Here is a 72089-nt window from a genome sequence, read left to right on the forward strand (position 1 = left end):
AGAAATGGACTACGGTTACCACTCACAACAAGGACGGCTTTATTTCTTTCTAATGGACGTGGTCTTTGACAGGGGACGTGGCATCTGTCCAATAATGTTGTAATTCCCAATCCCACCACAGCAGGGCAGTATAATAAGCAGAGGTAACATAACCATACCCGGCACCACCATAGACAATGGGTGAAGTGCTCGACCTCCAGTCTACAGAGCTCCGTCCATCTGCTTAGTGAGGGGGTCCATATTCCTTAGGGTTCCACAGCCCCTTCTCAGCTCTTGAACGGTGAATACATGGAAAGCGAGGAAGCTATGCCGGAATTACTGATTTTTTTATGTAACCTTCTGCCAAAAACAGAATTAAAAGCACTAAAAAATAAAGTCCTATAGAGAACCAATGAAGAGCAAGCCATGGGGAGCGAGGCAGGGCAGGCGTACCAGTGCTGGGACCCCACCATTCTGCAGATGTGGGCCCTGCAGCGTCCCATCTGATTAGAGCGGCTCCATGTCTCCACCAATCCCATAGTCGGTGATGAACGGGCGCCTGCATGCTGGAAACTGGCTCCATTCAGCTTTATATCCCAGAGAATGGGAAGTTATAACCTGTTCTGTGGACGGAGCCTTGTCACCAGCCCAGGGGTCCCACAGTGATATCTGGTTTCCCACTAGTGACTTAAAAGGGACTTATCACCAAGTTAAAAATGGTAGTTTTTGCTCTTAATGCATTCCTACTGTTCCTCTGACTATTGTATCTTTATTTTTCTTTTTTTAAATCCCCTGTATAGTTCCAGAGGTACAGCCATTTTAGTGCAATTTTTGTATTTATAGGGGGCGGGGTACACAGGATACTCAGACGTGGCTCACTATTATCTGAAGTGTGACTCAGGATCCTCTGGGTCATGGTGCACAGGATCCTCTGGGGTGTGTCTCACAGATCTTCTGGGGTGTGGCACATGGGATCCTCTGGGGCATGGCTTACAGGATCCTCTGGGGTGTGGCTCACAGATCCTCTGAGGTGTGGCTCACAGGATCTTCTGGGGCATGTCTCACAAGATCCTCTGGGGCGTGGCTCACAGATCTTTTGGGGGTGTGGCACATGGGATACTCTGGTGTGTGGCTTATAGATCCTCTGGGGTGTTGCACATGGGATCCTTGGGTGTGGCTTACAGGATCCTCTGGGGCGTGGATCACAGGATCCTCTGGGGTGTGGCTCACAGGATCCTCTGGGGTGGGTCTCAGATCCTCTGGGGCGGGTCTCACAGGATCCTAATGAGGTGTGTCTCCAGAACCTCTGGGGCGTGGCTTACTGGATCCTCTGGGGTGTGGCTCACAGATCCGCAGAAGTGTGGCTCTCAGGATCCTCTGGGGCGTGTCTCACAGATCATCTGGGGTATGGCACATGGGATCCTCTGGGGTGTGGCTCACAGGATCCTCGGGTGGGGCTTACAGGATCATATGGGGTGGGTCTCACAGATCCTCTGGGGCGTGGCTCACAGGATCCCCTGAGGTGTGTCTCCAGATCCTCTGGGGCGTGGCTCACAGATCTTTTGGGGGTGTGGCATATGGGATCCTCTGGGGTGTGGCTTACAGATCCTCTATGGCGTGGCTCACAGGATCCTCTGGGGTGTGGCTTACAAGATCATCTGGGGTGGGTCCCACAGATCCTCTGGGGCGGGTCTCAGGATCCTAATGAGGTGTGTCTCCAGAACCTCTGGAGCGTGGCTTACAGGATCCTCTGGGGTGTGGCTCTCAGGATCCTCTGGCGCATGTCTCACAAGATACTCTGGGGCGTGTCTCACAGATCATGTGGGGTATGATACATGGGATTCTCTGGGTTGTGGCTCACAGGATCCTCAGGTGTGGCTTACAGGATCATCTGGGGGGGGGGGGGGGGGTCTCACAGATCCTCTGGGGCGTGTGGCACATGGGATCCTCTGGGGTGTGGCTTACAGAATCCTCTGAGGTGTGGCTGACAGGATCCTCTGGGGCGTGTCTTTAACCTGATCTGCATAATTGTCACACCTTCTAATTAAAAACTGTACAAATTTACACTAAATGAAAGGACCCAAATCTACAGAACCTCTGGATTAAAAAAAATAAAATAAAATAAAATCTAGAAACAGGAAACTCGGGAGCAGTGTGAAAAAATTAAGAGCAAAAACTGGACACTTCTGCCCTGGTGATGAGGGCTCTTTACATATAGTACTTTTACTGTCTCGAACAATACTGAAATATCACAGCATATAGTACGAGTGACCAAATAATAGCCAAGTTCCCAAAGGGGAAAAAAAAGTAAAAATTAAAAAAAAAAAAAAAATGTATATATAAAAAAAATTTGTGTATACAGTATGTATGTGTGTGTGTATATATAGATATTTTATATATACATATATATATATATATATCTATATATATATCTCTTAACACTAGAAGTCCCAGGAATTTTGAGCTCCATAGGGTTTCAATGGTAGAAATGTTAAATGATCCCTCTCTGGGACTTATAGTGTTAAATCATCCGCCTTTCCCATTTAGAAAAATAAAGTATATGTGGTATTAATATTGAGCCGTTTATCTCATATGGAGAAAACCGGAAAGAAACCAAAACGTTAGAATTGACCTTTTTTTTGTTTCCCACTCCCCAAAAATGGAGCATAAAGCGATTAAAATGTCGTGTGTACCCCAAAATCATATGAATAAACAACAAGCCCCCGCCCAGCTCTGTCCATTGAAAAAGTAAAAAGTTACACATCTCAGAAAATGGCGACGTCAACCAACATATTTTTTTTTATATTTTAGAATTTTTTTTCAACTTAAGTAAAAAAAAAAAAAAAAAAGTAAAAAAAATACAAAAAAACCCCACAAGTTTGAAGTCGTAAATGGATTGTATCCAAATTACAACAGGAAAAAAAGAAGAAAAACACACGACTGAAACAGTCCGGCTCTTGGAAAAAGAGGAACAAAAATATGTCAAATATAAATATATAAAAATAATATAACAGAAGTATAAATAGTCTGCGCTGCAGGATTTCTGGTAAACACATTATTTACTCAGTTAGTATAACTTTAATTAGAACAACTTTATTGAATTATATATATTCTTTTTTTTTTCTTCAATAAAGTTTAGTAAATTCAAACCAACAATCCTCTGGGAAATGTAGTCCCGAGGCTGCTATACTTCCGGAAGCGCGGCTGCGCCTGGAGGATGGGTTTGACTACAGCCCCCGGCATGCACCGCGCCGGTCTCATGTTCCGTGTTACTGGCAGGCTTGGATGTTAGTTTTTAGTTTTAAGGCTCAGTAATAGCGGCGCGGTCGGGATGGAGTCGGAGCCGCTGCTGGCGTCGGCGGAGCGGAGCTGGTGCGCGGATCCGGACTTCGGCTCCCAGGAGCGGCTGCAGCGGTCCGGCCCCGGCTCCTACTGCTCCACCTCAACCCCCTCAGGGCCCCCGGGGCGTGGAGAGGCGAGGGGCCCCAGCCTGGAGGAGCCCAACGGTGAGGAGTGACCCCTGCCTGGTAATGTGCCCCCTGCAGTGACTATTGCCCCAATATGACCCCCATAATAATAACAACCGCCCCTTGGGGTCCAGTATTATTTATTTATTTATTTATTTATTTATTTATTTAATTTTTTACTTTTGATTAACTTTTTTTTTTTTATTTTTTTGGTGCAGCTTTTATTTTTGTGTGATGACCGGTGCTTCAGAATGACACCGTTCACTACCATAAAACACGCTGCAAAAAAAAATTGGTAAAAAAACTTTTGGGGTTTTTTTTCTTGCCATTTTTTCTGCTATAAAAATGACTTACACATCAAACGTCTGCGGTTTACTTAATGGTTAAATTTTTTTTCAAAATTAAATATTTTTGGTGTCGCCATTTATTTTACTCTGGATGCAGCTGATCGGGGTGTGGTTTTTTTTTTTGTGTTTTTTGTCGTTTTTATCAGTACCAGGCTGAGGTTTTTATTGGTTGATTTTATTATTTTTTTTTTTTGGGGAGGAGGTAAGTAATGAAAATAGGCTCCTGGCTTTTTTTTTTTCTCTCTTTAAAGCCTTTACTGTAAAGGGTTAAATCACTATTTTCATTGATTGGATGTTTTGGATTTGGCGAAACTGAATATCCTCATTTATATTTATTATTTCTTTTTGGATTTTGAAAAAAGGGATCGATTTTAAACTTTTTAAAAAAAAAAAAAAAAAATGATTACAACGCAGATAAAATATTATTACACCAGATCCCCGGGATCTCCATCCGATGATTCCATATACAGCAACATTCACAGTGGTCTGCGCCTCCCCCCCTCCCCCACTCTATATACTTTGGAGGATTCCGCGTTCCGTCCTCTCTTCCGGACATTCCGCCGCTCGCAGCCTTTCTTTTGCTTCTCTGCAGTTGCTGGATGCATCAGATCCCAGTGTAGAGCGGTCATGACTCCCATTATTGGGGATGATGTGAGTCGTCACATGAGGCTGCACCCAGCGTAATTCCTCTAACACATGATGACTGACGGCCATAAAACAAGAGCTGACAAGTCCCGGTCACCAGCGGCTCCGACAGATCCCACACCCGAGTGTCGCAATCCAGACCTCTCTGCACTTTCCGTAACCCCCTCCATCCTGATCACTGTCATCTCGGCCTCCTCTATCCCCCCCATCCTGCTCGCTGTCGTATCCTCCTCTTCTATCCCCCCCCATCCTGCTCGCTGTCCTCTTCTCCTCCTCTATCCCCCCCATCCTGCTCGCTGTCCTCTTCTCCTCCTCTATCCCCCCCCATCCTGCTCGCTGTCGTATCCTCCTCTTCTATCCCCCCCCATCCTGCTCGCTGTCCTCTTCTCCTCTTCTATCCCCCCCCATCCTGCTCGCTGTCGTATCCTCCTCTTCTATCCCCCCCCCATCCTGCTCGCTGTTGTATCCTCCTCCTCTATCCCCCCCATCCTGCTCGCTGTTGTATCCTCCTCCTCTATCCCCCCCCATCCTGCTCGCTGTTGTATCCTCCTCCTCTATCCCCCCATCCTGCTCGCTGTTGTATTCTCCTCCTCTATCCCCCCCCATCCTGCTCGCTGTCGTCTCCTCCTCCTCTATCCCCCCCATCCTGCTCGCTGTCGTCTCCTCCTCCTCCTCCTCTATCCCCCCCATCCTGCTCGCTGTCGTCTCCTCCTCCTCCTCCTCTATCCCCCCCATCCTGCTCGCTGTCGTCTCCTCCTCCTCCTCTATCCCCCCCATCCTGCTCGCTGTCGTCTCCTCCTCCTCTATCCCCCCCATCCTGCTCGCTGTCGTCTCCTCCTCCTCCTCTATCCCCCCATCCTGCTCGCTGTCGTCTCCTCCTCCTCTATCCCCCCCCATCCTGCTCGCTGTCGTCTCCTCCTCCTCTATCCCCCCCATCCTGCTCGCTGTCGTCTCCTCCTCCTCTATCCCCCCCCCCCCATCCTGCTCGCTGTCGTCTCCTCCTCCTCTATCCCCCCCCCCCATCCTGCTCGCTGTCGTCTCCTCCTCCTCTATCCCCCCCATCCTGCTCGCTGTCGTCTCCTCCTCCTCTATCCCCCCCCCCATCCTGCTCGCTGTCGTCTCCTCCTCCTCTATCCCCCCCATCCTGCTCGCTGTCGTCTCCTCCTCCTCTATCCCCCCCCATCCTGCTCGCTGTCGTCTCCTCCTCCTCTATCCCCCATCCTGCTCGCTGTCGTCTCCTCCTCCTCTATCCCCCCCCATCCTGCTCGCTGTCGTCTCCTCCTCCTCTATCCCCCCCATCCTGCTCGCTGTCGTCTCCTCCTCCTCTATCCCCCCCCATCCTGCTCGCTGTCGTCTCCTCCTCCTCTATCCCCCCCCCATCCTGCTCGCTGTCATCTCCTCCTGCTCTATCCCCCCCATCCTGCTCGCTGTCGTCTCCTCCTCCTCTATCCCCCCCCATCCTGCTCGCTGTCGTCTCCTCCTCCTCTATCCCCCCCATCCTGCTCGCTGTCGTCTCCTCCTCCTCTATCCCCCCCATCCTGCTCGCTGTCGTCTCCTCCTCCTCTATCCCCCCATCCTGCTCGCTGTCGTCTCCTCCTCCTCTATCCCCCCATCCTGCTCGCTGTCGTCTCCTCCTCCTCTATCCCCCCATCTTGCTCGCTGTCGTCTCCTCCTCCTCTATCCCCCATCCTGCTCGCTGTCGTCTCCTCTTCTATCCCCCATCCTGCTTGCTGTCGTCTCCTCTTCTATCCCCCCCCATCCTGCTCGCTGTCGTCTCTTCTATCCCCCCCCATCCTGCTCGCTGTCGTCTCCTCCTCTTCTATCCCCCATCCTGCTCGCTGTCGTTTCCTCCTCTTCTATCCCCCCCCATCCTGCTTGCTGTCGTTTCCTACTCTATCCCCCCCATCCTGCTCGCTGTCCTCTTCTCCTCCTCTATCCCCCCCCCATCCTGCTCGCTGTCCTCTTCTCCTCCTCTATCCCCCCCATCCTGCTCGCTGTCCTCTTCTCCTCTATCCCCCCATCCTGCTCGCTGTCCTCTTCTCCTCTTCTATCCCCCTATCCTGCTCGCTGTTCTCTCCTCCTCTATTACCCCCATCCTGCTCGCTGTCCTCTTCTCCTCTTCTATCCCCCTATCCTGCTCGCTGTTCTCTCCTCCTCTATCCCCCCATCCTGCTCGCTGTAATTTCCTCCTCTTCTAACCCCCCATCCTGCTCGCTGTCGTCTCCTCCTCCTCCTCTATCCCCCCCATCCTGCTCACTGTCGTCTCCTCCTCCTCCTCTATCCCCCCCATCCTGCTCGCTGTCGTCTCCTCCTCCTCTATCCCCCCCATCCTGCTCGCTGTCGTCTCCTCCTCCTCTATCCCCCCCATCCTGCTCGCTGTCGTCTCCTCCTCCTCTATTCCCCCCATCCTGCTCACTGTCGTCTCCTCCTCCTCCTCTATCCCCCCCATCCTGCTCGCTGTCGTCTCCTCCTCCTCCTCTATCCCCCCCATCCTGCTCGCTGTTGTCTCCTCCTCCTCCTCTATCCCCCCCATCCTGCTCGCTGTCGTCTCCTCCTCCTCTATCCCCCCCCATTCTGCTCGCTGTCGTCTCCTCCTCCTCTATCCCCCCCCATCCTGCTCGCTGTCGTCTCCTCCTCCTCTATCCCCCCCATCCTGCTCGCTGTCGTCTCCTCCTCCTCTATCCCCCCCATCCTGCTCGCTGTCGTCTCCTCCTCCTCTATCCCCCCATCCTGCTCGCTGCTGTCGTCTCCTCCTCCTCTATCCCCCCCATCCTGCTCGCTGTCGTCTCCTCCTCCTCTATCCCCCCATCCTGCTCGCTGTCGTCTCCTCCTCCTCTATCCCCCCCATCCTGCTCGCTGTCGTCTCCTCCTCCTCTATCCCCCCCATCCTGCTCGCTGTCGTCTCCTCCTCCTCTATCCCCCCCATCCTGCTCGCTGTCGTCTCCTCCTCCTCTATCCCCCCCATCCTGCTCGCTGTTGTCTCCTCCTCCTCTATCCCCCCATCCTGCTCGCTGTCGTCTCCTCCTCCTCTATCCCCCCATCTTGCTCGCTGTCGTCTCCTCCTCCTCTATCCCCCCCATCCTGCTCGCTGTCCTCTTCTCCTCCTCTATCCCCCCCATCCTGCTCGCTGTCCTCTTCTCCTCCTCTATCCCCCCCATCCTGCTCGCTGTCCTCTTCTCCTCCTCTATCCCCCCATCCTGCTCGCTGTCCTCTTCTCCTCTTCTATCCCCCCATCCTGCTCGCTGTCCTCTTCTCCTCTTCTATCCCCCTATCCTGCTCGCTGTTCTCTCCTCCTCTATCCCCCCCATCCTGCTCGCTGTCCTCTTCTCCTCTTCTATCCCCCTATCCTGCTCGCTGTTCTCTCCTCCTCTATCCCCCCATCCTGCTCGCTGTAATTTCCTCCTCTTCTAACCCCCCCATCCTGCTCGCTGTCGGTTCCTCCTCCTCTATCCTCCCATCCTGCTCGCTGTCGGTTCCTCCTCCTCTATCCTCCCATCCTGCTCGCTGTCCTCTCCTCCTCTATCCCCCCATCCTGCTCGCTGTCCTCTTCTCCTCTTCTATCCCCCTATCCTGCTCGCTGTTCTCTCCTCCTCTATCCCCCCATCCTGCTCGCTGTAATTTCCTCCTCTTCTATCCCCCTATCCTGCTCGCTGTCGGTTCCTCCTCCTCTATCCTCCCATCCTGCTCGCTGTCGGTTCCTCCTCCTCTATCCTCCCATCCTGCTCGCTGTCCTCTCCTCCTCTATCCTCCCATCCTGCTTGCTGTCCTCTCCTCCTCTATCCCCCCCATCCTGCTCGCTGTCGGTTCCTCCTCTATCCTCCCATCCTGCTCGCTGTCCTCTCCTCCTCTATCCTCCCATCCTGCTCGCTGTCCTCTCCTCCTCTATCCTCCCATCCTGCTTGCTGTCCTCTCCTCCTCTATCCCCCCCATCCTGCTCGCTGTCTTCTACTCTGCTATTTCCAGCTGTTGTCAGCCAGTTGTCAGGGCTGCAGTTGCCTCCTGTCGTTACAATGTATCGGTTTGCATTCCGGGCTCTCCTCGCTGGATACAATTGTATCAGTCTCTTCTGTGATGTAGTTTCTTCCCTGGAGGGGCCACATTCTAGAGGAAGAAAACGCAGCAGCACCCCGCGCCCCTCTGGAGGATTATAATTGCCGAGTGCCCCCTTGTCAAATGGTAACAATAGTTAATGCCAGGGGACCCCCCAAACCCTAGTAATGGCCCCTGACTCCCTATTTTAAAAGTAGCAGAATATAAATTAGAAGGTCCACAATGAGGCACGGCGGCTTCTCTGTGTATGCGATGCCCTCATCCTGCGAGGGTCCGCAGAGTGTGCCCCCGCCGTCCTGCTGGGCCTGAACTCACCCTCTCGCACTGATACAGGGCATGGTACAGCGGGAGCCTAAATACCTGCTCTGCAGCATGGGGACCGACAGCTGGGAGCCGCGAGCTGCACGTCGGGGTCCGGCACACAACAGACTGCGAGCGGCGGGGACCCCCCGATATAAGGTTTTATGTTCTGTATAGATTGTTTTCTCTTCTGGATGTAACCAGTGAGTTACCATTCACTGACAGCAAGCACAGGTCTTATAAAAGTGATCGATCAGTGAATGCTGCTCCCAGCTGGAGAAGTGACGAGAACATTGTGCTCCTGTCTCCCCAGGGAATGAGGATGAAAACCTCTACGTGAACCAGGCGCTGGTGTTCATAGAAGACGCCATCCAGGTGAGAGCCGGTACCCGTAATGTCTGTACACAGTGACTGCACAGCAGAATAGTGAGTGCAGCTCTGGAGTATAATACAGGAGGTAACTCAGGATCAGTAATGTATGTACACAGTGACTGCACCAGCAGAATAGTGAGTACAGCTCTGGAGTATAATAACAGGAGGTAACTCAGGATCAGTAATGTAATGTATGTACACAGTGACTGCACCAGCAGAATAGTGAGTGCAGCTCTGGAGTATAATAACAGGAGGTAACTCAGGATCAGTAATGTAATGTATGTACACAGTGACTGCACCAGCAGAATAGTGAGTGCAGCTCTGAAGTATAATACAGGAGGTAACTCAGGATCAGTAATGTAATGTATGTATGCAGTGACTGTACCAGCAGAATAGTGAGTGCAGCTCTGGAGTATAATACAGGAGGTAACTCAGGATCAGTAATGTAATGTATGTACACAGCGACTGCACCAGCAGAATAGTGAGTGCAGCTCTGGAGTATAATAAAGGATGTAACTCAGGATCAGTAATGTATGTACACAGTGACTGCACCAGCAGAATAGTGAGTGCAGCTCTGGAGTATAATACAGGAGGTAACTCAGGATCAGTAATGTAATGTATGTACACAGTGACTGCACCAGCAGAATAGTGAGTACAGCTCTGGAGTATAATAACAGGAGGTAACTCAGGATCAGTAATGTAATGTATGTATGCAGTGACTGTACCAGCAGAATAGTGAGTGCAGCTCTGGAGTATAATACAGGAGGTAACTCAGGATCAGTAATGTATGTACACAGTGACTGCACCAGCAGAATAGTGAGTGCAGCTCTGGAGTATAATAACAGGAGGTAACTCAGGATCAGTAATGTAATGTATGTACACAGTGACTGCACCAGCAGAATAGTGAGTGCAGCTCTGGAGTATAATACAGGATGTAACTCAGGATCAGTAATGTATGTACACAGTGACTGCACCAGCAGAATAGTGAGTGCAGCTCTGGAGTATAATAACAGGAGGTAACTCAGGATCAGTAATGTAATGTATGTACACAGTGACTGCACCAGCAGAATATCGAGTGCAGCTCTGGAGTATAATACAGGAGGTAACTCAGGATCAGTAATGTATGTACACAGTGACTGCACCAGCAGAATAGTGAGTGCAGCTCTGGAGTATAATACAGGAGGTAACTCAGGATCAGTAATGTATGTATGCAGTGACTGTACCAGCAGAATAGTGAGTGCAGCTCTGGAGTATAATACAGGAGGTAACTCAGGATCAGTAATGTAATGTATGTATGCAGTGACTGTACCAGCAGAATAGTGAGTGCAGCTCTGGAGTATAATACAGGAGGTAACTCAGGATCAGTAATGTAATGTATGTATGCAGTGACTGTACCAGCAGAATAGTGAGTGCAGCTCTGGAGTATAATACAGGAGGTAACTCAGGATCAGTAATGTAATGTATGTACACAGCGACTGCACCAGCAGAATAGTGAGTGCAGCTCTGGAGTATAATAAAGGATGTAACTCAGGATCAGTAATGTATGTACACAGTGACTGCACCAGCAGAATAGTGAGTGCAGCTCTGGAGTATAATACAGGAGGTAACTCAGAATCAGTAATGTAATGTATGTACACAGTGACTGTACCAGCAGAATAGTGAGTGCAGCTCTGCAGTACGTACAATACATTCATAGTGTTGTGGTGTTGGGTCGGTCTTCTTTAGAAACATCTGGTTTCTCTCTCCCCGTCGGCCTCTGGACGTGTCGATCACTTTTTGTATGAGTGTTGGGTAATGATATATTTTGGGTTTCGCCTCGGGGGATCTATGTACCAAAATCCTCCAGTGGAGAACAAGGGTGGCTCGTGACTGTAGACCGGGGAGGACGGGGAGCGCTCCGGGGTTTCCCACACAGTGTACAAAGAGCTTTTCTTGTGGGGGGATTTCGTCCTGATGACTGGTGCGGCCGGTGACTCCAGCGTCTGATCCTATGTATAGAAAATGGAAAATGAGGACGCTTCAGGAATATTTTCTTCCCGTTTAGTGTATGCAGCTCTCGTGCAGACTAATGCTCCTCCATGGTTATAGGCGACATCCCCCGCTTTAGCCTGACTCTTCTGTGTTTTCAGTATCGCTCCATAGACCATCGGGTCGACCTGAACTCGCTGCAGTTGTATCGATGGTATTATTCGGACCTGTGCCAATGGTAAGCGACATCCGCCTTCACATAGATTAATGCTATGAATGTGGAAACCGTCAGCAAGTGGGGTAATATTGGCTTGATCAATGGAGATCTTGCAATCATCAATAGGATTCAGCCATTAATGTTGGGCGGTATCTGACTGTGGTGGTCTCCGTGGGCGGCTGTGGTGGGCGCTCAGGACCCAGTCCTGCCCCAGGACCTCTCACTAGGCGCAGGCTTAGCTGGGGCTGGTTTTTGCCGCCCATTGACCTCTTCTCATTTTCTTCTGTAGGATTCTGAATGTGACGATATTTGTGAATCTGGCGCTGGCCTTCATAGAGAAGCCGTCCTCGCTGACGGTGACCTCCGATGTCCGGTATCGCAAAGACGCCTGGGAGCCTCCGTGTGGCCTCACCGAGAGCGTGGAGCTCCTCACCTTCCTGCTGTTTATAGCAGATCTGTCCGTGAAGGTAGGAGCCCGAGAGCCGCCGGAGCCCGAGAGCCATCGGAGCCCCCCCACCCCACCCCTCCACTGCGGTCAGCAACAAGAGGGCGAGGTGCCCGGCCCCCTCATTCCCATTCTCCCGATGACTAGGTCCCTGGCCTCTTCTTTTCCCTAGGAGGCCAAGTGCCTGGATGCTTTTTCTCCTTCCCTGTCTGCTTCTTCACTCCCACCCTGGGGTGCGGGGTCCCTGGTCCCTTATTCTCCTTTCTCTCCCATGGGGTGTGGGTCCCTGGCCCTCCTTTTTTTTTTTTTTTCTCCTTCTCTTTCTGCTTCCTCTCCCCTGGGGTGCGGGTGCCTGGCCCTCTTTTCTCCTCCTTTCTCCTTCCTCTCCCTGCGGGGTCCCTGGTCCCCTTTTCTCCTTCCCTGTCCGCTTCCTCTCCCCTGGGGTGCTGGGTCCCTGGACCCCTTATCTCCTTCTCTTTCTGATAACTCTCCCCCGGGGTCCCTGGACCCTTTTTCTCCTTCCCTTTCCGCTTCCTCTCCCTTGGGGTGCGGGGTCCCTGGTCCCCTTTTCTCCTTCCCTTTCCGCTTCCTCTCCCCTGGGGTGCGGGGTCCCTGGTCCCCTTTTCTCCTTTTCTCCTTCCCTTTCCGCTTCCTCTCCCCTGGGGTGCGGGGTCCCTGGTCCCCTTTTCTCCTTTTCTCCTTCCCTTTCCGCTTCCTCTCCCCTGGGGTGCGGGGTCCCTGGTCCCCTTTTCTCCTTCCCTTTCCGCTTCCTCTCCCCTGGGGTGCGGGGTCCCTGGTCCCCTTTTCTCCTTTTCTCCTTCTCTTTCCGCTTCCTCTCCCCTGGGGTGCGGGGTCCCTGGTCCCCTTTTCTCCTTCCCTTTCTGCTTCCTCTTCCCCCGGGGTGCAGGGTCCCTGGCCCTCTTTTCTCCCTCCCTTTCTGCTCCCTCGGGATGCGGGGTTCCTGGTCCTCTTTTCTCCTTCTCTTTTTGCTCCCTCTCCCCCGGGATGCGGGGTCCCTGGTCCCCTTTTCTCCTTCCCTTTCCGCTTCCTCTCCCCCTAGGGTGCGGGGTCCCTGGTCCCTTCTTCTCCTTCCCTTTCTGCTTTTTCTCCCCTGGGGTGCGCGGGGTCTCTGGTCCCCTTTTTCCCCTTTTCTGCTTCCTCTCCCCCCCCGGGGTGCGGGGTCCCTTGTTCTCCTTCCTCTCCTCCCGGGGTGCGGGGTCCCTGGTCCCCTTTTCTCCTTCCCTTTCTGCTTCCTCCCCCCCCCCCCTCCCCCAGGGGTCTCTGGTCGTTTCTTCTTCTCTTCCCCCTGGATTGGGGTCTCCGGCCTTCTACCTCCCCGTTGCAGTCCGTCCTCTTTGCCTGTGTGCCTCCGTCCTGCATTGAGCTGTCCCACAGGTCCCCAGCCCACGTCTTTCCATTGCTCCCGTTGAGGCCTGGATAAGGGTGGACGCTCACTTCAATGTTTGCATTTTAATATTATAAATAATGAGGACGATCTGGACATCATTTTTTCCTGTAGAGTTACTTGATCGGGTGGACGGAGTTCCTGAAGAACAAGTGGCTCCTCGGCTACCTCCTGGCGCTCGGCGTGTCCCTGGCGGACTGGACGGTGTCTCTGTGCTTCATGTGCCGCGAGGTAATGAGCCCGTGTGGTGGAGCCTGGGGTCGGGGCCGCTCCGAGGACAGGCGGACCCCAAACACATAGAGGAACATTGGGTTATAAAAGGGAAAAGATTTACTGTAGTGTCCGAAAAGCTGCAGAATCTCCACCCAAAATCGGAGCAATGTGTCCGGGAGGAGCGGATTGTGCCCTTCTCTATCCGAAGCTTTCGGTTTTGAGGACCGCTTTTGTGTGTAGCGGGGGGCAGCGTAATGCAGTGTCTGCAGGACCCCCTTAGTTTGGCGCTGACCCTCTTATTGGTTCTCTGGGAAGTTCTCCTGATCCTCACAACATGGATTTTCTTTTTTCAGGGGGTGCGAATCCGGAGGCTCCTGCGCCCATTCTTTCTTCTCCAGAACTCATCTCTAATGAAGAAGACTCTAAAATGCATCAAGAGGACTCTGCCGGAGATGGGCAGGTAGGACGGCGGCGGGGGGCATCGGCGGGCACCAGACTTGGTGAGGGATTTCGCCCAGTGAAGGGGTCCCGCCTTGTAAGGGGGTCTCGTCTGGTGAGGGTGATCGGGTCTCGTCTGGTGATCGGGTCTCGTCTGGTGATCGGGTCTCGTCTGGTGATCGGGTCTCGTCTGGTGATCGGGTCTCGTCTGGTGATCGGGTCTCGCCTGGTGATCGGGTCTCGCCTGGTGATCGGGTCTCGCCTGGTGATCGGGTCTCGCCTGGTGATCGGGTCTCGCCTGGTGAGGGTGAGGGGGTCTCGCCTGGTGAGGGTGAGGGGGTCTCGTCTGGTGAGGGTGAGGGGGTCTCGTCTGGTGAGGGTGAGGGTTCCCGTCTGGTGAGGGTTCCCACCTGGTGAGGGTGTGTGGGTCTCGCCTGGTTAGGGGTCCCGTGAGGGTGAGGGGGTCTTGCCTGGTGAGGGGTCTCGTTGGGTGGATGTCCCCTCTGATCTGTGGTTCTCCGCCCGCAGTGTGATGCTGCTCCTGGCGCTGCACCTCTGCCTCTTCACCATGTTCGGGATGCTGCTGTTCGCTCACGCCAAGGTAACTACATCACTAATGCCGGACACTTCACCTCTGTCCTCGCGTCTGCGGACCCTCAATATTCTCACTGTGGACCCCCCCCCATGACCTGTGCGCCCCAGCAACATCTGAACTTTTTTTGTCTGCAAAACCTTTCCTAAAGAGCGTCCTGCCGCTCCGCCATGTGCTGCCGCCATTCATACTGCGTGCACGAGTGAGGAGGAATGATGGGAGCAGTTCTGCAGGTGCTTCTTGCTGTATAACCGTGTATAATTACAGCCGTCATCTCCAGCCGGACTCCTGGGATCTCTGCCGTGAAGGAGCAGGGAGGAAGCACAGGGGCCATGACTGTGTCTGGACCACCCCTTTAACAGGAAACCCCTGCACGTTGTGTCTTCATATTGACGCCCTGTTATTGTGTCCGGAGCCCAAAATCACATTAACATTAAATCAAATTAACCTTTTATCCCCTTCCATTAGCATGAGGCAGAGGGCGCCTGTTGTGCTGGGTCATCAGTATGCGGTGGGTGGGGGTCTGACACCCGGCGTCCCCTCTGGATCAGCTGTTGTCGGTCGGCTCTAGCTCTCCGCACAGTGGTCATTTTTGGAACTGCAGCAGACATATATATATGTGTGTGTGTGTGTATGTATGTGTGTATATATATATATATATATATATATATATATATATATATATATATATATATATATATATATATATATATATATATATATATATATATATATATATATATATATATATATATATATATATATATATATATATATATATATATATATATATATATATATATATATATGTGTGTGTGTGTATATGTATATGTATGTGTGTGTGTGTGTGTGTGTGTGTGTATATGTATGTATATATATATATATATATATATATATATATATATATATATATATATATATATATATATATATATATATATATATATATATATGTGTATGTATATATATGTATGTATATATATATATATATATTTATATTTTAGTTCTTTGGTATCACATACATCCATGTGACTGCTGCATCCAGTCGTTGGCCTCAGGATTCTTTTTATGCAGTACACTGGTGATTGGCTGCAGGGGTACGGGACGTCATCGCTCTGAGGCAGTTCATGTATCCAGGTCTGCGTCAGTGCTGTCAGGACGAGTGGGGGGGGGGTCCGTTGTGTGGTCAGGACGGGGGGTCCTCCTGCGGTAGGGGGGGTCCCACGATGCGGTCAGAACAGATGGTTCCCGCGGTGCGGTCAGGACGGGGGGTCCCGCTGCGCTCACATGTGGTCTGGCGTATTCTCTGACCCTGCTCTTGTTTCCGCGCAGGTCCTCCGCTCTCTGCTCTCCTCTGTTGTCAGGACTTTGCTCTCCGCCTCATCGCCTCTCCGGTGACTCTCCGCTTTTCTTTCTCTGACTGTATTCATGTAGATTTGTCTGTGTCATTGTTTTTTTTGATCTTTCACTGACGATTTCTCCGCTTTCCTTTTGTCTGTTTTTGCCCCCAGGACTCTAAGGTCGACTTCGAGTGGTCTCGATATTTCCGCAATCTGCCGGACTCGCTGACCTCCCTCCTGGTGCTGCTGACCACTGCTAACAATCCCGACGGTGAGTTACATAACATGGAGCTGCACATTCTACATGAGGCGGCACTCACACTCAGGGAAGTGGTCGTATAGAGTCCCTGTCCTGGGAGAACACGTCACATCTAATACAAGACAATGTCCTGCTGCTGATTGGCATTGTGCTGTAATTTAGTCTGTCATCTACAAGTACATCCAGATCCTTCTATAGCAGTGACTCTCCTAGTTCTACCCCCTACAGAACATATAGTGCCTGCAGATTACTACTCCCAGATCCTTCTGTGTCAGCGATTCTCCTAGTTTACACCCTCCTAGAACATTTTGGTGCCTGCAGATTGTTTCAGATCCTTCTCTACCAGTGACTCTACTAGTTTTACATCTCCTAGAACATATTGTGCCCCCATTACTGCACCCAGATCCTTCTGTTAGTGACTCTCCTAAATAAATCCCCATCTACATATCCAGGTCCTTCTGTCAGTGATTTTCCTAGTTGTGCTCCCCCCAGAACATATAATGCCCACAGATTTATTACACCCATATTGTTCTTTACAAGTGACTCTCACTATTTCACTCCCCCTATTTGATATAGTGTCTGCAGATTTTCACCCAAATCCTTCTCTACCAGTGACTCTCCTAGTTATAGTCCTCCTAGAACATACGTTACTCACAGATTACTACACTCAGATCCTTCTTTATCAGTGACTCTTCTAGTTTTGCTACCCCTAGAACATATGGTGCTGGCACATCAGGGGGTAGAGGGAAAAAAAAAATGTAACTGGTAATGAAGGAGCTGGTGGGCTGGTGTCAGGTGGCTGGGCGCTTGTGTCGGGTGGCTGGGCGCTTGTGTCGGGTGGCTGGGCGCTTGTGTCGGGTGGCTGGGCGCTTGTGTCGGGTGGCTGGGCGCTGCTGCTGTCGGGTGGCTGGGCGCTGCTGCTGTCGGGTGGCTGGGCGCTGCTGCTGTCGGGTGGCTGGGCGCTGCTGCTGTCGGGTGGCTGGGCGCTGCTGCTGTCGGGTGGCTGGGCGCTTGTGTCGGGTGGCTGGGCGCTGCTGCTGTCGGGTGGCTGGGCGCTGCTGCTGTCGGGTGGCTGGGCGCTGCTGCTGTCGGGTGGCTGGGCGCTGCTGCTGTCGGGTGGCTGGGCGCTGCTGCTGTCGGGTGGCTGGGCGCTGCTGCTGTCGGGGTGCTGCTGTCTGGTGGTGGGGCGCTGCTGCTGTCGGGGCGCTGCTGTCTGGTGGTGGGGCGCTGCTGCTGTCGGGGCGCTGCTGTCGGGTGGCGGTCTTCTTCATATATTGTTTCGGTTGCTACTTAATAACCTGATATTGTCTTGAATGGTTGTAATGGACTAATCGTGCCCTTTGTCCCCTGCAGTGATGATTCCGGCGTATTCCTACAACCGTGCGTACGCCCTCTTCTTCATCATCTTCACAGTCATTGGTAGGTGATCTGTGGGGGTCCCTGCTCCCCCCCGCACCGGTCAGTAAGGCCTGATCTCCCGCGGCCAGTAATGTTGCTGTCGTCCTCTGCAGGGAGTCTGATCTTGATGAATTTGCTGACCGCTGTCATCTACAACCAGTTCCGCGGCTACTTAATGGTGCGTGTCACTGGATTTACATTTGTCCAGGATCAGAAAAAAAAATTAAAGTGTGAGAATTGTCGCCTTTCGATCTTTACTTGTGTCCCCAAAACATCACATGAACCCCAAAAGGGGATTTCAATGGAGAGGTCCTGACACCGGCAAAAGAAAAAGTCTCGGAATCGGTGACTCAGAGCAAATGTTCTACACATTTTTTAACTTTTACTTTTTTGTAGTGTATTTTATTTTTCTCGTTTCTGTACTTTATATGGCTAAGAAAATATTATCAATCAAAAGTACAAATCCTCCCGTGAAAGAGCGATGTGGGCGGAGGAGAAAACGAAAAATGACCTGTGGTGGGAAGGGGTTAAAGTCATCGGTCTCTGAGTGAGCGGTGGTGATGGTGATGGTATAGCATGCGGCCGCGGTCACCGCTTTGGTTCTTTCCTGCAGAAATCGGTGCAGGCGTCGCTGCTGCGGAGGCGGCTGGGGATCCGAGCGGCATTTGAAGTTCTCTCCTTCTTCCGGGATGTGACGTCCCGCGAGCGCGACCAGGAGTAAGTGTGGGACGGAATATTTAGTAACGGTTTTTGTCTTTTTTAACCCTTTTTTTAAGCTCTTATTAACCCCTTAGCAACTTCTGCCGTCCACTTCTGCAGTTATAGGCACTTACTCAGCCGCCGTGCCACGTGGTGGAGGTGCCGGACGGTCGCTACCCAGTAACTGCCGTGATCAGAGCCGCCAACTGTTTAGATGCTTCTGGTGATTGTGACCGCAGCATCTAAGCGGTTGGGAGCAGGTGGTGGAGAGAGAGCTGCTGACGCTCGGCTCCTTCCACCGTGTCCACAGTCCTGCCACTCAGTCCTCTCGTTCCCGCAGGTCCTGTGTGGACTGTGACACCTTCACTAAAGTCCTGCTGAAAGTCAAGCTGGATTGTGACTGCAAGATGGCGATCATAGAGGTGGGAAACACTGGGCATTTTTTATGGAATTGTTGCCCCTTTTTGTTTTTATCGATTATTATTATTATTATTATTATTATTATTATTATTTTGCTTTTTTTATTTTATTTAATTTTTATTTGTTTTTTTGCAGCAAGCGAAGTCCTGCCCCGGAGGCGTCATCTCTGCGGAGCGCTTCCAGAAACTGTTCGATGAACTGGATAAGGATCCGGTCAGACAGGTAACTCGTCTCTGGGTTTCTGGTCCGTCCTTACTGGCGCCCTGCACTTTGTCACCTGCAGAGGAACCCCTTACCCAGTGGTACCAGACTCTGCCTGATTTGTGGGGGCTGGTATCGTCCCCCTCCTTCTATGCCGCAGGTTGGCTCATCCTCTGAGGATTGTCGGATGCTGACAACCATCTTGCTGCTCACAGCTGAGTTTTTGTTCCTCTGTGTCTGGAGTCTGATCTGCATTGGATGTCTAAAAGTCAAGCGACGATCCATGAAAATGCAGGGTTTATTTTTTTTTTTTTTTTTTTTGGTGAAGGTAGAATCCTGGAGAACGAATATTGACCACCAGCCCTAGAGTACATTGTAACGAACTGCAGCTGTGAGTGCGGACCCCCCCCAGAGTGCGGACCCTCCCGAGCACCACCCTGAGATTAAACAAGAGCAAACAGCGCTCTCGAATTAGGCAGAAGTTACGTTTACCTCTTCGAGACATGGTGGAACATTTATATTGATTAAAGAGGGTGAAGAACATTATAACTAGTGGGAAAGGGGCAACTTTCCAATTACTGGGGGTCTGACCTCCTGCCCCCACCAGTCCCAAGATTCTATTTATCTCTTTGGGACTCTTGGTGATAAAGGAGCGCTGTACAACGCAGGCATGTGATCTACAATTAGAGACATGGATGCGCGCACGCGCTCAACAGAGATGGGAAGGTGGGCGCGCGATGGATGGGAAGGTGGGCGCGCGATGGATGGGAAGGTGGGTGCGCGAGGGTAAGGCAGGCGCACTGCTGGGGCGCACGAGGAGAAGGCGGGCGGCGAGGGTAAGGCAGGCGCACTGCTGGGGCGCACGAGGGGAAGGCGGGCGCACTGCTGGGGCGCACGAGGGGAAGGCGGGCGCACTGCTGGGGCGCACGAGGGGAAGGCGGGCGCACTGCTGGGGCGCACGAGGGGAAGGCGGGCGCACGAGGGGAAGGCAGGCACACTGCTGGGCGCACGAGGGGGAGGCAGGCGCATGCTCCTGATCAGTCACTTTACAACATAATATTTCAGCGCTCTGGATTGGGGGGTCCCAGCAGTCGGCCCCCTAGTGATCATCTATGACCCCTCTGTATCTCTGCGTACATCGCTCCTTTGTTTCCTCAGCACCCGCCGCAGCCCGAGTATCAGTCCAGGTTCCTTCAGATCCTGCAGATCGTCGGCAGCCATCGCTATTTTGACTACCTGGGGAACGTGGTGGCTCTGGGCAATCTCCTCTCCATCTGTGTAAGTGACGAGCTGCATCTTATACCATATCACATTTACATTCAGAATATCCCCAGACAGATCCGGCTCCGCAGTGTAATAGAGCGGTGTCCTGAGCGGAGGACCCTCCCTCCCTCCATGGCAGCCATGTACCCTAATAATACAGAGGGTGGCAATACTTGTACAGGGGACTGTAATATTGATGTCTTGTCACTATTTGTGATTGATCGGACGTGTCCGCCCCGTCAGCTTTTCGGGGTCTCGTTGCTGCTGTGAGTACAGGACCCTCATCAATGTCTACCAGTATATTTAACCCCACAAAGAGATGTAGAGTATCTGGTGCTGTGCTGCAGATCAGAATTACACCTACACTCCTTGAGTTTGGGGCCCTCATTTTATAATTAGTGAGGGGGGGCTCCGCAGTGATGGACCCCCATAGAGTTCCCTGTATATATGTGATATCAGGTTTCTGACAAGTGACAATGGCACCAGATCAGGACCGGCTTAGCAGATTTCTATTCTCTCAAGATAAGTGGGGAGGGGTCTCGAAAAGGGGGAAGATGAAACAGAAATGATGGTGGAAAGTTGCAGATATTTGGGGGGGGGTTTGGGCGTTGGGTGAATTTTCTCACAAAGTTGTAACTCTGGTTCTTCCTCTGGTTGTGCTTCTCAGGCCGTGCTGATGATTGATGCTGAGAAATCCGGGGTGGATCGGGACGATTTCTTCCTGGGTGTGAGTATCTTCCTTCATGCTTTTGTTGCAGAGGCTGCTGGAAGTAAAGGATCCTATTCACCAGTTTCTATAATTATCTGTAAACCATAAACGTTTCATCTTTTCCGATGTCTTGGAGACGGCTCTGAAGATGTTTTCTGTGGATACAAGGTCTCCAGTGTCTCTTTATAGGACGGATTTAGCAGATTGAGGTTTTGGTTGCAGAGGCTGCTGGAAGTAAAGGAATCTCTATATTATTTCCAGGCCATAAATTGCTTCTTCATCCTGTATTATGTCCTGGAAATGTCCCTGAAGATTTTCTCTCTGGGAATTAAGAACTACGTCTCCTACACGAGCAACATATTTGATGGCGTCCTCACGTTCATTCTGCTGGTAAGTGACGAAACGCTTTGTGATTTCTGTTAAGTGCTGTGCCAAAGCCGGAGAGTGATCGGGGGGGGGGGGCGTGGTGCAAAAGCCGGAGAGCGATCGAGGGGGGCCGCCGTGCAAAAGCCGGAGAGCGATCGAGGGGGGCCGCCGTGCAAAAGCCGGAGAGCGATTGGGGGGCCGCCGTGCAAAAGCCGGAGAGCGATTGGGGGGGCCGCCGTGCAAAAGCCGGAGAGCGATTGGGGGGGCCGCCGTGCAAAAGCCGGAGAGCGATTGGTGGGGCCGCCGTGCAAAAGCCGGAGAGCGATTGGTGGGGCCGCCGTGCAAAAGCCGGAGAGCGATTGGTGGGGCCGCCGTGCAAAAGCCGGAGAGCGATTGGTGGGGCCGCCGTGCAAAAGCCGGAGAGCGATTGGTGGGGCCGCCGTACAAAAGCCAGAGAGCGATTGGTGGGGCCGCCATGCAAAAGCCGGAGAGCGATTGGTGGGACCGCCGCGCAAAAGCCGGAGAGCGATTGGGGGGACCGCCGTGCAAAAGCCGAAGAGCGATTGGGGGGGCCGCCGTACAAAAGCCAGAGAGCGATTGGTGGGGCCGCCATGCAAAAGCCGGAGAGCGATTGGTGGGACCGCCGCGCAAAAGCCGGAGAGCGATTGGGGGGACCGCCGTGCAAAAGCCGAAGAGCGATTTGGGGGGGCCGCCGTGCAAAAGCACTTCTCACGAGCAGCTTGTCCTTGTCTTGCAGGTTTTGGAGATTGCCACCTTTGCGATATACAAGTTCCCACATCCCGGCTGGTAAGTGTGGATGAATATATGGGCCGTTTAGGTGAAGCCTCGTGTTTCCGCTGTGTTTTGGGTAAAATGAGGGTCAAGATCTGCAGCCACATCCGATTTTACTGCAATCCCTTTAAGCCACGTAATGGAGTGGTGCGGGGGCGACCCACTTACCATGCTTTTGGTTCCAGGAAGCCGGACATGCAGGGGCTGCTCTCCCTATGGGAAATGGTCCGACTCGTCAACATGTTTATAGTCTTCAGATTTCTGCGGATCATCCCGAATATGAAGGTGGGTGAGTCGGTGATGCCCCCGGTAAGGGATCGAGCTACCACTCCCTTTTAAGTGACATCACTCTGATGTCATAGTATGTCGCGGGCCTCAGGAAGCTGGAGGACGGCTGTAACACAACTTCCCATGGTGACCCCCTCCCCACTATATTGTGACAACCGGCCCGAGGATCCTGCCGGCAGCCTCCACCAGGGGGAGCTCAGGAGCTTACCGCGTCTACATTCATCTCCATGACTGTATGCGATGAGCTCTCCTGCTCCCCCTAGTGGTGGCTGCAGGCAGAATTTTTGGCTTTATCTAAGTCTCTGCAGTGATATTTGGAGCTTTGTATACAGCTGAAGTAACATTATTCTCCCTTACTTGCAGGTTATGGCGCTTGTGGCCAGCACTGTGCTGGATCTAGTAAAGAATTTACGGGCCTTCGCTGGCATTCTGGTGGTAAGGATCATTTATTAGGAGTTTCTTGGTCACAATATGCTTCAATGCAGTTTTTGCGGATATCCATTGTTATATAAAAGGTGCCGACCTGCAGCCACCACTAGGGGGAGCTCACTGTATAAACATATATTGTTGAGTAGTGATGGGCGGACCTGGACAGTAAAAGTCCAGATTCGTGCGGTTTCAAAAGTTACCGATGAGTGCCAGACCCGGGCCCGGGATTCCAGATAATGATTGCGGGTCAGTATTGTGGCAAAAAAATAAAATATTTCGCGTAGGGTCCCCCCGTATTTTGATTCCCAGTACAGATAAAGCCCATGGTTACAGGCTGCTGCATCCAGCCCTGCATTTATCTTTGTTGTGCATCATAATAAGAGGAACCGCATGCGGCTTTTTTTTTTTTTTTTTTTTAATGATTCAAATAATTAAAAAAACGGCGTGTGGTTCTCACTAATTGTGATACCCAGCCACAATAAAGCCCAACAGCTGGGTGCTGGTTTTCTCAGGCTGAGGAGGTCCCATGGTTATTGGGCGCCCCCCAGCCTAAAGATAGCAGCCTGCAGCCGCCCAGGATTGTCGAATCCATCACATGCGACAAGCCCGACGCTTTATCCAGCTCTTCCCGATTGTCCTGGTGTGGTGGCAATCAGGGTAATAAAGGACTAATCACGGTACACAACTGTCATCAAGCCCAGAATTAGTGATGGGAAGGGATCTTGTCATATAGCTTTGTATACAAAGAGCTCCCCCTAGTGGTGGCTGCAGACAGGATCTTATCATGTATCTCTGTATACAGGGAGCTCCCCCTAGTGGTGGCTGCAGACAGGATCTTATCATGTATCTCTGTATACAGGAAGCTCCCCCTAGTGGTGGCTGCAGACAGGATCTTATCATGTATCTCTGTATACAGGGAGCTCCCCCTAGTGGTGGCTGCAGACAGGATCTTATCATGTATCTCTGTATACAGGAAGCTCCCCCTAGTGGTGGCTGCAGACAGGATCTTATCATGTATCTCTGTATACAGGGAGCTCCCTCTAGTGGAGGCTGCAGACAGGATCTTATCATGTATCTCTGTATACAGGGAGCTCCCCCTAGTGGTGACTGCAGACAGGATCTTATCATGTATCTCTGTATACAGGGAGCTCCCCCTAGTGATGGCAGCAGACAGGATCTTATCATGTATCTCTGTATACAGGGAGTTCCCCCTAGTGGTGGCTACAGACAGGATCGTATCATGTATCTCTGTATACAGGGAGCTCCCCCTAGTGGTGGCTACAGACAGGATCTTATCATATATCTCTGTATACAGGGAGCTCCCCCTAGTGGTGGCTGCAGACAGGATCTTATCATGTGTATCTGTATACAGGGAGCTCCCCCTAGTGGAGGCTGCAGACAGGATCTTATAATGTATCTCTGTATACAGGGAGCTCCCCCTAGTGGTGGCTGCAGACAGGATCTTATCACGTATCTCTGTATACAGGGAGCTCCCCCTAGTGGTGACTGCAGACAGGATCTTATCATGTATCTCTGTATACAGGGAGTTCCCCCTAGTGGTGGCTGCAGACAGGATCTTATCATGTATCTTTGTATACAGGGAGCTCCCCCTAGTGGTGGCTGCAGACAGGATGTTATGTATCTCTGTATATAGGGAGCTCCCCCTAGTGGTGACTGCAGACAGGATCTTATCATGTATCTCTGTATACAGGGAGCTCCCCCTAGTGGTGGCTGCAGACAGGATCTTATCATGTATCTCTGTATACAGGGAGCTCCCCCTAGTGGTGGCTGCAGACAGGATCTTATCATGTATCTCTGTATACAGGGAGTTCCCCCTAGTGGTGGCTGCAGACAGGATCTTATCATGTATCTCTGTATACAGGGAGCTCCCTCTAGTGGTGGCTGCAGACAGGATCTTATCATGTATCTCTGTATACAGGGAGCTCCCCCTAGTGGTGGCTGCAGACAGGATCTTATCATGTATCTCTGTATACAGGGAGCTCCCCCTAGTGGTGGCTGCAGACAGGATCTTATCATGTATCTCTGTATACAGGGAGCTCCCCCTAGTGGTGGCTGCAGACAGGATCTTATCATGTATCTCTGTATACAGGGAGCTCCCTATAGTGGTGACTGCAGACAGGATCTTATCATGTATCTCTGTATACAGGGAGCTCCTCCTAGTGGTGGCTGCAGACAGAATCTTATCATGTATCTCTGTATACAGGGAGCTCCTCCTAGTGGTGACTGCAGACAGAATCTTATCACGTATCTCTGTATACAGGGAGCTCCCCCTAGTGGTGACTGCAGACAGGATCTTATCATGTATCTCTGTATGCAGGGAGCTCCCCCTAGTGGTGACTGCAGACAGGATATTATCATGTATCTCTGTATGCAGGGAGCTCCCCCTAGTGGTGGCTGCAGACAGGATCTTATCATGTATCTCTGTATACAGGGAGCTCCCCCTAGTGGTGGCTGCAGACAGGATCTTATCATGTATCTCTGTATACAGGGAGTTCCCCCTAGTGGTGGCTGCAGACAGGATCTTATCATGTATCTCTGTATACAGGGAGCTCCCTCTAGTGGTGGCTGCAGACAGGATCTTATCATGTATCTCTGTATACAGGGATCTCCCTCTAGTGGTGGCTGCAGACAGGATCTTATCATGTATCTCTGTATACAGGGAGCTCCCCCTAGTGGTGGCTGCAGACAGGATCTTATCATGTATCTCTGTATACAGGGAGCTCCCCCTAGTGGTGGCTGCAGACAGGATCTTATCATGTATCTCTGTATACAGGGAGCTCCCCCTAGTGGTGGCTGCAGACAGGATCTTATCATGTATCTCTGTATACAGGGAGCTCCCCCCTAGTGGTGGCTGCAGACAGGATCTTATCATGTATCTCTGTATACAGGGAGCTCCCTCTAGTGGTGACTGCAGACAGGATCTTATCATGTATCTCTGTATACAGGGAGCTCCTCCTAGTGGTGGCTGCAGACAGAATCTTATCATGTATCTCTGTATACAGGGAGCTCCTCCTAGTGGTGACTGCAGACAGGATCTTATCATGTGTCTCTGTATACAGGGAGCTCCCCCTAGTGGTGGCTGCAGACAGGATCTTATCATGTATCTCTGTATACAGGGAGCTCCCCCTAGTGGTGGCTGCAGACAGGATCTTATCATGTATCTCTATATACAGGGAGCTCCCCCTGGTGGTGGCTGCAGACAGGATCTTATCATGTATTTCTGTATACAGGGAGCTCCCCCTAGTGGTGTCTCCAGACAGGATCTTATCATGTATCTCTGTATACAGGGAGCTCCCCCTAGTGGTGACTGCAGACAGGATCTTATCATGTATCTCTGTATACAGGGAGCTCCCCCTAGTGGTGACTGCAGACAGGATCTTATCATGTATCTCTGTATACAGGGAGCTCCCCCTAGTGGTGGCTGCAGACAGGATCTTATCATGTATGTCTGTATACAGGGAGCTCCCCCTAGTGGTGACTGCAGACAGGATCTTATCATGTATCTCTGTATACAGGGAGCTCCCTCTAGTGGTGGCTGCAGACAGGATCTTATCATGTATCTCTGTATACAGGGGTCTGATGTCCGCTGTTCTCTATTTTAGGTGGTGTACTATGTATTCGCGATCATCGGTATTGACCTGTTTAGAGGCGTGATTCCTAATCCTGGAAATGTGAGGTGGGTGTGAGCGGGGGCCAGATAATGATGGGACCCTGGGATGTTCTGGACGGGCCTTCTGTTTAGTCTTTCGCCCCCATAATTCTGCGGTTTTCGGGGTCCCTGTTGCCTCCAGGTCCTCGGTCTTTTCGCTAAAAGTCTCCCTCTTTCTGACTCCTCAGCTCCTCGGATGAAGCCCCCGGTAATGAGACGTCGCCGTGCGGCTCCTTTGAGCAGCTGGAGTATTGGCCCAATAACTTTGATGACTTTGCGGTGAGTCCTTTGCCTCCTCCTCGCGGCGGCGCCGGGTCACCACGATGACGACATTTACATTTTCCATTTCTGCGGCAGGCGGCCTTGGTGACATTATGGGATGTGATGGTGGTGAATAACTGGCAGGTGTTCCTGGAGGCGTACGCTCGATACGCCAGCCCGTGAGTGATGCACAGATTACATACCGGGGAATTATAGCTCTATAGCGCCACTCTCTTCTGGTGGCAGTGCGGGGTACTGCAATTAGTCATTATTAAATTGAATGTGGCAGAGTTGCAGTACCAGACCCATCCTCTATAATGGTGTTGGTCCATTTCTCTGTTATACCTCTCATCACAATGGTCACTGCAGTGCGGCGGGGGTGTGAGGCGCTTATGTGCAGGCAGCGCAGGGCGGGATGTGCAGCCGCCGTCCCAGAGATGACGCTGCGGTCATATTATCCCGTCTCCTCTTTATTCCTAGGTGGTCAAAGTTGTACTTCGTGGCTTGGTGGCTCGTCTCATCCGTGATTTGGGTGAATCTTTTTGTAGCGCTGATTCTTGAGGTAAGACCCCACTGGAGTGACCCCGCCAGAGCGTGCACAGAGCCGGTCAGCCCCCCACGGCTAGTGGTCGCCGGGCCCCGTCCCACTGTGGGGCCGACCAGTTATATCCACAATGAACACCTCTCTGGCCCCATGGAGGCTTCTCGGACAGCGCGTGCCGGGAGAGGCGGCTCCAGGAGCCTCCACACCCACAATACCGCCACCTGCTGATCACATGATCAGTGGGTGCCCCTCCTCTCCGGCCAGCGACTTCTGTCCGGGGAGGGGTCTCTATAAAGATTTTGCAGTTACAACTTAAAAACTGCAAATAAAAATATCTTTAAAGAAGCTCCTAATGTAATAAAAAAATAACATAAAAAATCGAAAAACTATTAACAATATTACAGGGAAAAAAAGTAGTAGTGCAAAAAAATGACAAAAGTCCCAACAAATCTACAAAAAGAATATTAACTGTGCAAGGCTTTGTGCGCACTGGAAAATGGAATTTTCTCAAGAAAATTCCGCAGGCATTGAAAGATTACCGCACCCGCGGTAAAAAACCACGGCAAACCGCACCCGAAAATCGCATGCGGTTTGCAGTGCTTTTACCGCGGTATTGTTCGTGGTATTGTCGCGGTTTTGCCGTGTGCGGGTTGGTACATGTGCTTTATTGGATTCAATGCAATAAAGCACATTAAAAAAAAAAGTCATTTCATTCTGATATAGATAGAGAAATAGACACAGAGGGATGGATGGAGGGATGGATGGAGGGAGGGATGGAGGGAGGGATGGATGGAGGGATGGATGGAGGGATGGATGGAGGGATGGATGGAGGGATGGATGGATGGAGGGACGGATGGAGGGACGGATGGAGGGACGGATGGAGGGACGGATGGAGGGACGGATGGAGGGACGGATGGAGGGACGGATGGATGGACGGATGGAGGGACGGATGGATGGATGGATAAGAGGGATGGATAGATAGAGTCCCTGTGAGCACACGCTGCATTTCTCACGTTTGGTAGTGAGTTCACATTACCGGCCATGGGAAATGTCCTGTAATTACCTCTCTGCAGTCTGTCTCGCTGCGAGGCTGCATTCAGCGCTGTGTATCGGTGTCAGTCGCGGCTGGATGCAAGCATCGCAGGACGTGGATTACGCCGGAGCTGTGTGTTTCGGGAGGGGTTAATAAAATGGTGAACCAGGAGCTTTTTTGTTTTATTTAAAATAAAGGATTTTTTGGTGGGTGTGTTTTTTCACTTTACTTTGGGGTTGATCATGTCAGCTGTCTCATAGACGCTGCCATGATCAAGCCTGGACTTAGTGGCAGTGATCCGCTGCCATTAACTTCTTACATTACCTTGATTGCCACCGCATCACGGCAACAAGAAGAGCCAGGGACACTCCGGGACTGCCGCATAATGCATGCGACAGTCCCGGGGCAGCTGCAGCTGATATTCTCAGCTGAGGGAGGCGGGGGACATTAACCCTGCCCCTCGCCCTCCCCAGCCTGAGAATACCGGGCCGCCGCTGTGTGCTTGCCTTGGCTGGAAGGTAAAAATACGGCGGAGCCCACGTGTTTTGTTTTCTATATTTCCGTTGCTTTCTATGTGTGTTCTATGTCTGTGTCTGTGATGTGTGTGTTTACTCTCTGCTCCGCTTCCTCATCCTGTCATAATGACATCACTTCCCTGCAAACCGCAGGCAGTGCTGAACAATACCGCAGGTAAACTGCGAAATACTGGAGGGAATAATGCAGGGAAACGCAATGAACCGCACAGAATTTTCTGCCTGCGTTATTCCCTGCGGGATTTCACGATTACATTGGAGTCAATGGAGTGAAATCCCGCAGCAACGTGCGGAAAAGTGACATGCAATTGTTTTTGCTGCGGGAATCCCGCAGCAAAACATGCAGCTGTCAAAATCCGCCTAGTACGCAGAACATTTTTTTTTTCCATAGGTTTTGCTGGTGAATCACTGCAGAGATGTTATGAACATTTTCTGCAGCGAAACCGCAGGAAATCTGCGGGAAAAAACTGCAAGTGCGCACAGGGCCTAAAAAGGTAAAATCAAAGTATAAAACCTGCACGCATAAATTTAAAGAAAACAAAAGCAAAGCTATCTTTCTTTGTCGATCCATTGGGAGACCCAGACAATTGGGTGTATAGCTTCTGCCTCCGGAGGCCACACAAAGTATTACACTTTAAAAAGTGTAACCCCTCCCCTCTGCCTATACACCCTCCCGTGCATCACGGGCTCCTCAGTTTTATGCTTTGTGTGGAAGGAGGCACACATCCACTCATGCATTCTCATATTAGTTATATCGGTTGGAAGAAAAGTGGGCCCCCACGGGGCCCCCGGCATGTTCCCTTCTCACCCCACTACGTCGACGGTGCTGTTAAGGTTGAGGTACCCATTGCGGGTACAAAGGCCGGAGCCTCATGCAGTTTTCCTTCACCATCCCTTAGCGGCTCTAGGAGAAGTGGGATCCTGACCGGTCATCCATTTACTGGGACCGTGCTCCCTCCGCAGCCCCTGTGGGAATCTGCTGGACAGTAGTCTATTCATCCTCAGGGACCGGGCCCTGCATCTATAAGGTACTCTGTGTTCCCATGGGGACTGTGCAGGGAGCGCGCCTTCTTCCCGGACGCTGCAGCAGCTGCTGATTTGTGAAGACCGGCGGACTTCCGCGCCGACCGCGCCTGCTTGTCGGCCGCGGTCTTAAATTTAGTCCCCGGCTTCATTGCGGCCTAGTAGCAAAACTCCCGCCCCCGGGCCTGCCTGTCAGGGGTAAGGGCGGGACTGCCGACCTGACGTCGGATGTGAGGGCCGGAGCATCCTGTATGTTTCCTCCCCCCTCACTGATCACTGTGGGGACCCCAGATTCCCGCACTTTTCTAGCGCCGCCCACGGCTCCACTCCTCCCCAGAGAGCTCCGGCAGCCATTTTTTTGGCATTCTGCCGGTGGAGGATTACCAGGAAAGAGCTCTGCAAATCTGGGAGGCCTAAGGCAGGGAATCTGGAGGACACACGCTCCGCTTTTTAGTGGTCGGTAAGCCACACCGGTCACCCGGTGCTGGTCCCCTTAGGGTGCCGGAATAGATACGTATTATATATATATATACTTCTGTTCGGTCGGGCTATATACCCTTTCCCATATACCCTCAGTGATCACTCTCCTAGGAGACAACAGCATGTCGTCCACAAGGAGCAAGGGTGCTAAGGCACAGGGTTTTTTTGCGACCTGTACCTCTTGTGCGGCTATGTTACCTGCGGGTTCCACCTACCCTCACTGTGAGCAATGCTCGACCCCTGTTTTGCTTGCTCAGCCGGAGCCTTGGTCACTAGTGGGCCCCTCGGCTCAGGTAGACCCCCCTGCTCCCCCTGTCCAGGCGGCAGGGACAGAGTTTGCCGTTTTTGCTGAGAAACTCTCTGAGTCACTTTCTCAATCCATGGCTCAGTCTATGGACAAATGGTCTGCCAAGCTGCTAGAGGCTTTGCAGTCCAGACCGGTCCTTACACAGGCCCCGGGCCCTGTTGGATCGTCGCCTCCAGGCCCCTCTCTGTCCGCGCTGCAGCACGTTCCCAGGGGGGGCCCTAGGTCTCACGTGGAGGACTTCTGCCCGGACCACAGTCCCAGACCGGCTAAGCGGGCTCGCTGGGTATCTTCCCCGACTTCTTCACGCTGCTCGGGTTCCCAGCTTGAGGACTCTCTGGAGGACGAGGCGGACGTCGCAGCTCAGGGCTCTGACCCTGACGTCGCCCTTAACCTTGATACACCTGAAGGGGACGCCATAGTAAATGATCTTATCTCGTCCATCAACCAGGTGTTAGATCTATCTCCCCCGCCGCCGCCTATAGAGGAGTCGGCGTCTCAGCAGGAGAAACACCAGTTTAGGTTTCCTAAACGTACACGGAGTGCGTTTTTCGATCACTCTAACTTCAGAGATGCTGTCCAGAAACCCAGAGCGGTTCCGGACAAGCTTTACTAAGCGCCTTACTGACACACGTTACCCCTTCCCCTCTGACGTAGTTAAGGGTTGGGCTCAATGTCCCAAGGTGGATCCTCCAGTCTCTAGATTGGCGGCTAGATCTGTGGTATCGGTTGCAGATGGCTCATCGCTAAAAGATGCCACTGACAGGCAGATAGAGCTCCTGGTGAAATCCATCTATGAAGCCACGGGCGCGTCTTTTGCCCCGGCTTTTGCAGCCGTGTGGGCACTCCAAGCTATCTCAGCTTGTCTGGCTGAGATTAATGCGGTCACACGTAATTCTGCTCCGCAGGTTGCGTCTTTGACTTCTCAGGCGTCAGCTTTTTCTTCCTACGCCATGAACGCAGTCCTGGACTCTGCTAGCCGTACAGCGGTGGCATCCGCTAATTCTGTGGCAGTCCGCAGGGCCATGTGGCTGCGCGAATGGAAGGCAGACTCTGCTTCCAAGAGGTTCTTAACCGGTTTGCCGTTTTCTGGCGACCGATTGTTTGGCGAACGATTGGATGAGATTATTAAGGAATCCAAGGGAAAGGACTCCTCCTTACCCCAGTCCAAACCGAAGAGACCTCAGCAATGGAAAATACAATCGAGGTTTCGGTCCTTTCGTCCCTCCGCCAAGTCCCAATCCTCTTCGTCCAGCAGGCCGGAGAAAGGCCAGAGGAACTCCTATGCGTGGCGGTCCAAGTCACGCCCCCAAAAAGCCGCCGGAGGCAATGCCTCCAAGGCGGCCTCTTCATGACTCTCGGCATCCCCGAACCGCATCCTCGGTCGGTGGCAGGCTCTCCCGCTTTTGCGACGCCTGGTGGCCACATGTTCAAGACCGATGGGTGAGAGACATTCTGTCTCACGGTTACAGGATAGAGTTCAGCTCTCGTCCTCCGACTCGTTTCTTCAGAACCTCTCCGCCCCCCGATCGGGCCGATGCACTTTTTCAGGCGGTGGACGCTCTGAAGACAGAAGGAGTTGTGACCCCTGTTCCCCCTCAGGAACATGGTCGCGGCTTTTACTCCAACTTGTTCGTGGTGCCAAAGAAGGGACGGTTCATTCCGTCCCGTTCTGGACCTTAAACTACTCAACAGACATGTGAGCACAAGACTGTTTCGGATGGAATCTCTCCGCTCGGTCATCGCATCGATGTCACAAGGAGACTTCCTAGCATCGATCGACATCAAGGATGCTTATCTCCATGTGCCGATCGCACCCGAACATCAACGCTTCTTGCGTTTCGCCATCGGGGACGAACACCTTCAGTTCGTGGCATTGCCTTTCGGCCTAGCGACAGCCCCACGGGTGTTCACCAAGGTCATGGCATCCGTTGTGGCGGTCCTGCATTCTCAGGGCCACTCGGTGATTCCCTACTTAGACGATCTCCTAGTCAGGGCACCTTCTCAGGTGGCGTGTCAAAACAGCCTTACCGTAGCTCTGGCGACTCTCCAGCAGTTCGGGTGGATCATCAACTTCCCAAAATCCAAGTTGACACCGACCCAATCACTGACTTACCTCGGGATGGAGTTTCATACACAGTCAGCGGTAGTCATGCTACTGCTGGACAAACAGCTTTCTCTGCAGGCAGGGGTGCAATCTCTTCTTCGGGGTCAGTCACACCCCTTAAGGCGCCTCATGCCCTTCCTGGGGAAGATGGTGGCAGCGATGGAGGCAGTGCCCTTCGCGCAATTCCATCTGCGGCCACTCCAGTGGGACATTCTCCGCAAATGGGACAGGAGGTCGACTTCCCTCGACAGGAACGTCTCGCTTTCCCTTGCAACCAAGACGTCTCTTCAGTGGTGGCTCCTTCCCAATTCTCTATCGCAAGGAAAATCCTTCCTACCCCCAACCTGGGCTGTGGTCACCACGGACGCGAGCCTGTCAGGGTGGGGAGCGGTTTTCCTCCACCACAGGGCTCAGGGAACCTGGACTCCGGTAGAGTCTTCCCTTCAGATCAATGTTCTGGAGATAAGGGCAGTGTATCTAGCCCTATTGGCTTTTCATCGGTGGCTGGAGGGCAGGCAGATCCGTATCCAGTCGGACAACGCCACTGCCGTCGCATACATCAACCACCAAGGCGGCACTCGCAGTCGTCAAGCCTTCCAGGAAGTCCGGCAGATTCTGCAGTGGGTGGAAGCCACAGCCTCCACCATCTCCGCAGTTCACATCCCGGGCGTAGAAAACTGGGAAGCAGATTTTCTCAGTCGTCAGGGCATGGACGCGGGGGAATGGTCTCTTCACCCAGACGTGTTTCGAGAGATCTGTCGCCGCTGGGGAACGCCGGACGTCGATCTCATGGCGTCACGGCACAACAACAAAGTCCCGGAATTCATGGCACGGTCTCAGGATCACAGCGCTCTAGCGGCGGACGCGTTAGTTCAGGATTGGTCGCAGTTTCGACTGCCTTATGTATTTCCTCCTCTGGCGATGCTGCCCAGAGTGTTGCGCAAGATCAGGTCCGACTGCCGTCGCGCCATTCTCGTCGCTCCAGATTGGCCGAGGCGGTCGTGGTACCCGGATCTGTGGCATCTCACGGTGGGTCAACCGTGGGCACTACCAGACCGACCAGACTTGCTGTCACAAGGCCTGTTTTTCCATCTGAATTCTGTGGCCCTCAACCTGACTGTGTGGCCATTGAGTCCTGGCTCCTAGCGTCTTCAGGGTTATCTCAGGATGTCATTGCCACCATGAGACAGGCCAGGAAACCAACGTCCGCCAAGATCTATTACAGGTCTTGGAGGATCTTCTTGTCCTGGTGCTCTGATAAGGGTTTTACTCCCTGGCCTTTTGCCTTACCCACTTTTCTTTCATTCCTTCAATCCGGAATGGACAAGGGTTTGTCACTCGGCTCTCTCAAGGGACAAGTATCGGCGCTATCCGTATTTTTTCAAGTGTCTGGCCAGGCTTCCGCAGGTCCGCACGTTCCTGCAGGGAGTTTGCCACATAGTCCCACCTTACAAGCGTCCGCTGGAACCCTGGGACCTTAACAGAGTGCTAACGGCTCTTCAGAAACCACCTTTCGAGCCGCTGCGGGATGTCTCTCTATCACGTCTTTCGCAGAAGGTGGCATTTCTAGTGGCAGTTACATCACTCCGTAGAGTGTCGGAGCTGGCAGCTCTGTCATGCAAAGCCCCCTTCCTGGTTTTTCACCAGGATAAGGTGGTTCTGCGTCCTGTTCCGGAATTTCTCCCTAAGGTGGTATCTCCTTTTCATCTCAATCAGGATATCTCCTTACCTTCATTTTGCCCTCATCCAATTCACCAATGTGAAAAGGATTTGCACTCATTAGATCTAGTGAGAGCACTCCGGTTCTACGTGTCTCGCACGGCGCCCCTGCGCCGTTCAGATGCGCTCTTTGTCCTTGTCGCTGGCCAGCGTAAGGGTTCGCAGGCTTCCAAGTCAACCTTGGCTCGGTGGATCAAGGAACCGATTCTCGAAGCCTACCGTTCTTCTGGGCTTCCGATTCCTTCGGGGCTGAAAGCCCATTCTACCAGAGCCGTGGGTGCGTCCTGGGCATTGCGGCACCGGGCTACGGCTCAGCAGGTGTGTCAGGCAGCTACCTGGTCTAGTCTGCACACTTTCACGAAACACTATCAGGTGCATACCTATGCTTCGGCAGATGCCAGCCTAGGTAGGCGAGTCCTTCAGGCGGCGGTTGCCCACCTGTAAGAGGGGGTCGTTTCGGCTCTTTTTATCGAGGTATTCTTTTACCCACCCAGGGACTGCTTTTGGACGTCCCAATTGTCTGGGTCTCCCAATGGAGCGACAAAGAAGAAGGGAATTTTGTTTACTTACCGTAAATTCCTTTTCTTCTAGCTCCTATTGGGAGACCCAGCACCCGCCCCTGTGCCCTTCGGGCTGGTTGTTCTTTTGTGTACACATGTTGTTCATGTTGAATTGTTCTTTTGGTTCATGGTCTTCAGTTCTCCGAACATCCTTCGGATTGCATTTACCATAGACCAATTTATAAGTTTTCTGCTTTTGCACCAAAACTGAGGAGCCCGTGATGCACGGGAGGGTGTATAGGCAGAGGGGAGGGGTTACACTTTTTTAAGTGTAATACTTTGTGTGGCCTCCGGAGGCAGAAGCTATACACCCAATTGTCTGGGTCTCCCAATAGGAGCTAGAAGAAAAGGAATTTACGGTAAGTAAACAAAATTCCCTTCTTTACATGTTTTTGTTGCGGATTTTTCCCCACTTTTTTAATATGCGTGAAACCTGTAGAAAAACACTTGCAAGAATTGACATGTTGAAGATCTGAATCTGCTGCAAAATTAGAAACAATATGCAACGTGTGCATGAGAATCTGGAGCTGGAGCTAGGAAATGCTTCAGATTTTGAGACAAAACTATGCGGAAAAAAATGCTACAATAATGCAACGTGTGCACAAACCCTAAGACCCCAGAAGGCCTCTGCGTGTTGCTTATAGCGGACGCCATGGATCAGATTTGTTTCTCCACCACATCCCAGAAAACCCGGCGTGTGCTGGGGACACCTCGCAAAAACCTCCGTATACCTGTAACAACCCACAAGACCAATCAAATATTGGGAACACCCCACAAGACCCGGTGTATACTGGGAACACTCCACAAGACCTGCCGTATACTGGGAACACCCCACAAGACCTGCCGTATACTGGGAACACCGCACAAAAATTGCCTTATACTGAGAGCACCCCACAAGATCTGCCCTATACCAGGAACAGCCCAAAAGACCTGCCGTATACTGAGAGCACCCCACAAGACCTGTTGTTTTGGACTTGACTAGTCGTCCACCCAGCACCCGCCCCTGTTCCCTTCGGGCTGTTGTTCTTTTGTGTACACATGTTGTTCATGTTGAATTGTTCTTTGGTTCATGGTTTTCAGTTCTCCGAACATCCTTCGGATTGAATTTACCTTAGACCAATTTATAAGTTTCCTCCTTCCTGCTTTTGCACCAAAACTGAGGAGCCCGTGATGCACAGGAGGGTGTATAGGCAGAGGGGAGGGGTTACACTTTTAAAGTGTAATACTTTGTGTGGCCTCCGGAGGCAGAAGCTATACACCCAATTGTCTGGGTCTCCCAATAGGAGCTAGAAGAAAAGGAATTTACGGTAAGTAAACAAAATTCCCTTCTTTGAAAGTTTAAAATGTTCCTTTTTTAAAAAAACTATAAAAATGTTACAAACATCGTATCTTTTGTAAACATTCCATAACAATGAAGTGTTCGGTATCCACATGACTATACAGCGTAGTAAAAAAACTCAATACAACGCCAGACCTGTTTCTTCTTTGTACTGGCGTCCCCCCCCCCCCGTTTCGTTTCCCCCCTCCCAAAAAAAAGTATAAAAAATACGTTTTTGGAGTTTCAGAAAGTTCCAAAAATATCTTTCAAAGTCAAGGGGGGTGTAAAAATAAAAAAAAAATTAAAAAAAAATTCTGAAAAAAGTTTATGCTGCTGAAATAGAGGGGAAATTATAAAGGGGGAACATGAGATGGAGGGGGAAGGCGCGGGGACTGGGAATCACCGGGGACTACGATATCAGGCATCTGCAAGTTTTTCTTACTCGTATTTGTCTTTCTAAATGATAAGACATTTTCTTTTCTTTCTTTATCTTTTATTTTTTATTCTTTAGAACTTCATCCATAAATGGGATCGCAGTTACCGGCACTCGGCGTCGCTGTCTCCGTCCCAGGAGGTGGAATATCACATGACGGTGCAGCTCATGTTCAGGTAAAGGCTTCATACGTCCGCATTGAACGTTTGCACCTATGATCCGTGTCTGTGGATGCAGCCTGTAAACTGCCGCCGTGCACCATAGGACCCAGTGTTTGTGTGGTGACCCTCTGCAGGGAAAAGAGCCGGCCGCTGCACTTCCTAAAATTGTTATAAAAATAAATTAGATAAATCATTAAAATACCAGAAAATAAAGTAGAAAATAATTTACGGAAAAGCATTAAAAATGTATAAAATTTACAAAAAGGGATAAAAAATAGAATTCATGAATAAAGTAAATAAAAGTCTAACATTCACATATAAAGAGTAAAAGAGAGTAAAAGGTCTAACATTTACAGTAAAAGGGGGGAAAAAGGTAAACTATATACAGTGTATGTATATACTGTGTATGTATGTGTGCGTGTGTATATATGTGTATATATGTGTGTGCATATATATAGAATGTATTATCAAAAATGTATTCTGCACACAAAAACCACAAAACAAATAGAAATGTAATTATTAAAAGGCAAAAACTAAGCTAATAGAAGCATTTCACAACATATACAGTTAGGTCCAGAAATCTTTGGCCAGTGACACAATTTTGGCGAGTTGGGCTCTGCACGCCACCACATTGGATTTGAAATGAAACCTCTACAACAGAATTCAAGTGCAGATTGTAACGTTTAATTTGAAGGTTTGAACAAAAATATCTGATAGAAATTGTAGGAATTGTCACATTTCTTTACAAACACTCCACATTTTAGGAGGTCAAAAGTAATTGGACAAATAAACCAAACCCAAACAAAATATTTTTATTTTCAATATTTTGTTGCGAATCCTTTGGAGGCAATCACTGCCTTAAGTCTGGAACCCATGGACATCACCAAACGCTGGGTTTCCTCCTTCTTAATGCTTTGCCAGGCCTTTACAGCCGCAGCCTTCAGGTCTTGCTTGTTTGTGGGTCTTTCCATCTTAAGTCTGGATTTGAGCAAGTGAAATGCATGCTCAATTGGGTTAAGATCTGGTGATTGACTTGGCCATTGCAGAATGTTCCACTTTTTTGCACTCATGAACTCCTGGGTAGCTTTGGCTGTATGCTTGGGGTGATTGTCCATCTGTACTATGAAGCGCCGTCCGATCAACTTTGCGGCATTTGGCTGAATCTGGGCTGAAAGTATATCCCGGTACACTTCAGAATTCATCCGGCTACTCTTGTCTGCTGTTATGTCATCAATAAACACAAGTGACCCAGTGCCATTGAAAGCCATGCATGCCCATGCCATCACGTTGCCTCCACCATGTTTTACAGAGGATGTGGTGTGCCTTGGATCATGTGCCGTTCCCTTTCTTCTCCAAACTTTTTTCTTCCCATCATTCTGGTACAGGTTGATCTTTGTCTCATCTGTCCATAGAATACTTTTCCAGCACTGAGCTGGCTTCATGAGGTGTTTTTCAGCAAATGTAACTCTGGCCTGTCTATTTTTGGAATTGATGAATGGTTTGCATCTAGATGTGAACCCTTTGTATTTACTTTCATGGAGTCTTCTCTTTACTGTTGACTTAGAGACAGATACACCTACTTCACTGAGAGTGCTCTGGACTTCAGTTGATGTTGTGAACGGGTTCTTCTTCACCAAAGAAAGTATGCGGCGATCATCCACCACTGTTGTCATCCGTGGACGCCCAGGCCTTTTTGAGTTCCCAAGCTCACCAGTCAATTCCTTTTTTCTCAGAATGTACCCGACTGTTGATTGTGCTACTCCAAGCATGTCTGCTATCTCTCTGATGGATTTTTTCTTTTTTTTCAGCCTCAGGATGTTCTGCTTCACCTCAATTGAGAGTTCCTTAGACCGCATGTTGTCTGGTCACAGCAACAGCTTCCAAATGCAAAACCACACACCTGTAATCAACCCCAGACCTTTTAACTACTTCATTGATTACAGGTTAACGAGGGAGACGCCTTCAGAGTTAATTGCAGCCCTTAGAGTCCCTTGTCCAATTACTTTTGGTCCCTTGAAAAAGAGGAGGCTATGCATTACAGAGCTATGATTCCTAAACCCTTTCTCCGATTTGGATGTGAAAACTCTCATATTGCAGCTGGGAGTGTGCACTTTCAGCCCATATTATATATATAATTGTATTTCTGAACATGTTTTTGTAAACAGCTAAAATAACAAAACGTGTGTCACTGTCCAAATATTTCTGGCCCTGACTGTATTTTAACACCACAGATATTCTGTCTCTTTCCCCGTCTGTCTGTATGTCTTTGTCTGTCTCTCTATCTCTCTGTTTCTTTCCCCATCTGTCTGCCTGTCTTTGTCTGTCTCTATTTCTCTGTCTCTTTCTCCGTCTGTCTCTATCAAGGTCTGTGTCTTTCCCCATCTATCTTTGTCTTTCTGGCTGTCTCCTCCTTCCCTGTCTGCCTGTCTCTGTCCCTGTCTGCATGTCTGTCTGTCTCTTTCCCCGTCTGTCTCTTTCCCCGTCTGTCTCTTTCCCTGTCTGTCTCTCTGTCTGTCTCTATCCGTCTCCCCACCGACACCTTATTACCTCACATATAAGCTTCTTATACTATGAATGTCTTTTGTTCCTATAGCAACCACTCACAGCTCCTACTAATAACCTGTAGTTCCAGGCTCCATTTACTTTAATGGAGGCAGGTTTTTTGGAAAGTAACTGTAAAGCGCGGGGTTAAATTTTCCCATCAAAACATAGTCTACGACGTTCCCTGGGTCACATGAGGTGTCTGTGCAAAATTTTGTGATTGTAAATGCGACGGTGCAGATACACTTTTCGTTTCACTTTTTCCCCATTATGTAAATGGGGGCAAAATTGATTGGTAAATTGGAACACGCGGGGTTAAAATTTCGCCTCACAACATAGCCTATGACGCTCTCGGGGGCCAGACGTGTGAGTGTGCAAAATTTTGTGGCTGTAGCTGCGACGGGGCAGATACTAATCCCAGACATATACATACACACATTAATTCATACATACATACAGCTTTATATATTGGATATATCTATTTTACACAATTAAAACCTTTTTGTACTTTTAATAACTTTTGCGCTTTTTTATTCTTTTCTTTTCTTTGGGGATTTCCCTGTTTTTATGCTTATTTGTGCATTTATTATTGTTGTGTGTTTTGTTTTTTTTTGTTTTTTTTTATGCAATATTTAAAAAGAAAAAATATACATGACCCAAATAGTTCAAGATCGCCAAAGAGAAATGTCCTTGTTAGTTGACAACCAAAAGGTCTTTCATGAATTGTAACTATGCAAACATTAACGAATGGTCACAGGCGCCAGAGATGTGCCTATGACCATCTCTTTCTGTTGGGACCATCCTCTGATCCTCTGCTGATCACTAAATGTTCCTCTGTAGATCCCTCTGGATCATTTGTAATCTGTCGTGAGTGTTCAGCTTCCTGCAGCGCCTCCGAAGGCCAGGTGTAGTATTACATCGGTGCAGATTGAAATCGATAGGACCAGATCCGTCCTCCAGAGCAGGAGACCTGAAAATTGCAACTGCTTTACATTCATAAATCTGATATTTTACTACCGTATTTTTCGCTTTATAAGATGCACTTTTGTTCCCCCAAATTTTAGGGGAAAGTAGGGGGTGTGTCTTATAATCCGAATATACGGATTATATACTACAGGGCCCAGGGGAGGTGGGGGCAGTTCTTGAGCGGTGCTGGAGGCTGAGGCAGGCTGGTGGAGGCTGCAGGAGGCAGCAGGAGAATTCCTGCTTCCGCTCATATAATATGCACTGCCGCTGTCCATCACCGTGGTGCTGAAACCGCACCGCGGTGATGGGCTGGGGGAGTGGCGCATATTATATGTCCCTGTGCTCCCCTTTGATGGCACATGCCCCCCCCATGTGTTGGATATGGCCCCCATGCTGCTGCCCATAGTAAAATATAAAACTCTTTACTTACCTCCTCCAGCGCTAATCTCCCGATATCTCTGCTGCCGCTGTGATCAGGCACGCAGAGATGATGTCACTCTGCTGTGCCGATCACATGACCGGCACCGAAAAGCAGGAAGTGCAGGAGCTCAGCAGCACGGAGGGAGGACAGCGCTGAGAAAGTAAGGAAAGTGTTTTATTTTACTATGGGCAACAGCATGGGGGCCATATCGAACACAGGGGGATGTGTGCCATCCATAGGGGGCCATGAGCAGCACAGGGGGACGTGTGCCATCCATAGGGGGCCATGGGCAGCACAGGGGGACAAGTGCCATCCATAGGGGGCCATGGGCAGCACAGGGGGACAAGTGCCATCCATAGGGGGCCATGGGCAGCACAGGGGGACGTGTGCCATCCATAGGGGGCCATGGGCAGCACAGGGGGACGTGTGCCATCCATAGGGGGCCGTGGGCAGCACAGGGGGACAAGTGCCATCCATAGGGGGCCTTGGGCAGCACAGGGGGACAAGTGCCATCCATAGGGGGCCATTGGCAGCACAGGGGGACGTGTGCCATCCATAGGGGGCCGTGGGCAGCACAGGGGGACAAGTGCCATCCATAGGAGACCTGTGCCAGCTGTAGGGGACGTGTGCCAGCACAAGGGGGCTATATTCAATATAAGGGGGCCATATCCAGATTAAGGGGGCTAATTTTAGGATAGGGGGGCTATGAGGGACATATACTCTATATGATTTGTTAAATGGACACTGGCATTATAAGACGGACCCCATTTAACATTTAAAAAAAAAAAATTCTCTTCACCAAATTTGGGGGTGCGTCTTATAATCAAGTGCGTCTTATAAAGCGAAAAATACGGCAATTTTTTATTCTGTTCTCCCTCTTAGGGAAGACTTGGAGGAGCCCACAGACGAGGAGCTGCTGGAGCGGCTGCACCACCACCCGCACCTCCACCTCTCCAGATGACACTCGCTGCCCGCAGGTCCCTTTACATAAATGGATCTGGACAATCAGGGAATGGATCACTCTGCGCTGCCAAACTGAACCAAGACTGTACTGCGCTCCTCCGCTCCATCGTCACACAGTCCGGGCTCCTCGCGGTTCACCGCCCGTTGCGCTGATTCTGGATATTTTTATTACTTCTGTTACAAATGATCTCGTGATTTTATAGCGATTCCTTTGACTTTCACCCTTTGTATACGGAGGGACCAGTATCGTTGCTGCTTTCCTCCAGAAACAGCGCCACTCCTTTTTATACAGGTTGTGTGTGGTACTGCACATTGGCCACAGTCACTTAAATGTTGCAATACCAGAGACATGTACACAGGGGGTGCTATTTCTGGAAAAATTTAATTTTTTTTTCCTAATACTGAGCAACCTACCCTTTAATTTTTTTTTTTTGTCCTGTCCGATTTTAAGCACCAGGTGGAATTTGTTGCTCACAGGCACTTTGTTCTTTTTTTGCCTGCAGATTTTGTTTTTTTTTCTTTTTTATTATTTTGTACCCAGATGATGCGTGACCAGTGACTCGTCAGATTTTCTAGATTTTAATATTTTTTTTTTTGTATTTTTTTTTTTAGGGCTGGCATTATGAGTCCAATTTCCCTAAAGACCTAAAATAAATAAAGATAAGGAACATTTTGCGGGGGGAGGGGGGGAATACACTTTGTGCCGGCCTGAAGGATTGACACCTGAAAATGGGAGTTAAGGAACCCCAAAAAAAAGAAAATCATTCCCTCAGGCCCTGCAGGAGCTTTAGTTTTGGCAGGAGTGTTCCTTTAAGTAAATAGAATATATAATATATATAATGTATAAATATATAATATTTTTACCTGGTGTAAACGCCGCTGTTCTCCTGAATCCGGCGATGTTTTTCTTTTCTCCCTGCGCCGCTCCGTTCCTGAGATATGGCCCTCTTCTCCCTGACATAAATCTAGTCTTTTTAGCCAACTGGGAGTGACCCTCCTCTTTTCTATGTGGGTGTGTCCTTTAGGACCACACCCACTTTTCATAAGACTGGATTTAAATACCGGGAACAGGAGGCCATATCTCAGGAACGGAGCGTCGCAAGAAGAAAAGAAAAACATCGCCGGATTCAGGAGAACAGCGGCATTTACACTGTAAAAAGAAACAACGTATTAATGGCGAGAACGAGGTCTCCTTTAATTGTCAATTCTTATACAGTTACAAAGACAATTGATAGAATTTCTTACATTTTTGGTTTTGCACTACTTTTTTTTTCTTAAATGAATTGAGAAATAAATATTTTCCATAAATGTTTCATAGTGACGCTCCGATGTACAAATGCGGCTCCTGCAACTTAATATCCCAAAGCCAAGATGAGATATATCACTGCACCTGGGATCTGGTGATCAATTTCTCTACGCTGCCCCCATGGGTGAAATGAGGAATTACATGATGACATATTCAGCTGAAGGATCTTATTGGACATGTATGGAGATGCTACATCCTCCTGAGGGAGAGCTGCATTGATCATTTGGAGCCTCAGTTGCAGGACTCGCTCCTCAGAGGATCTGATTTGGTATTTTGCAATGGGCCAATGAGATGCTTCACGTTTGAGGGACGCGTATATACACCAGCTGGGCACAGATATAGCCACTATCGCGTGAGTGCGTCTTATAGAGACTCTTACTCCTGATTGGACTCTTATTACTGCGTGTAGGGACTTGGCTGACTTACGAAAGTCAAAACAGCGCGGCTCCTCTCCCTGCTCTGGCACGACGCGGCTCCTCTCCCTGCTCTGGCGTGGCTCCTCTCCCTGCTCTGGCGTGGCTCCTCTCCCTGCTCTGGCGCGGCTCCTCTCCCTGCTCTGGCGCGGCTCCTCTCCCTGCTCTGGCGCGGCGCGGCTCCTCTCCCTGCTCTGGCGCGGCGCGGCTCCTCTCCCTGCTCTGGCGCGGCGCGGCTCCTCTCCCTGCTCTGGCGCGGCTCCTCTTCCTCCCCCTGCTCTGGCGCGGCTCCTCCCCCTGCTCTGGCGCGGCTCCTCCCCCTGCTCTGGCGCGGCTCCTCTCCCTGCTCTGGCGCGGCTCCTCTCCCTGCTCTGGCGCGCGCGCGGCTCCTCTCCCTGCTCTGGCGCGCGCGCGGCTCCTCTCCCTGCTCCTTGTGTGTGTGCCTTCACCTGCTCCTCGTAGATCAGGGTATCCAGCTGCCCCAACATTCAGGGGGCGACTCTGGAAACGTTCATTATTTGCAGTTGGATCGGTTTCCTTCTGCATCTGCCTGAATTTTGTCCACAGGCGTCTGCTCAATGCCAGGAAGATGCTGTAAAGGTCATGGATGTGGCCACATTTATTCAGCCGAGATTTGTAGTCTCAGGAGGGGTGAGAAATTAAGACTTTTTTTTAACCATTTTTACAGGTTTTTGCCCAAATCTTGTTCATAAACTGCACAATTTGTCAATTTCTAACCTATTCACAGGGGAGGTGACGCCTTGCTGAGGGCTGAGCGTCCAGCTGCGGGGATTCGCGTTGTCTATGTATGGATGACTATACATTGTCTATGGGGACCTCGCTGGCGGCTGAATCGGGGGGTGACGTTGGATGGGGATGGGAGCGGCACAAGGTCAGGATGGCGGCAATCGTTTTGGAGAGCAGAATCCAATGTGAGGTTAGAGAAACATGGCGGCTTTCTTCTAGAAACACTGCCACACCTGCGTATAGGTCATTACTGGTATGACACCTCCATTGAAGTAATTGATGTCTAATTGTAATACCACAGACGACCTGTGGATAGCGGTGGCGCTGTTCAACCTCTGGACATCTCCATGGATCCTGTTTAAAACTGAAAACTTGAATCTTTAAAGGGGTTGTTCGACCCCCTCAGTACCTTGGACTAGGCCTTGAAAAGCACCTATCGAATGGAGCGGTGGCACCGCATGCAGGAGATAGACGACGCAATCTCTGAAAGTCCCATGGACAATGTATGGAGCTGTGGGTGAGCGTGCACGGACAATGTATGGAGCGGCGGGCGAGCGTGCACGGACAATGTATGGAGCGGCGGACGCGTGTGCACGGACAATGTATGGAGCGGTGGACGCGTGTGCACGGACAATGTATGGAGCGGCGGGCGCGTGTGCACGGACAATGTATGGAGCTGTGGGTGAGCGTGCACGGACAATGTATGGAGCGGCGGGCGCGTGTGCACGGACAATGTATGGAGCGGTGGGTGAGCGTGCACGGACAATGTATGGAGCGGTGGGTGAGCATGCACGGACAATGTATGGAGCAGTGGGTGAGCGTGCACGGACAATGTATGGAGCAGTGGGTGAGCGTGCACGGACAATGTATAGAGCTGTGGGTGAGCGTGCACGGACATTGTATGGAGTGGCGGCCGAGTGTGCACGGACAATGTATGGAGCGGTGGATGAGCGATCATGCACGGACAATGTATAGAGCTGTGGGTGAGCGTGCACGGACATTGTATGGAGCGGTGGGTGAGCGTGCACGGACAATGTATGGAGCGGTGGATGAGCGATCATGCACGGACAATGTATAGAGCTGTGGGTGAGCGTGCACGGACATTGTATGGAGTGGTGGGTGAGCGTGCACGGACAATGTATAGAGCTGTGGGTGAGCGTGCACGGACATTGTATGGAGCGGTGGATGAGCGATCATGCACGGACAATGTATAGAGCTGTGGGTGAGCGTGCACGGACATTGTATGGAGCGGTGGGTGAGCGTGCACGGACAATGTATGGAGCGGTGGATGAGCGATCATGCACGGACAATGTATAGAGCTGTGGGTGAGCGTGCACGGACATTGTATGGAGTGGCGGCCGAGTGTGCACGGACAATGTATGGAGCGGTGGATTAGCGATCATGCACGGACAATGTATGGAGCGGTGGACGAGCGATCATGTACGGACAATGTATGGAGCTGCGGACGAGAGCGCACGGACAATGCTTCATTGCATTGCAACATTTTAGAGCACTGTTGAGGGCAGCAAGTTATCGGCTGCTGTCCTGTAGGTTAGTGAGAACGTGCCAAAAAGTAAACACTCCATTAATGACTTGTGTCTTGGATCTGTGCCCATATTCCAAGAGTTTGTGACGGATTTGGAAATCATTTTCCAAAAACAGCGCCATCCCCATCCTCTGTTCATGTGTGGTATTGCAGTTAAGCATTAATTCAGTGGAGGTGTAGATACCAGAAAATACGCTTTTTGTAGCAGCCAAGAGTCTTTCATCTCTTGTTTGAGGGATTTTCATCCATTCTTCCTTTGAGACGTCTTCCAGTTCTGAGATTCCTGGCTCCTCCAAATGGATAATGATCCTAAACGCAGAAGAAAATCAACAATAAACTACCTGAGAAGGCGCAAGCTGAAGGCTTTACAGTTGTTCTCACAGGGCCCTGATCTAAACATCATTGAAAATCTGTGGCTAGACCTCAAAAGAGCAGAGCATGCAAGACGAGCCGGGAATCTCACAGAACTGGAAGATGTCTCCAAGGAAGAGCAGTGCATGCAAAATGAGCCAGGAATATCACAGAACTGGAAGACGTCTCCAAGGAAGAGCAGTGCATGCTTGATGAGCCAGGAATCTCACAGAACTGGAAGACTTCTCCAAGAAAAAGCAGTGCATGCAAGACAAGCCAGGGATCTCACAGAATTGGAAGACTTCTTCAAGGAAGAGCAGAGCATGCAAGCCGAGCCAGGAATCTCACAGAACTGGAAGTATTTTCCAAGGAAGAGCAGCGCATACAAGACGAGCCAGGAATCTCACAGAACTGGAAAATGAGCCAGGGATCTCACAGAACTGGAAGATATCTCCAAGGAAAAGCACTGTATAGAAGATGAGCCAGGAGTCGCTAAGAACTGGAGGACTTCTCAAAGGAAGAGCAGTGCAAGCAAGACGAGCCGGAAATGTCACCGAACTGGAAGACGAGCCGGGAATCTCGCAGAACTGGAAGACGAGCCGGAAATGTCACAGAACTGGAAGACGAGCCGGGAATCTCACAGAACTGGAAGACGAGCCGGGAATCTCGCAGAACTGGAAGACGAGCCGGGAATCTCGCAGAACTGGAAGACGAGCCGGGAATCTCGCAGAACTGGAAGACGAGCCGGGAATCTCGCAGAACTGGAAGATGAGCCAGGGATCTCGCAGAACTGGAAAAAGAGCCAGGGATCTCACAGAACTGGAAGATATCTCCAAGGAAAAGCACTGTATAGAAGACGAGCCGGGAATCACTCAGAACTGGAAAACGAGCCGGGGATCTCACAGAACTGGAAGATATCTCCAAGGAAAAGCACTGTATAGAAGACGAGCCAGGAGTCACTCAGAACTGGAGGACTTTTCCAAGGAAGAGCAGTGCAAGCAAGACGAGCCAGGAATCTCGCAGAACTGGAAGACGAGTCGGGAATCTCGCAGAACTGGAAGACGAGCCAGGAATCTCGCAGAACTGGAAGACGTCTCAAAGGAAGAATAAATGAAAATCTCTGAGACAAGAACTTGGCTGCTATAGAAAACAATTACAAGCTGTGATGCCGCTAAAGGGGGTGCTACTAGGTACTAACCATGCAGGGTGCCCAAACTTTTGCATCATCCCATTTTCCTTTTTTGTTAATTTAGAAAAGTAAACTATGAAAATCAAAAAAATATTTTGCCTAAAAATACACAGCACATGCGTCCTCTGTAACCTTCTGCCTTTTTAGAGATCATTTCACCTTTATCTTGCTTAACTGTTCACAGTAACCGGGGGTGCCCAAACTTTTGCATGCCCCTGTATCTCCCCCCATGTGTGCGCTCTTGTGTTACATCGCTTGGACGCGGCGGTGTCCTGTATCCCTCGTACTGTAATTGCTAATTTTTTCCGTGAAAAGGCCGAAACAATGACGCGGCAGAAGAAAAGAAGAAAGCCGGGGACAAAGCATCAAGGTGTTAAGACGGCAGAAGAAAAGGCCGAGATCAAAGCCGAGGAGAGAATGCCAAAAGATAAAGGAGCAGATTGTCCTTCAAACTTCAGCACCTGAAGCGCAGCGGCCATTATATTCCCCATCAGCGGCCGCTCTTTATGTAATTCTATCGATGCCGGCGGCTGCCTTTACTCCGCCGCCGCCACCTGCTGGAGAAAGCCTCACAGGTGGAGTGTGAACAGTCACCGCCAGACTCCGGGGAGTGAGACCTCGGCCGCTAAGTTTTTGGGGGAGATATCAATATTGCATTGATTTTCAATACCGCAGCTTTGCGCTCATGCACCGTGGCGGGATCCATGCGGCACAGCGGCTCTGACATGTCGGACGTCACCTTTTGGTGCAGAAAAAAAAGCCCATGGGGGTCACAAACATTAATATGTCAGGTCATTGGAGTGAAAGGCAATTTAATTTTTACATTTTTTTAAATTATTATTATTATTATTATTATTTTTATATTATTTTTATTATTTTTAGTATTTTATTGGTATTTTTATATTTTTATTTATTTTTATTTTATTATTATTATTATTATTATTTATTATTATCTTGCACAAAATTTAGAATTTGGCATACAATTCCGGCCAATAAACTTGGTGCAAGTTGTAAACTTTTTTTTTTTTTTCGTGCAATTTTGCATTATTTTTGAAAGTTTTTAAACCCAATGTATCAGGTCAGTTGGAGCAAAGTTTGGCAGTGACTACATCTCTATGAAATGAGGTTATGAAAGCACTTGACCACCAGGGGGCAGTAAAGCCCTGGTGAATGGAGGCTGCGCGTCATACGGTGTCAGCGCGGTGGCGAGGTCTGGCAGATGGTGGATTGTAAGACGACAACAGCAGAGACCCCTGAGTGCAAAAACAAGATACGGGGTCCGAGATTTATAACTGCTGTTTACACCGCCGGGTCCTGACATTAAATCACTCTCCACAAACATTTATTTTATGAGACTATAGGCAATATATAGAAAAGTCCGATCATCTAAAGGGGCGTTTTTGGGGTCAGACCTGATGTTGGGGGGAGGCCGGGGTCACAGTCTCTGTTTTATGATGAGGCTGAGGTCCGGGCTCTGTGCGGCCGTCATCTGTTCCCCCCTCCATGTCTGTATGGCCCTCGTGCACTGAGCTCAGTCATGGAGAATAGAAAAGAGTATTCACTGCACAGAAAGTGGTGGCGACTTTACACCAATCCAGCCAATGCTTGGCATTGTGCTTGGTGATGTACGGCTCGGCATTGTGCTCGGTGATGTATGGCTCAGCATTGTGCTTGGTGATATATGGCTCAGCATTGTGCTCGGTGATGTACGGCTCAGCATTGTGCTTGGTGATGTACGGCTCGGCATTGTGCTCGGTGATGTACGGCTCGGCATTGTGCTCGGTGATGTACGGCTCGGCATTGTGCTCGGTGATGTACGGCTCGGGATTGTGCTCGGTGATGTACGGCTCGGCATTGTGCTCGGTGATGTACGGCTCGGCATTGTGCTCGGTGATGTACGGCTCGGCATTGTGCTTGGTGATGTACGGCTCGGCATTGTGCTTGGTGATGTACGGCTCGGCATTGTGCTCGGTGATGTACGGCTCGGCATTGTGCTCGGTGATGTACGGCTCGGCATTGTGCTCGGTGATGTACGGCTCGGCATTGTGCTCGGTGATGTACGGCTCGGCATTGTGCTCGGTGATGTACGGCTCGGGATTGTGCTCGGTGATGTACGGCTCGGCATTGTGCTCGGTGATGTGCGGCTCGGCATTGTGCTTGGTGATGGGAGGCTCGGCATTGTGCTTGGTGATGGGCGGCTCGGCATTGTGCTTGGTGATGTACGGCATGGCATTGTGCTCGGTGATGTGCGGCTCGGCATTGTGCTTGGTGATGGGCGGCTCGGCATTGTGCTTGGTGATGTACGGCATGGCATTGTGCTCGGTGATGTACGGCTCGGCATTGTGCTTGGTGATGTACGGCTCGGCATTGTGCTCGGTGATGTACGGCTCGGCATTGTGCTTGTGATGTACGGCTCGGCATTGTGCTTGTGATGTATGGCTCGGCATTGTGCTTGGTGATGTATGGCTCGGCATTGTGCTTGGTGATGTATGGCTCGGCATTGTGCTTGGTGATGGGCGGCTCGGCATTGTGCTTGGTGATGTATGGCTCGGCATTGTGCTTGGTGATGTACGGCTCGGCATTGTGCTTGGTGATGTACGGCATGGCATTGTGCTCGGTGATGTACGGCTCGGCATTGTGCTTGGTGATGTACGGCTCGGCATTGTGCTCGGTGATGTACGGCTCGGCATTGTGCTTGTGATGTACGGCTCGGCATTGTGCTTGGTGATGTATGGCTCGGCATTGTGCTTGGTGATGTATGGCTCGGCATTGTGCTTGGTGATGTATGGCTCGGCATTGTGCTTGGTAACGCGCGGCTCGGCATTGTGCTTGGTGACGCGCGGCTCGGCATTGCGCTTGGTGATGTATGGCTCGGCATTGCGCTTGGTGATGTATGGCTCGGCATTGCGCTTGGTGATGTACGGCTCGGCATTGTGCTTGGTGACGCGCGGCTCAGCATTGTGCTTGGTGACGCGCGGCTCGGCATTGCGCTTGGTGATGTATGGCTTGGCATTGTGCTTGGTGACGCGCGGCTCGGCATTGTGCTTGGTGATGTACGGCTCGGCATTGTGCTTGGTGATGTATGGCTCGGCATTGTGCTCGGTGATGTACGGCTCGGCATTGTGCTTGGTGATGTACGGCTCAGCATTGTGCTTGGTGATGTACGGCTCTGCATTGTGCTTGGTGATGTATGGCTCGGCATTGTGCTTGTGATGTACGGCTCGGCATTGTGCTTGTGATGTACGGCTCGGCATTGTGCTTGGTGATGTATGGCTCGGCATTGTGCTTGGTGATGTATGGCTCGGCATTGTGCTTGGTGATGTATGGCTCGGCATTGTGCTTGGTGATGTATGGCTCGGCATTGTGCTTGGTAACGCGCGGCTCGGCATTGTGCTTGGTGACGCGCGGCTCGGCATTGCGCTTGGTGATGTATGGCTCGGCATTGCGCTTGGTGATGTATGGCTCGGCATTGCGCTTGGTGATGTATGGCTCGGCATTGCGCTTGGTGATGTACGGCTCGGCATTGTGCTTGGTGACGCGCGGCTCAGCATTGTGCTTGGTGACGCGCGGCTCGGCATTGCGCTTGGTGATGTATGGCTCGGCATTGTGCTTGGTGACGCGCGGCTCGGCATTGTGCTTGGTGATGTATGGCTCGGCATTGTGCTTGGTGACGCGCGGCTCGGCATTGCGCTTGGTGATGTATGGCTCGGCATTGTGCTTGGTGACGCGCGGCTCGGCATTGTGCTTGGTGATGTACGGCTGGAGCTGTTCGGTCATGAAGCCCCCGGCGGGTGCAGTGTTTGTGCTGATGTTACCGGAGGGGGTCTGGTCTGCAGTTTTTGGGTCAATAGAGTGGTGGGGTCTTTTCTGCCCTTTGCTCCTCAGCACTCGGCCCCCTGCTCTATAACATTACGGGGTCTCCACTTTGACACTGTTGCTGGTCGCAGTAGATTATGGAGTGGTCCTGAATAAGAGCAGTAAAGGGGCTTCTTCCATTCTTCCATTTCGGTAGATGATGTGAGCGGGCCGTGCCGATACTTTGCACAGGGGCGGTGGATACGGTTGTCTCTTGCTCTGTATTCTTCCCTCTCTTCTTCTCTCTTCTCGGTGTTTCCCGCCCGGTTTATCGCAGTCATTAACGCTTCGGAGTTGCATTTCTTCGTGTTCTCTGCAGCATTCAGAGGATTCCGCCTCCGGGTCGGTTTCCGTCATTGCTCGCAGACTCCGGTCATTACTTGTGGAAATGGTATTTTACTGCTAGAAATAAAGGAAAGAAAATCTCATGAAATATGTTTCTCAATGCCGAGAAATATGTCAACCAGGCCATGTGCATAAATATGTGCACCCCGCGGAGGAGCATTCAGGTTAGTGTGAAAGCAAGGTCAATACGTGCAAACGTGTCCTCCATACCGGTGACTCAGGATCTGTAATGTATGTGCACAGTGACTGCACCAGCAGAATAGTGAGTGCAGCTCTGGAGTATAATACAGGAGGTAACTCAGGATCAGTAGTGTAATGTACGTATACAGTGACTGCACCAGCAGAATAGTGAGTGCAGCTCTGGAGAATAATACAGGAGGTAACTCAGGATCAGTAGTGTAATGTACGTATACAGTGACTGCACCAGCAGAATAGTGAGTGCAGCTCTGGAGAATAATACAGGAGGTAACTCAGGATCAGTAATGTAATGTATGGACACAGTGAGTGCAGCTCTGGAGAATAATACAGGAGGTAACTCAGGATCAGTAATGTGTGTACACAGTGACTGCACTAGTAGAATAGTGAGTGCAGCTCTGGAGGATAATACAGGAGGTAACTCAGGATCAGTAGTGTAATGTATGTACACAGTGACTGCACCAGCAGCATAGTGAGTGCAGCTCTGGAGTATAATACAGGAGGTAACTCAGGATCAGTAATGTAATGCAATGTATGTACACAGTGACTACACCAGCAGAATAGTGAGTGCAGCTCTGGAGTATAATACAGGAGGTAACTCAGGATCAGTAATGTATGTACACAGTGACTACACCAGCAGAATAGTGAGTGCAGCTCTGGAGTATAATACAGGAGGTAACTCAGGATCAGTAGTGTAATGTACGTATACAGTGACTGCACCAGCAGAATAGTGAGTGCAGCTCTGGAGAATAATACAGGAGGTAACTCAGGATCAGTAATGTAATGTATGGACACAGTGAGTGCAGCTCTGGAGAATAATACAGGAGGTAACTCAGGATCAGTAATGTGTGTACACAGTGACTGCACTAGTAGAATAGTGAGTGCAGCTCTGGAGGATAATACAGGAGGTAACTCAGGATCAGTAGTGTAATGTACGTATACAGTGACTGCACCAGCAGAATAGTGAGTGCAGCTCTGGAGAATAATACAGGAGGTAACTCAGGATCAGTAATGTAATGTATGGACACAGTGAGTGCAGCTCTGGAGAATAATACAGGAGGTAACTCAGGATCAGTAATGTAATGTACACAGTGACTGCACCAGCAGAAAAGCGATGGCACTGTATGGCGGCACACAGGCACTATATGGCGTCACTGCACTCTGGCGGACGGACACTGGAAGAACCGGCCCAACCTGCAGCACCTCTTCATCACCTCGCAGTCTGTGATTCTCAGTAACATTTTCCCACAGTGCGGAGACAATATCTTTGCCCTTTGCCAAAAAATGGCTTCACCTTGATCTCTCAGCATTTCAAGGTATGTGACAGCCGGAGAAGAAAATCCTTCTCTCCTTGCCAGGTTCCTCCTATCGATGGTTATCACTTAAGGAAACCGACGACTTACAAGACCTGAGGTGTCCCCGACCGAGGGGAGACGGCAGGGAACGGGGGGCTCTGCAAATAGCGGCTGGAGGGCAGCGCCGCTCTGTTAAAGGGGAAGTGCACATTTCTCACAGAGGAGCGTTCAATGCTTTATTGACTCGGTGTCAGAATGTGAACATTTTGCCAAGAGCTGAAGTATTTCATCATCGCCCCAAAGGTAAAAATGTGTCACTGCCGAGCATCAGCAAAAGAGCAAATGTCATCCTCTACCCATATCAGTATATTATGCTAAAATAATGCATCACTTATCCTGTACCCAAGAGCTGCACTCACTATTCTGCTGGTGCAGTCACTGTGTACATCCTCCAGAGCTGCACTCACTATTCTACTAGTGCAGTCACTGTGTACACACATTACTGATCCTGAGTTACATCCTGTATTATACTCCAGAGCTGCACTCACTATTCTGCTGGTGTAGTCACTGTGTACATACATTACTGATCCTGAGTTACATCCTGTATTATACTCCAGAGCTGCACTCACTATTCTGCTGATGCAGTCACTGTGTACATACATTACTGATCCTGAGTTACCTCCTGTATTATTCTCCAGAGCTGCACTCACTATTCTGCTGGTGCAGTCACTGTGTACATACATTACATTACTGATCCCGAGTTACCTCCTGTATTATTCTCCAGAGCTGCAGTCACTATTCTGCTGGTGCAGTCACTGTGTACATACATTACATTACTGATCCTGAGTTACCTCCTGTATTATACTCCAGAGCTGCACTCACTATTCTGCTGGTGCAGTCACTGTGTACATACATTACTGATCCTGAGTTACCTCCAGTATTATCCTCCAGAGCTGCACTCACTATTCTGCTGGTGCAGTCATTGTGTACATACATTACTGATCCTGAGATACCTCCTGTATTATCCTCCAGAGCTGCAGTCACTATTCTGCTGGTGCAGTCACTGTGTACATACATTACATTACTGATCCTGAGTTACCTCCTGTATTATACTCCAGAGCTGCACTCACTATTCTGCTGGTGCAGTCACTGTGTACATACATTACTGATCCTGAGTTACCTCCTGTATTATTCTCCAGAGCTGCACTCACTATTCTGCTGGTGCAGTCACTGTGTACATACATTACATTACTGATCCTGAGTTACATCCTGTATTATACTCCAGAGCTGAACTCACTATTCTGCTGGTATATTGTGTACATACTGCTATACATTAGATTTTCCCACCTCGCCCTATTAAACTTTAGTTTATTGAAAGTTTTAGATGTACTAGTTGTACTAGATGTTTCAAGTACTAGGGGGTGCTTTGTCACTGGGCGCAGAGGACGGGCAGGGGCAGAGGACGGGCAGAGGACGGGCAGGGGCAGAGGACGGGCAGGGGCAGAGGACGGGCAGGGGCAGAGGACGGGCAGGGGCAGAGGACGGGCAGGGGCAGAGGACGGGCAGGGGCAGAGGACGGGCAGGGGCAGAGGACGGGCAGGCGCAGGCTCTCACCTTCTTGACTCCACAGAATCCAATAATGTGAAAGTAACTGAATCCAAAACAGTCATCTCAGTACCGCGCTGCAGTATATGTGCTGAGAGTAGGGGAAAATGGGGCAGTGGTGGGGACCTCCTGCACCCCTTTAAACTATATTAAAGGACACCTGTCAGGCCATCTGTGGGCATCAGATTATATAGATTTATGGGAAAGATTCCGACTATTGACCTGAATCTCTTCCCTTTAAGAGTCCAGTGGGCGGTCCTAATTACTGATGATAGTCATCTCTGCAGACACATTTATACAGGGAGGTTGGTTAGCACCGCCCACTGGACTCCTAATCCCTGACTCACAGCTTATTCAGTATAATGGTGTTATAAAAATAGCTGTCAATCATCACGTAGCTCCACCCACTGGATTCTTAAATCTAGAATATGTTTACATCGATATATTACAAATCATAATAAATCTTTTGCTACAAACCTTTTTTTTATTATTATTAACCTTTTCCTTTTCTGCCGCTCTGTAACCCACTGTCCGCGCATCAGATAATACGTATCATGGGACTGGATCCCTTTAATGGGACTGGATCCCTCTAATAGTACACAATCCCTTTTTCTTCCAGATACAAGAGCAGAGGACAGATGTAAGGGAGGACGATAACAGGACACAGGTCTTTTTTTTTTTTTTTTTTTTTTATAGCATCAGCACATACCTTTGCATAGGAGCTGCATACATAAAACAGCAGCAGTATATATCTGTAGCTATATATGTGTATCTATATAATATGTATGTATATATAATATATACACACACACACACACACAGGGTGGTCCAAAACTAGGTGGACATTATGTGTAATAGGGTCATCAAACATGGTGTAAAGTGAAACTGACTCAGTTGCCCTTAGCAACCAATCAGATTGCACTTTTCATTCTTCACAGACTCTGTAGAAAATGAAAGGTGGAATTTGATTGGTTGCTAACGGCAACTGAGTCAGTTTCACTTTACACCATGTTTGATGACCCTATTACACATAATGTCCACCTACTTTTGGCCCAACCTGTATATATATATGTGTGTGTGTGTATATACAGTTAGGTCCAGAAATATTTGGACAGTGACACAAGTTTTGTTATTTTAGCTGTTTACAAAAACATGTTCAGAAATACAATTCTATATATAATATGGGCTGAAAGTGCACACTCCCAGCTGCAATATGAGAGTTTTCACATCCAAATCGGAGAAAGGGTTTAGGAATCATAGCTCTGTAATGCATAGCCTCCTCTTTTTCAAGGGACCAAAAGTAATTGGACAAGGGACTCTAAGGGCTGCAATTAACTCTGAAGGCGTCTCCCTCGTTAACCTGTAATCAATGAAGTAGTTAAAAGGTCTTGGGTTGATTACAGGTGTGTGGTTTTGCATTTAGAAGCTGTTGCTGTGACCAGACAACATGCGGTCTAAGGCACTCTCAATTGAGGTGAAGCAGAACATCCTGAGGCTGAAAAAAAAGAAAAAATCCATCAGAGAGATAGCAGACATGCTTGGAGTAGCAAAATCAACAGTCGGGTACATTCTGAGAAAAAAGGAATTGACTGGTGAGCTTGGGAACTCAAAAAGGCCTGGGCGTCCACGGATGACAACAGTGGTGGATGATCGCCGCATACTTTCTTTGGTGAAGAAGAACCCGTTCACAACATCAACTGAAGTCCAGAACACTCTCAGTGAAGTAGGTGTATCTGTCTCTAAGTCACCAGTAAAGAGAAGACTCCATGAAAGTAAATACAAAGGCTTCACATCTAGATGCAAACCATTCATCAATTCCAAAAATAGACAGGCCAGAGTTACATTTGCTGAAAAACACCTCATGAAGCCAGCTCAGTTCTGGAAAAGTATTCTATGGACAGATGAGACCAAGATCAACCTGTACCAGAATGATGGGAAGAAAAAAGTTTGGAGAAGAAAGGGAACGGCACATGATCCAAGGCACACCACATCCTCTGTAAAACATGGTGGAGGCAACGTGATGGCATGGGCATGCATGGCTTTCAATGGCACTGGGTCACTTGTGTTTATTGATGACATAACAGCAGACAAGAGTAGCCGGATGAATTCTGAAGTGTACCGGGATATACTTTCAGCCCAGATTCAGCCAAATGCCGCAAAGTTGATCGGACGGCGCTTCATAGTACAGATGGACAATGACCCCAAGCATACAGCCAAAGCTACCCAGGAGTTCATGAGTGCAAAAAAGTGGAACATTCTGCAATGGCCAAGTCAATCACCAGATCTTAACCCAATTGAGCATGCATTTCACTTGCTCAAATCCAGACTTAAGACGGAAAGACCCACAAACAAGCAAGACCTGAAGGCTGCGGCTGTAAAGGCCTGGCAAAGCATTAAGAAGGAGGAAACCCAGCGTTTGGTGATGTCCATGGGTTCCAGACTTAAGGCAGTGATTGCCTCCAAAGGATTCGCAACAAAATATTGAAAATAAAAATATTTTGTTTGGGTTTGGTTTATTTGTCCAATTACTTTTGACCTCCTAAAATGTGGAGTGTTTGTAAAGAAATGTGACAATTCCTACAATTTCTATCAGATATTTTTGTTCAAACCTTCAAATTAAACGTTACAATCTGCACTTGAATTCTGTTGTAGAGGTTTCATTTCAAATCCAATGTGGTGGCATGCAGAGCCCAACTCGCCAAAATTGTGTCACTGGCCAAAGATTTCTGGACCTAACTGTGTATAATATATATATATAATATACAATCATTTTCTTTATTTTAATTTTTAGCAACAAAATTCTGGAGAAAAGCTGATCTAAATAAAGCGCTGTATAGGGAACGCTATAATATCTCAGTATGCGGCTGCTCCCGCAGTGAGTGATGGACAACTCAGTGGTTGACGCTTTGCCACCTGGCGGTTACTGTTGGCTTTGATGCTTGTGCCAAGTAGCGGGAGGTGAGGGGCATCACCGGTGCCAGACATGATGTGTGCGGTGACGAGCGCTTTGTTTCCCCAGACGTGTGCCATCCGCTCTGTAATTGGCGGCCAGACCCGGGCCCTGTGCGGAGTGAGACATGGGCGACGTGCGAAATGCGCGGACATTCTCCGGCCTTTATGACGGCGTCGATGGGACAAATACATCAGACATAGATAATTAATATCTTGATCGTTATCTATAAGTTGTTATCACTAATGATGAGCGAAGCGGCAATCAAGCGCTACATCTGCAGAGCATCGCGCCCGGACAGCGAGGAAAGGACGCACTGTGTGAATAGTAGAGAGATGAGGATCAATACCAAACATCATCCATCAACATCAATCAACATCATCAATCATCATCATTACCAATCATTATTACCAATCATAATCAGCATCATTACCATACGTCATCATCAGCATCAATAATCCTTACCAATCAACATCATTACCAATCATTATCATCATCATTTTCATCAGTCATCATCATTACCAATAATCATCATGATCTTCAATCATCATCAGCATCAATAATCATTACCAATCAACATCATTATAATTACCAATCATCATCAATATAATTACCAGTCATCATTAATCTATATCATTACCAATCATCATTAATCTATATCATTACCAATCATCAGCATCAATCATCAAACATCAGTTGTGGATACATATTATGGCTGTAAGGACACAGGTTCTGTGTGATGAATAACATTATCATCATTAACAACATTATCATTTACATTCTCATCATTCATCGAGCGCCGCTGATCAGCACTGCCATTAGCGCTATTAACAATAATCTTCATTATCAATTTTTAGCATTTTAATTATGATCGGTGATGACTCATCATCATCATTAATCATCATCGTCATTATTTTCATCATCAATCATTATTATAATCATCATTGTCATTAATTATCCTCAATAAGTTCAAGAGCAGCATGACTAATGTGTGTCATCATCATCAATCATTGCCATTATTATCATCTGCATCAACAGCCCATTTATCATCATCATCATCCTCCTCAATCATTGCCTTCATCAGTTGTCATTATGATGATCATTATCGTAATTAAAAGCACATCAGTCACCATTGTCATCATTAATTATCCTTTTCATTATTTTACAGACCACCATGACTCATCTATGTCATGAATTTCATCATCATCATCATAATCATCATCAATCATTACCATTATTATCATAATGCCTACAGCACCATCAATCACTATTGTCATCACCATTCATTATCATCATCCAACATTACTTTCATCATCATCATCATCAATCATTACTATCATTGTCATCAACATCATGATGATTATCTTGATTATCTTTAGCAGCACAGGACATAGTCAATGTCATCTTCATCATCATTCACAGTCGTCGTCAGTGCGGGGGGGGGGGGGGGGTGACCCTTTCACCAATTTTTGCTTTTTTCTGCTTCTTCATGTAACTGAGAAACTGAATTGCCTTTTAATCATCATAAATCTACCATTACCCGCTGCGTCCTCCTGGTTCACACTTACAGGAGGCTGAGATCTTGTCAGCTTTGCCGTGTAGAATGAGGCAGAGTCCGCAGAGTCATCTCATCTCAGTTAATAAATGTAGGGGATTAATGACAGCGGCATTGTCCTGTAGAGGCCTAGCTGAGGCGGTATAGTTATTACCCACAGATAGGACCCTGTGTGCAGCCCCCAGGTCGTCCTCGGTCACTGGACGGAGCAGCGCTTCCCTTATCCTGTAATAATCTATTACTTAGCGCCTACTGATTTCATCCGTCATAAAGCAACACACATCGGGATGACCATATCACATGTATGGAGGACCTTATGTTCTATCCTGTTGGCAGATGATTGAGCATGTTCATTTGCAGCATGCCCAATCCTTTGTCTTCACAGGGGAATCGATACAAGCGCGTGTTGGTTGTATTGGAAGCCGTGGATGATCCACAATCTGAGGTTCTTGTAAAATGTCTTCATTGGGTGATTTTTTACAATAAACTTTGTGCATCAATTTCTCCTATTTTTCAGTAGATCTGCTTAGTGACCAGTGATGGATCCACCGGGCAGAATTAGAAGTATGTGGTGGACGGCCATAGACAGTTATCAAAAACTGTGCTCCAGAAAAGCTGGGTGCCACCTGCTCCAAGTGTAAAATATAACCCAGCTTTCCCAGAAAGTTATTAAACATTTTGCCCTCGGAGTTCGTCTTAACTGTCAACTTTTTGTAAAACTTTCTTAAAGTGATTTTTTTGGAGGCGCAGGGCCTTTTCTTAGCTCCACACTTCATAATGCCCCTCCGCAAGCTGCTCGCGGTCTCAGATCTTGCTTTTGTGCCAAGACTCACACAGTTAGTTTCTGCCACAACCAACAAGCTGTCAACATTTTCTTTTCTGCTGGGCTTTGTGCCTTTGTCTCTCCGGCCCGCACGAGCCTTGCAGCTGGTGTTAGAAGCCACTGGAGCAGCCTGTGATCAATCGTCTGTGAAATTCCCCCTGAACAGCCCATGTATTCCTCATTTCTCATCCCTAATGACGCCCAGATTCCACTCTATTCACTGGCAGGAAAACTTTACAAGGCCTGTGTGTTGGGGCACAGAGAGTCTACAAGAATAGCAGGACTAATGGCTTAAAAAGCAACTGTGAACATTAAAAATTAGGGCACGCATGGGGTCCCCGGCACAGGCCCCCCTTACATCCCCGGATAAGGCTGATTTGATTATTTTAATACAAATGCAATGGTGACAATGAGAGAACAGTTGTTACATATAACAATCCAATACAGCCCTGGATTTTCAGGCTGAAAGTGATTCTTGGCTTTCAGATACAAAGTAACATAAATTTGGTGGAGGGTGCGGGCAGGCGAGATCCAGAAGGTAAAGGAAGGGGGACAGCGGAACGGCGGAAATATGGGAAAGAAATGGAAACATTGTAGCACTTGGGAGACGATGAGACACTGGTGATTGGACCCTTGTATCAGACACCCTAGAAGTTGGGTTACATTGGTGTGATGCTAGACAATATGAGCAGTATGAATAGAAGGGTGGTCAGACAAGCCGGGATCATAAGCCAGAAGGTAACATATAAGGTTCAGGGAGCAGACAGAAACGGGGTCAGGAAGAGATCCGATGTCAGAAGGCGGGGGGTAACGTATAAGCTTCAGAGAGCATACAGAGATGTGGTCAGGAAGAGATCTGAGGTCAGAAGCCAGTAGGTAACGTATAAGGTTCAGGGAGAAGACAGAAACGTGATCAGGAAGAGGTCTGAGGTCAGAAGCCAGGAGGTAACGTATAAGGTTCAGAGAGCAGACAGAGATGTGGTCAAGAAGAGATCCGATGTCAGAAGCCAGGAGGTAACGTATAAGGTTCAGGGAGCAGACAGAGACGTGGTCAGGAAGAGGTCAGAAGCCGGAAGGTAACATAACGTTCAGGCCGCAGACAGCGACGTGGTTAGGAAGAGGAATGAGGTCAAAAGCCGGTAGGTCATGTATAAAGTTCAGGGAGCAGACAGAGACGTGATCAGGAAGAGGTCCGAGGTCAGAAGCCGGGAGGTAACATAGAAGGGTCAGGGAGCAGACAGACGTGGGCAGGAAGATGTCTGAGGTCAGAATCCGGGATAAGGTTCAGGGAGCAGACAGAGACCAGAGACATTGTCAGGAAGAGGTCCGAGGTCAGAAGCCGTGTCAGAACTTGAGTAGCAAAAGGAATTCCAGCACATGACCTACCTGTATACTTAGACAGTGACCTGACAGGAGGATATCACCCAACATACAGAGTACAGAACTGGCTGATTAAGAGATGGACTGCAGCGCTCGGTGCTGGACTCATTAGAGGAGGTAACATATCCCTGTGATCCAAAATCAAAAAATACTTTCTGCCCATTTGGAGCTGGTATTGGGCACAATACACTGGAGGTGAGAGGTGACCGGCACATCTTTACAATCAGCTGCACTGAGGCTCTCGGCCGACATTGAGGTAGTAGCCCAGGTGGAAGCGGGGGGCACGATGGGCATTCCCTCAGCTTCAGGGGGATTCTGTATATTGGTCTTTACATCCAGAAAGATCTGGGAAGGTTTCTTGGGGGTCCCCTTCCTCTGGAGTGTATAGGGAGGTGCATGTGGCTTCCATTTCCGAAAACTTTGTCTCCAGCTGTTGGATGTCAGTTCTAACACTCCTGCACAGTCTTATTCCCGATGTGTCCTTCCTCACCGATCTTCTTGGCCAGTGCTGAATAGATGCATCGTTTTGTGATGCTCTGTCTGGAGATGTCTGTGCATCGTGGTTGTGATGTGAATTTCAGCCCGTCGGGTTTTGGTAACATGGATCATGTATTAAATTTGTAACATGAGAACTTGGAGTCCTGACATGAAAGCAAAGGGGGACACATCTGATACATTGTGTCATGGAGCGGTGCTGTCACAGGTGACAGACAGTCCTGTGGTGTCCGGCAATAGAAGGTCACAGCGTTTAGCTGCGTAAAATGCTCCCTGACTTTCTATTGTTCCTGTTGTCAGTATTCAGTGTACTAGGTATCTCCTCTGCTGGGTTTTCATCATTTTCCCTTTAGGACCCTGCAGAGCTCCTCTTCCATTCAGCTGCTAATCCCCTTGGGTTTAAATACTATGATTTTCTCTGGACTGGTGCTGGTGATATTATTCAGTTCCTTCACAAGCGCTGGATGCAAGCAGGTGGCTTGCTCTCATCTGTAGAATTGACGCTGCTCTTTGCTGAACTTCTTCCTGTGTCATCTGTGGATAAGTAATTCATGCTTTTCCCCATGTGTCCTCCTTGTGTCATCTATAGTGTTTAACACTAGAAGTCCCAGAGAGGGGTCATTTAACATTTCTACCTTTGGAACCCAGAGAGCTCGAAATTTCTGGGACTTCTAGTGTTAATGGGGTTGATTAAGAGCTCATCCCATCCATTCCCTGTTTAGGGTCCAGATACAGGGTCACCGGGTCGGCACATAGGTGTGGAGCCTATCTAGGGAGGTGAGGGACCCCAGGAACCAGCAGTAGGTTTGGTCAGGGGTCACCATTTCCCCCTTCCCTAGAAGCAGGGTTTCTGTTCCCTTTTGCCATTTGCTTAGTACTCCCCCGTACCTAGTGTGACAGGTGTCCCGAGTGGAGGTAAGGATACTAAAGAAATCAGTAGAAATGAAAAAGCAAAGGCGGCCATATTAAGAATAGCTGGCAATGACTTACTCTCATTTTGTGGACATTCTTCAGATGGCCCTTCGTCTATGGAAGATGCCAACAAGCATGGAGGACGGCTTTTCTTCTCGATAGAAGAGCCACACATACGGATGGAAGCCAATAGTGTGAGGTTCCTAGAGAGAAAAGGAGAAGGAGCTGTAAGCAATGGCCGAAGATGCAACCGGGCGTCACTGGGAGGACTATTACTAAGAATCAGTCCACGGCAAGGAGCCAGACCTGGTAATTCTGCTTCTTCAATGAATTTTCTTACCACTGAAATCTCAGTAGGACATCAATGTTGAGGTTCCAACAGCTACATCCCTGTCTGATGCCTATAGGAGCCTTGGTAATGCAAAGTAGCCCCCTTCTTGGTGGCACGGTGAAGAATCCCTTGAAGGCTTAAAGGATCTTGAAAATTGTTTTATGTGTAAAGTGCAAAAAGTTGATGCTGACCTCCATCTTTAGTTAAGAAAGCTTTCCCAAGAGATATGTTCCAACATAAACAGCGCCAACAATGGACATGTCTTCTCGGGGACGATGAACACCTGTAATTGCACCCCAAATGGTTCCTTTTAGACATAGTTTTGCTAAACCTCGCTCATCTGTGGTCCTTTTTGGAGGTCACAACTGAGACTTTTGTTAATGAAGGGGTTCCGGGTCCCATCTATTTCAAGTTGGACCTTCCACCGGGGAGATGTTCCAGTTATTTGAGTAATGGTGGCTATCTGAGTGGATGACCTCTACAGCTGAGGAAGCCCCCATCTCTGTTACAGAGGTCGCATGGATAGAGAAGGGTTTAGATGAAAGGCTGTTGGCCTCCTCCATGCAAAGTATAGAACAAAACCCAAGATTGGAGGTGGCGATGTCAGGACCTGGGACCAGCTCCGATATCTCAAGATCTGGAGTTTCAATCTGGTGCACCTCTGGTTGTTGCAGCTGGTGTCATCGCTGGGACAAGGCCCTCACCAGAAATGGCTGCATGGAGCGGCAGCTGAGAAAAGGAAATTAGTCCTCAGAGAAGCAACAAAAGCGTAAAAAGAGACAGCAAAAACATAAACCTGGTTGTAAATATTCTCTTTGAAGTCTTGGTGCTACCAAATGTTCTCACCTTGACATGCTGAGAAATTCTCAAGGCGTCAGGAGATATTAGTGACTCCTTAATGCCCGTGTGCCCTAATCATGTCACCATGCACCATGGGAGCTGGCATAAAGTGGAGAACCTAGCTCGTGCCGCGGTGACCTGCAGCTAATATGGAGAAGAAAGCGGTCAGGACGAGCGTCCACCATGTAAGTCAGGATGATTTTAGAGAAGAGGAGGAGGATGTCCACATCTCTGACCATAGTGTCCATCCACTGAGACGATCACATGTAGGATCTGCCATCTTTACTGCCATAGATGCTCCTATAAATGGCAAATATCATCATCGTGCAAGAGTTGGGTTGGTGGTAGAGTGACCCTTTATGTACCATGATGTGGCCCTCAGTGGTAGAGCGGCTCCCTACTGAGAGGTGATGGAACGATTGCAGATGTATAAAGGGGTTGTCCCCAGGAGTCAAGCAGCTTGATGGTTGAGGTCTGACATGTGGCAACAACCTCACTAGACCTGAGGTGTAGACTATGGGACGACACTCTGCATCTCTGGACAGCGCACACTCACAAGGCTGGTCGTAGCCTCTCGTACAGACACCTCGCTTTGGCAGCCATGTACCGCAGTCGCCCGTCTGGCACCGTGGAGATGATTGCAGCCGATTCCTCACTGTTGCTCCATCGCTCCGGCACCAGATCAGGGTTCACTCAATCTCCTGAAATTCAATTCAATCAGATTCACTCAATTTATGGGCAAAATTCCAAGATACCAAGTGAATTGTCCGTAAGAAACGTCTTATGCGCCTACATCCTGCCACCTATCCTCCGGTCCAATCTTCTACCCTCTTTCTTTCATACTTTCACGGGAGCACGATGCCCACCATTATTGTGCGTTGTGGCGCATGTGGTCATGTGGAACATTAGTGACCGGAAAACATGGCGGGAAGGAAGATAGAAAACAAAGATAAAAGCTCGGATCGGAGGAGTGGTGGTGGAGGAACAAGTATAGTGAAGAGTATAAGCTTTCTTTTATTTTAGCCGCTAGCAATGTCACGGGCGCCCACCATTTTGTTGTAGCGAGTAGACCTGAATCCCAAAGAGTTCGAATTCAAGTGAAACTGATTTTTTTGTAAAATTTGAGGCAAATTCAGTTTTCCTAGAATTGATTATCTTACCTCCGGTAGTCCCTGGTGGGGTATTTTTCTTGGCAGACTCCCTGCAGTGCGGAGCCTCCTGACCTGTCTGGAGAATTTACTCAGCACAGTCAGGAAGAAGCAAAATACTATGGCGATTGTTGTCCGACCTTGTCCTATAAACATTGGTGACCAAGAGCTTCCGGTTACATCTCTGACCACTGAAGTAAACTTTCTATATGTAATTTCTTTTAAAAGACTCGGTGAACTACTTGAGGAGGACAGTTCAAACATTGGAGCAATTGTGGAGCCACGTCGTACCTGAAGGAACAAAACCTGGAGAATCAAAACCTGGAGGAACAAAACCTGGAGGAACAAACTTGGAGAATCAAAACCTAAAGGATCAAACCTGGAAACTCAAAAGCTGGAGGAACAAATCCTGGAGAAACAAAACCTGGAGAAACAAAATGTGGAGAAGTAAACCTGGAGGAACAAAACCTGGAGGAACAAAACCTGGAGGAACAAAACCTGGAGGAACAAAACCTGGAGGAACAAGCCTGGAGGAACAAAGCTGGAGGAACAAAACCTGAAGGAACAAAACCTGGAGGAACAAAACCTGGAGGAACAAAACCTGAAGGAACAAAACCTGGAGGAACAAGCCTGGAGGAACAAAGCTGGAAGAACAAAACCTGAAGGAACAAAACCTGGAGGAACAAAACCTGGAGGAACAAAACCTGGAGGAACAAAACCTGGAGGAACAAAACCTGGAGGAACAAAACCTGGAGGAACAAAACCTGGAGGAACAAAACCTGGAGGAACAAACCTGGAGGAACAAAACCTGGAGGAACAAAACCTGAAGGAACAAAACCTGGAGGAACAAGCCTGGAGGAACAAAGCTGGAAGAACAAAACCTGAAGGAACAAAACCTGGAGGAACAAAACCTGAAGGAACAAAACCTGGAGGAACAAGCCTGGAGGAACAAAGCTGGAAGAACAAAACCTGAAGGAACAAAACCTGGAGGAACAAAACCTGAAGGAACAAAACCTGGAGGAACAAGCCTGGAGGAACAAACCTGGAGGAACAAAACCTGGAGGAACAAAACCTGGAGGAACAAGCCTGGAGGAACAAAGCTGGAAGAACAAAACCTGAAGGAACAAAACCTGGAGGAACAAAACCTGAAGGAACAAAACCTGGAGGAACAAGCCTGGAGGAACAAAGCTGGAAGAACAAAACCTGAAGGAACAAAACCTGGAGGAACAAAACCTGGAGGAACAAAACCTGGAGGAACAAGCCTGGAGGAACAAAGCTGGAAGAACAAAACCTGAAGGAACAAAACCTGGAGGAACAAAGCTGGAAGAACAAAACCTGAAGGAACAAAACCTGGAGGAACAAAACCTGAAGGAACAAAACCTGGAGGAACAAGCCTGGAGGAACAAAGCTGGAAGAACAAAACCTGGAGGAACAAAACCTGGAGGAACAAAACCTGGAGGAACAAAACCTGGAGGAACAAAACCTGGAGGAACAAAACCTGGAGGAACAAAACCTGGAGGAACAAGCCTGGAGGAACAAAGCTGGAAGAACAAAACCTGAAGGAACAAAACCTGGAGGAACAAAACCTGGAGGAACAAGCCTGGAGGAACAAGCCTGGAGGAACAAAGCTGGAAGAACAAAACCTGAAGGAACAAACCTAGAGGAACAAAACGTGGAGTAACAAAACGTGGAGGAACAAAACGTGGAGGAACAAAACGTGGAGGAACAAAACGTGGAGGAACAATATCTGGAGGAACAATATCTGGAGGAACAATATCTGGAGGAACAATATCTGGAGGAACAATATCTGGAGGAACAATACCTGGTGGAACAAAACATGGAGGGATCAAAACTTGGAGAAACAAACCTGGAAGAACAAAACCCGGAGGGAACAAAACCCGGAGGGAACAAAACCCGGAGGAACACAACCCGAAGGAACAAAAGCTAGAGGAATAAAACCTGGGAGAACAAAATCTGGAGGAACAGACCTGGAGGAACAAAATTTTGTGGAACAAAAATCTGGAGGAACGAACCTGAACAAACAAAACCTGGAGGAATAAAATCTGGAAAAACAAAATCTGGGGGAACAAAACTTGGAGGAACAAATTCGGGAGGAACAAAATCTGGAGGACATAAACCTGGAAGACCAAAACCTAGAGGAACAAAACCTGTAGGAAGAAAACCTGGAGGAACAAAACCTAGCACCTGAAAATCATTGGAATTAGTGTCAGTGGATTGGAAACAGACGACCTGAAAACTGGATGCAATAATTACTGAAAAACAAATTGTGCTTTTATGTTCTTTGTGTCAGATTGACACGTGGAGTCGGGTTCCGGGTCTTTCTGCTTGTTCTATTTTTTTCCTGTCCAGGTCTCTGTTGTGGTTGTGTTTCAGCGCTCGCATAGACTACAAACTTGGTAAAAGATGCCCTCATAGAGCACAGAAAGACTGAACTGGGCATTAAATGGTTAAAAAAAAGGGAATCGTCAGAAGCCGACACATTATTTACACTGGCGTTGGTTGTAACCATATTACACCTAGTTGTTTTTTATGTGAATATTGTATAAACACCTTGAATCTTCCAGTTTTTACCCCGGCCGCTGGAGAACACACGATAGGCTGAGATTTCCTGTTGTCAGCTTTGCTGTATAGGCCGAGGCAGAAGGAGCAGAGTCACCTCTGTATCTTTGTATAGGCATTGTACGCAGCTCTGCTGCTGATTGTCGATCCTATGATGCCTCTGCTGCGCCTCTTATTGGTTCTTCTATCTTCCTTCCAGCTGGAAGAGTCAATCAGGGACTGGCAGCAGCGGGACAGGTACAAGGAGGCTCGGGGAGAGGGAAGTATAATATCTTTTACCACTTTCTTAGCTATAATTTGCAGTTTTCGTCTTCAAAAGATCACAAAAAGAACGGATTCTGGTGAGTCAGATGTTTTTGAAAAATTTGAGGAACATTCAATCCACCTGGAATAGATTCACTCGTCTCCACTCACCTCTGATAAAATGACGGGGCTGCAATACCACACATAACCTGTAGGCAAGTGTGGCGCTGTGTTTAGCAGAAATTAACCATGATTATTCTGTGTGGTACAACACTGTTAAAGGGAATGTCCTGTCAGAAAGTGAACTATTATATAAATAGGATTTTTGTGTTACAATTTTTTTTTTATCTTTGCAATGTTTTTTTTCTTCATATTACTATAGTAAAAAAAAAAATCAGAGACAGGATTGCAATGACTGCTAACACCTTTATATAGAGTAGATAACACAGGATACACAATAGGTGATGTCACAGCTCACCTCCTCCTCCTCCTGTGCCATGACTGCTAACACCTCTATATACAGTAGATAACACAGGATACATAATGGGTGAATTCACAGCTCACCTCCTCCTCCTCCTGTACAATGACTGCTAACACCTCTATATACAGTAGATAACACAGGATACACAATAGGTGATGTCACAGCTCACTTTCTCCTCCTGTACAATGACTACTAACACCTCTATATACAGTAGATAACACAGGATACACAATAGGTGATGTCACAGCTCACCTCCTCCTCCTCCTGTTCAATGACTGCTAACACCTCTATATACAGTAGATAACACAGGATACACAATAGGTGATGTCACAGCTCACCTCTTCCTCCTGTACAATGACTGCTAACACCTCTATATACAGTAGATAACACAGGATGCACAATAGGTGATGTCACAGCTCACTTTCTACTCCTCCTGTTCAATGACTGCTAACACCTCTATATACAGTAGATAACACAGGATGCACAATAGGTGATGTCACAGCTCACCTCCTCCTCCTGTACAATGACTGCTAACACCTCTATATGCAGTAGATAACACAGGTTCCACCATTCACAATAGGTGACGTCACAGCTCCTTCTGCACAATGACTGATAACACCTCTATGTACAGCTGCTAACACAGGAGCCACCATTCACAATAGGCAGTGTCATGTCACAGCTCACCTCCTCCGGTAGAATGACTGATAACACCTCTATTTACAGTAGACAACACAGGATTCATCATTCACAATACATGATATCACAGCTTGCCTCCTCCTCCTATACAATGACTGCTAACACCTTTATATACAGTAGATAACACAGGATACACAATAGGTGATGTCACAGCTTACTTCCTCCTCCTCCTCCTGTGCAATGACTGCTAACACCTCTATATACAGTAGATAACACAGGATACACAATAGGTGATGTCACAGCTCACCTCCTCCTTCTCCTATACAATGACTGCTAACACCTCTATATACAGTAGAAAACACAGGACACACAATAGGTGATGTCACAGCTCACCTCCTCCTCCTCCTGTACAATGACTGCTAACACCTCTATATACATTAGATAACACAGGATACACAATAGGTGATGTCACAGCTCACTTTCTCCTCCTGTACAATGACTACTAACACCTCTATATACAGTAGATAACACAGGATACACAATAGGTGATGTCACAGCTCACCTCCTCCTCCTCTTGTTCAATGACTGCTAACACCTCTATATACAGTAGATAACACAGGATGCACAATAGGTGATGTCACAGCTCACCTCCTCCTCCTGTACAATGACTGCTAACACCTCTATATGCAGTAGATAACACAGGATACACAATAGGTGATGTCACAGCTCACCTCCTCCTCCTCTTGTTCAATGACTGCTAACACCTCTATATACAGTAGATAACACAGGATGCACAATAGGTGATGTCACAGCTCACCTCTTCCTCCTGTACAATGACTGCTAACACCTCTATATGCAGTAGATAACACAGGTTCCACCATTCACAATAGGTGACGTCACAGCTCACCTCCTCCGTCTCCTATACAATAACTGATAACACCTCTATATACAGTAGATAACACAGGATACACAATAGGTGATGCCACAGCTCACCTCCTCCTGCTCCTTCTGCACAATGACTGATAGCACCTCTATGTACAGCTGCTAACACAGGAGCCACCATTCACAATAGGCAGTGTCATGTCACAGCTCACCTCCTCCTCCGGTACAATGACTCATAACACCTCTATTTACAGTAGACAACACAGGATTCATCATTCACAATACATGATATCACAGCTTGCCTCCTCCTCCTATACAATGACCGCTAACACCAATTTGTACAGCTGATAACACAGGATCCACCATCATAATAGGTGATGTCACAGCTCACCTCCCCGTCCTGTATAATGACTGATAACACCTCTATATACAGTAAATAATACAGGATAATAGATTCACAATGGGTGATATCACAGCTCACCTCCTCCTTCTGTACAATGACAGATCACACCTCTATATGCAGTAGATAACACAGGATCAACCATTCAAAATAGCAGGTGTCACAGCTCACCCCCCCCCCCCCCTTCACAATAATTTTTGCACACGTTCATTAGACACTTCAATACAGAAGATAGTGTTGGACTCTGCAGCTAATGTTCATGTGCATTTTCTGAAATTACAGGAAGTTAGAGTTTAATAGACGCCCTAGTGGTCAGTGTGAGAATTGCAAGTCTTTTGTTATTTTAATAAACATTGTAATATTAAAAAAAAATACATTTAAACAATAGGTCATTGTCTGGTGACACATTCCAGTAAAACTCCGGCTACAAACTGTCCTGGGAAATGGATTGTTATGGGAGAAAGAAGCTGTAAAGTGTCAGCGAGCCCAATGTGACTAACGGCCTTAACCCTGGAGTGAACGGATCAGTGTGACTCACTGCCATCCACCCCGGGCGGATAAATATAGATGGAACAGATTAGATGAAAAGGTCAATGTAAATCAGAGCAAACTGGACCCAACTGGTGCAAAACCATCACAGCGCCCCTCCATGGCCGCAGCAGGAAGATACTGGGAGTTATCAGTGGTGTAAACTGGTGAAGAATAGCTTTTGGCCACATCCATCTCCTAACTGTGCAAATCTCAAACTACAGCGGTCAGATATAAGGAAAGTCCGGAGTAACAGCGCCACCACTGTCTACAGGTTGTGTCTGGTATTGCAGCTCTGCACCATTCACTTCAATGGAGTTTAGCCGCAATACCAGACACAACCTGTAGACAGTGGTGGCGCTGTTATCTGGAGGAAAGCAGAAATATTTAAATAAATAAATCTTTATTTTTATATAGCGCTAACATATTCCGCAGCGCTTCACATACATCAGGAACGCTGTCCCCATTGGGGCTCACAATCTAAGGTCCCTATCTGTATGTCTTTGGAGTGTGGGAGGAAACCGGAGAACCCGGAGGAAACCCACGCAAACAAGGGGAGAACATACAAACTCCTTGCAGATGTTGTTCTTGGTGGGATTCGAACCCAGGACCCCAGCGCTGCAAGTGCTAACCACTGAGCCACCACAAGACTGCAGTGCTAACCACTGAGCCACCACAAGACTGCAGTGCTAACCACTGAGCCACCACAAGACTGCAGTGCTAACCACTGAGCCACCACAAGCCTGCAGTGCTAACCACTGAGCCACCACAAGACTGCAGTGCTAACCACTGAGCCACCGTGCCGCCCTACTGAAAATCCCTTGATTAGAACAGATCATTTCGGCACAGGTATTAAAGGGGTTGTCAGAAATTGGCCAAAATGTGGGGCAAAGGAAGAAGATATGGCACAGTAACACAATGTGCATTACTGTAGGAGTCTCTGCTGCTCCTGGGTCTTTATTTAAAGGGTTGTAGCGGCCTTGACCGCTGCAGCCAATCACTGGCTTTAGCTCTGATGCTGACAGTTGCTTCTTCTCCCCCATTTTAACTGGCAATGAATGGGTTAATAATGGCCGCCCGCAAGGATTGTATGTGACCAACCAAATATTTGGGCGAGATCTTCCTGACGCCCGCAGTCCCCATATCTGCGCCCGGCACCGAATACTCTCCCAAACCCCCGGTGAGTCACCGCTCCTTCCGGAGGGTCGCGGAGAATTTGGGAATCCCCGGATTTTCGTTTGTTCTAATCGCAGCAGTGTTTAAATAACATCAGAAAGTCACGAGAAAAAAATCCACATCGGAATCCGCCGCGATTACAAAGTAGCCTTAAAGGGGCGTCGCATTAACCCTGTAAACACAAGTCACTATTCTTCTTTTTTTTTGAACTTTTTTTTTTTTTGCCCCATTTTTTTTTTTCAA

General features: G+C 49.0%; 1 protein-coding gene across 3 annotated transcripts; it reads left to right on the top strand.

Moving 5' to 3' along the window:
• Positions 1-3264: 3264 nt before the first annotated feature.
• On the top strand, positions 3265-42717 carry TPCN2 (two pore segment channel 2). 3 transcript variants are annotated; one of them, XM_075325197.1, is made up of 25 exons: positions 3265-3485; positions 9102-9163; positions 11290-11366; positions 11635-11812; positions 13310-13426; positions 13762-13868; positions 14375-14447; positions 15950-16049; positions 17391-17456; positions 17549-17613; positions 18049-18152; positions 18475-18556; positions 18690-18776; positions 19914-20033; positions 20686-20745; positions 20989-21117; positions 21851-21900; positions 22071-22170; positions 22537-22608; positions 26226-26299; positions 26461-26551; positions 26630-26712; positions 27014-27095; positions 36666-36763; positions 41559-42717. In XM_075325197.1, exons 1-25 carry the CDS (start codon positions 3311-3313, stop codon positions 41635-41637), a joined length of 2331 nt encoding a protein of 776 aa, XP_075181312.1. In that variant the 5' UTR covers positions 3265-3310; the 3' UTR covers positions 41638-42717. The 3 variants fall into 3 exon arrangements, with proteins under 3 accessions (XP_075181312.1, XP_075181313.1, XP_075181314.1); XM_075325199.1 differs by lacking the exon at positions 3265-3485 and adding an exon at positions 15771-15832; XM_075325198.1 differs by lacking the exon at positions 41559-42717 and having other exon boundaries at positions 36666-36767.
• Positions 42718-72089: the final 29372 nt, after the last annotated feature.

Source organism: Anomaloglossus baeobatrachus, chromosome 10 (assembly GCF_048569485.1).
Source record: "Anomaloglossus baeobatrachus isolate aAnoBae1 chromosome 10, aAnoBae1.hap1, whole genome shotgun sequence".
NCBI lineage: Eukaryota > Metazoa > Chordata > Amphibia > Anura > Aromobatidae > Anomaloglossus > Anomaloglossus baeobatrachus.

Bases quoted from the DNA above. Each gene is read 5' to 3' on its own strand.
- TPCN2 (XM_075325197.1), top strand. From the start codon at position 3,311: ATGGAGTCGGAGCCGCTGCTGGCGTCGGCGGAGCGGAGCTGGTGCGCG. The intron at 13,869-14,374 runs GTAGGACGGCGG...CTCCGCCCGCAG, and splicing joins ACTCTGCCGGAGATGGGCAG to TGTGATGCTGCTCCTGGCGC. The intron at 22,171-22,536 runs GTGGGTGAGTCG...CCTTACTTGCAG, and splicing joins GGATCATCCCGAATATGAAG to GTTATGGCGCTTGTGGCCAG.